The sequence below is a fragment of the Salvia miltiorrhiza genome, chromosome 1 (genome assembly GCF_028751815.1).
Source record: "Salvia miltiorrhiza cultivar Shanhuang (shh) chromosome 1, IMPLAD_Smil_shh, whole genome shotgun sequence".
Taxonomy (NCBI): Eukaryota; Viridiplantae; Streptophyta; class Magnoliopsida; order Lamiales; family Lamiaceae; genus Salvia; species Salvia miltiorrhiza.
The window spans coordinates 30,379,317-30,445,259 of record NC_080387.1 but is presented as its reverse complement, the minus strand read 5'-3'; the positions used below and the strand labels follow the sequence as shown (position 1 = coordinate 30,445,259).

At 37.4% G+C, this 65,943-nt stretch overlaps 7 protein-coding genes and 1 long non-coding RNA gene across 13 annotated transcripts; 2 read left to right on the top strand and 6 right to left on the bottom strand.

The window, feature by feature from the left end:
* Positions 1-22,817: 22,817 nt before the first annotated feature.
* LOC131019543 (uncharacterized) lies at positions 22,818-24,423 on the bottom strand. The gene is made up of 3 exons (XR_009100329.1): positions 24,279-24,423; positions 23,694-23,788; positions 22,818-23,341 (listed from the first exon to the last, which is right to left on the bottom strand). It is a non-coding gene; the product is annotated as an uncharacterized LOC131019543 (long non-coding RNA).
* LOC131019523 (IQ domain-containing protein IQM3-like) lies at positions 22,966-25,242 on the top strand. Of its 2 annotated transcripts, none has more exons than XM_057948072.1 (9): positions 22,966-23,123; positions 23,204-23,318; positions 23,401-23,466; positions 23,537-23,625; positions 23,703-23,790; positions 23,881-24,030; positions 24,113-24,205; positions 24,288-24,389; positions 24,478-25,242. In XM_057948072.1, the coding sequence occupies exons 1-9, from the start codon at positions 22,966-22,968 to the stop codon at positions 24,535-24,537; spliced, it is 921 nt and encodes a 306-aa protein (XP_057804055.1). In that variant the 3' UTR covers positions 24,538-25,242. The 2 variants fall into 2 exon arrangements, with proteins under 2 accessions (XP_057804055.1, XP_057804062.1); XM_057948079.1 differs by having other exon boundaries at positions 24,474-25,242.
* On the bottom strand, positions 24,800-27,884 carry LOC131019533 (copper transport protein ATX1-like). 2 transcript variants are annotated; one of them, XM_057948101.1, is made up of 3 exons: positions 27,755-27,884; positions 25,548-25,623; positions 24,800-25,241 (listed from the first exon to the last, which is right to left on the bottom strand). In XM_057948101.1, the coding sequence occupies exons 2-3, from the start codon at positions 25,600-25,602 to the stop codon at positions 25,009-25,011; spliced, it is 288 nt and encodes a 95-aa protein (XP_057804084.1). In that variant the 5' UTR covers positions 25,603-25,623; positions 27,755-27,884; the 3' UTR covers positions 24,800-25,008. The 2 variants fall into 2 exon arrangements, with proteins under 2 accessions (XP_057804084.1, XP_057804077.1); XM_057948094.1 differs by lacking the exon at positions 27,755-27,884 and adding an exon at positions 26,211-27,366.
* Positions 27,885-32,227: 4,343 nt separating this feature from the next.
* LOC131019510 (GDSL esterase/lipase At5g03610-like) lies at positions 32,228-35,430 on the bottom strand. 2 transcript variants are annotated; one of them, XM_057948060.1, is made up of 5 exons: positions 35,288-35,430; positions 35,040-35,213; positions 32,962-33,230; positions 32,601-32,886; positions 32,228-32,518 (listed from the first exon to the last, which is right to left on the bottom strand). In XM_057948060.1, exons 1-5 carry the CDS (start codon positions 35,343-35,345, stop codon positions 32,334-32,336), a joined length of 972 nt encoding a protein of 323 aa, XP_057804043.1. In that variant the 5' UTR covers positions 35,346-35,430; the 3' UTR covers positions 32,228-32,333. The 2 variants fall into 2 exon arrangements, with proteins under 2 accessions (XP_057804043.1, XP_057804046.1); XM_057948063.1 differs by having other exon boundaries at positions 35,040-35,204; positions 35,288-35,380.
* A 31-nt stretch (positions 35,431-35,461) lies between these two features.
* On the bottom strand, positions 35,462-39,255 carry LOC131019504 (organelle RRM domain-containing protein 1, chloroplastic). Its single transcript, XM_057948055.1, has 9 exons — positions 38,828-39,255; positions 38,353-38,450; positions 37,949-38,189; positions 37,763-37,860; positions 37,614-37,679; positions 36,485-36,565; positions 36,205-36,273; positions 36,009-36,115; positions 35,462-35,939 (listed from the first exon to the last, which is right to left on the bottom strand). The coding sequence occupies exons 1-9, from the start codon at positions 39,196-39,198 to the stop codon at positions 35,847-35,849; spliced, it is 1,224 nt and encodes a 407-aa protein (XP_057804038.1). The 5' UTR covers positions 39,199-39,255; the 3' UTR covers positions 35,462-35,846.
* Positions 39,256-40,469: 1,214 nt separating this feature from the next.
* Positions 40,470-46,773, bottom strand: LOC131019139 (uncharacterized). The gene is made up of 15 exons (XM_057947827.1): positions 46,531-46,773; positions 46,084-46,405; positions 43,909-44,020; positions 43,682-43,794; positions 43,480-43,602; positions 43,223-43,395; positions 42,679-42,754; positions 42,266-42,352; positions 41,849-41,929; positions 41,687-41,719; positions 41,525-41,578; positions 41,347-41,388; positions 41,173-41,251; positions 41,017-41,087; positions 40,470-40,936 (listed from the first exon to the last, which is right to left on the bottom strand). The coding sequence occupies exons 2-15, from the start codon at positions 46,267-46,269 to the stop codon at positions 40,829-40,831; spliced, it is 1,338 nt and encodes a 445-aa protein (XP_057803810.1). The 5' UTR covers positions 46,270-46,405; positions 46,531-46,773; the 3' UTR covers positions 40,470-40,828.
* Positions 46,774-47,739: 966 nt separating this feature from the next.
* LOC131019007 (uncharacterized) lies at positions 47,740-52,270 on the top strand. Of its 3 annotated transcripts, none has more exons than XM_057947696.1 (7): positions 47,740-48,222; positions 49,245-50,065; positions 50,166-50,573; positions 50,659-51,050; positions 51,148-51,244; positions 51,336-51,431; positions 51,520-52,270. In XM_057947696.1, the coding sequence occupies exons 1-7, from the start codon at positions 48,195-48,197 to the stop codon at positions 52,042-52,044; spliced, it is 2,367 nt and encodes a 788-aa protein (XP_057803679.1). In that variant the 5' UTR covers positions 47,740-48,194; the 3' UTR covers positions 52,045-52,270. The 3 variants fall into 3 exon arrangements, with proteins under 3 accessions (XP_057803679.1, XP_057803687.1, XP_057803682.1); XM_057947704.1 differs by having other exon boundaries at positions 51,336-51,399; positions 51,520-51,759; XM_057947699.1 differs by lacking the exon at positions 51,336-51,431.
* Positions 52,271-52,826: 556 nt separating this feature from the next.
* On the bottom strand, positions 52,827-53,768 carry LOC131006106 (B3 domain-containing protein REM9-like). The gene is made up of 3 exons (XM_057933258.1): positions 53,694-53,768; positions 53,219-53,605; positions 52,827-53,129 (listed from the first exon to the last, which is right to left on the bottom strand). Exons 1-3 carry the CDS (start codon positions 53,766-53,768, stop codon positions 52,827-52,829), a joined length of 765 nt encoding a protein of 254 aa, XP_057789241.1.
* Between the last annotated feature and the right edge of the window lie 12,175 nt (positions 53,769-65,943).

The window sequence follows — 65,943 nt, the reverse complement described above, 5'->3', positions numbered from 1 at the left end:
AAACATAGATTGCTATAAGTTGCATGATCACTATTCTAAAAGAACATAGACTGCTGGATTAGTATGATATCTCTACAATCTAGATTCTTAAAGTGATGATGTAGAAGAATGAAAGAGAACTTAGAGCATTTCAGCTCCCACAAGAAAACAATGGTTCTTTTGAACTACAAAGAGGAATGAAAAGACATGTACGCGTTGAAGGAAAAACACGGGATGATGATACAAGACGAATTCAAGGCAAACGCTGCATCAAGGGTTTGAGCATAGTCTCTACGTTCAAATGTTCACACGCGATGGAACACTGAATCGACTTTTAGTACACGATAGATTTTAAGAACAGTATGCTTTGCCTATATATATATGTATATATTTGTGTACATGTTATACGTGGGGGTTTGGGTTCAATAGGACATAGAACTTTAAATTAAGCTTTTGGTTTGCCAGTACGAACTTGAGTTTTATTATTATGAATAGTTGTCCACGGCTTTCTAAGTTCGGGATGATGTCTCCCGTGTGACTGGAAGGTGATGATGTTGGACCTAGCCAGTCCACATGATCCAAATATCAGTAGACGTATTTTGGGTTGAAAACCCATGTGTTTCAACTTTCGGTTGAAAAGCTAGATGAGTTTTTACTCTAGATCATTTTGTTCGACCTAGTAGTTACTCCTTTCTACCATCTGGTTATTCGTTTGAGTTTCTCAACAAATTTTTCTGCACCACTTTGTTTTGATATCGTTCAAGAATTGAGCCTTACAATTGTTGAGTTGTCCTAGTACCCTCTTGTGATCAATAAGGATTTAGATGTTTTGTTATGATGCTTTCATGATTAAATCAAGAGGAATATGTTATGAATTGAGGTAAGGAATATACTGAGGATCTTTTATTTTTGAAGCACAGAATGCCTCCCAGAAGAGCCCCAAGAAACAATGTGGGAACCGCAAACGAACCCCCACGAAGGGTTGAGGAACTTTTTCTTAAACAGAGCCCGCCAACATTCAACGGGACCGGCAACCCGACTGATGCCGAAATCTGGATTAGAGCAATGGAAAGGATTTTCGACTTTCTTTACTATTCTGACCAAGAGAGACTCTCTTGTGTTGCATTCCAACTAACTGGGTCGGCAGATTTTTGGTGGGAAACCAAGAAGAGGGCAATGACCCTCGAACAATTGGAAAACCTGACTTGGGAAGACTTCAAGACGGAGATCTACGATAAATACATTCCCAAGAGCTACAGAAAGAAGAAAGAGACGGAGTTTTTCAATCTGAAACAAAACAAGATATCCGTGACGGAATACGATCGCGCTTTCTGCGACATGTCTCGCTATGCCCCTCATCTGATCGACACTGATGAAAAGATGGCCGAGAAGTTTCGTTCAGGCCTTAGGCATGAGATCAAGATGGCGCTTGCTGGTCATGGTAATCTCACCCACTCTGAGGCACTTAGCAGAGCCCTGGATGTTGAAGCAGCCATGCCTGAAGACCGCCCAACCCAGACTCAAGCTTCGGGAAACAACGATCGTGGGAAGAGAAAATGGGATGGCAACAACAACAATAATAGGGGTTACTACAACAACCAAGATAACAAGAGGCCATGGCAAGGAAACATGATGCCATAAGGGCAATGGCAAGGACGACCAGTCAATCCAGGATCAGCTGGAAACAATCAGGGCCAGCTCAGGGCACCTTTGTGTCCCAAATGCTCCAAGTCACATCACGGCATATGCTTGGCTGGCAGCAATACCTGCTTTAAGTGTGGCCAGAAGGGCCATTTTGCCAGAGACTGCCAAGGAAAACCTCAAGGAGGAATGAGAGGGCCAAATCAGCCGAGCCAAGTACAACCACTCAGGGCTATTCAAGGCCAACAACTACTCTACCCACCACCACAGCAACAACATCGACCTGCGATACGTCCACCGCAAATTCCACAGGCAAGAGCCTATGCATTGCACAAGAATAAGCAAGGAAACAACCAAGGGAATTTGGCAGGTATGGGCACATTACTTGACACACCTGTTATACTTCTGTTCGACACGGGTGCCTCGCATTCTTTTATTGCAAGTGTATGTGTAAAAATTTTAAAGCTCCAACCTGAAAAGACTAATCAGGACTTGAGAATTTCTTCACCAATAGGAGGAATAGCAGTAGTAACACATGCTTGCTCGAACCTAGAACTGACCATAGGATCGTTTAAGGTTATAGCAAACAACTTGCATGTTATATCGATGGAGGACGTTGATATAATCCTGGGAATGGACTGGCTAGCGGAGAACTATGCCACGATATTGTGCCAAGAGCGGAAAATCGGTTTCAACTTTCCAGGAAGGGACGCTTTGAGTTTCCACGGAATATGCAGGAGGAACAGAGTGCCGACTATTTCAGCTTTACAGGCAAGGAAGATGATGAACAAGAAAGACTGCCAAGCCTTCCTCGTATACCTGAACGGGGGAATTGAGACCAAAAAGACAATGGAAGATGTAGAGATCGTGCGGGATTTTCAAGATGTTTTCCCAGAAAATTTGCCAGGATTACCACCTGACAGACAAGTAGAATTCACCATCGATCTAGAGCCAGGAGCGGCGCCGGTATCAAAAGCACCGTACAGAATGGGCCCGAAGGAATTGGAAGAGTTGAAAATCCAGTTACAAGAGTTGCTGGACCTAGGCTTCATCAGGCCTAGTGTGTCCCCATGGGGAGCGCCGGTGCTGTTTGTCAAGAAGAAAGATGGAACCTTGAGATTGTGCATCGATTATCGAGAGCTGAACAAGCTAACGCTTAAGAACAAGTATCCATTGCCCAGAATTGATGATTTATTCGACCAACTCAAGGGCGCGAGTGTTTTCTCCAAAATCGATTTAAAGTCTGGGTATCATCAGTTAAAGGTTAGACATGAAGATATACCCAAAACGGCTTTCCGAACAAGATATGGTCACTACGAGTTCGTAGTTGTACCGTTCGGACTAACAAATGCACCAGCTGTGTTCATGGACCTCATGAACAGAGTATTTCATCCTTATTTAGATAAATTCGTCTTGGTGTTTATTGATGATATCCTCATTTACTCCAAGAATGAAGAAGAACACAGGGAACATCTGAGAACTGTTTTGCAAACTCTTAGGGATGAACGCCTTTATGCCAAATTCAACAAATGTGAGTTTTGGCTCAAAGAAGTTACATTTCTGGGACATATTGTATCTTCAGAAGGTATTAAGGTGGACCTCGCCAAAGTGGAAGCAGTACAAGGATGGAAGTCGCCAACTACCCCAAACGAGATTAGAAGTTTCTTGGGATTGGCTGGCTACTATCGAAGATTCATTGAGGGATTTTCCAAGATAGCAAGGCCGATGACGCAATTGCTCCGAAAGGGAATTAAATACATATGGACTAACGAGTGTGAAGAAAGTTTTCAGCTGCTCAAGGAAAAGCTAACTGCAGCGCCAGTGCTAACAATTTCGGAACCAGACAAGGAGTATGTGGTCTACACGGATGCATCAAAGAACGGACTAGGATGCGTTTTGATGCAGGAAGGCAAAGTGATTGCATATGCATCGCGGCAACTTAGGCCACACGAATTGAATTATCCGACCCATGATCTTGAACTAGCGGCGGTAGTGCACGCACTAAAAATTTGGAGACATCATCTATATGGTGTCAGGTGTGAGATTTACACCGATCACAAAAGTCTGAAGTACTTCTTCGAGCAAAAAGATCTCAACATGAGACAGCGAAGGTGGCTCGAATTAGTAAAAGATTATGACTGTGGTATAAATTATCACCCGGGGAAGGCCAATGTAGTAGCCGACGCATTGAGCCGCAAGGTCCCATTGAAACTGGGATACATCCTTACAAAGGAAGAAGAGCTCATACGAGATTTTGATAGGATGAAATTAGAGGTGATAAACCCACCTGCTACAATAGCGGGGGTGGTCGCGATTATACCGAATTTGAGGAAATTGGTGGTAGAAGCTCAAAGGAAGGATGATAAATTGGAGAAATTACGAGCTAAGATAAGAGAAGGAAATCTTAAGAACTACCACGAAGAAGCCGATAATGCTATTTTCTTTGAGAGGAGAATATGCATCCCTCATGACGAGGAACTCAAGAACAAGATCATGAGCGAAGCCCATGACACTCCTTATGTCGCCCACCCGGGAAGCACTAAGATGTATCAAGATCTAAAAGAGAATTTCTGGTGGGAAGGAATGAAACGAGACGTGGCTTTATTCGTCGAAAAGTGTCTAGTTTGCCAGCAAGTAAAGGCTTTACACCAACGACCTTACGGCGAGCTACAGCCTTTGGAGATTCCAGAATGGAAATGGGACGATATTGCAATGGACTTTGTTACAGGATTGCCAAAAACAAGACGAGGTAACACGGTAATATGGGTCATTGTAGACAGACTCACAAAGAGTGCACACTTTCTGCCTATCCCTATCACGTATAGATCAGATAAGTTAGCCCAACTCTACATCAAGGAGATCGTGCGTTTACGTGGGGTGCCGAAGACAATCACGTCCGACAGAGATTCTAAGTTTACCTCCAGATTCTGGATAAGCTTGCAGAAGGAATTGGGAACAAGGTTGAATTTCAGCACAGCTTTCCACCCGCAGACCGACGGTCAGTCCGAAAGGACAATTAAAACGCTAGAAGATATGTTAAGGACTGTTGTGCTAGATAGAAGAGAAGATTGGGAGCGTGTGTTGCCACTAATCGAATTTGCTTACAACAACAGCTATCAAGCAACTATCGCCATGGCACCTTATGAGGCGTTATACGGGAAGAAATGTAGATCGCCGCTTTACTGGGATGAAGTCGGCGAAAGAAGAATCTTGGGGCCAGATACAGTAGGCGAGATGATTGAGATCGTCCGTCAGATTCGACAGCGTATTAAAGAGGCCCAAGATAGATAGAAGTCTTATACCGACAAATGTCGAACCGACTTGCAGTTTGAGTGTGGGGATAAAGTCTTTTTGAAGATTTCTCCCTCTAAAGGGATTACAAGATTTGGCGTAAAGGGTAAGCTTAAACCCCGTTTTATTGGACCCTATGAGATCCTAGAAAGGGTGGGCCCGGTAGCTTACAGGCTGGCGTTGCCGCCAAGCCTTGGGAATGTGCATAATGTGTTTCATGTGTCGCAGTTGAGAAAATATGTTTATGATCCAAAACACGTGATCCAAAGGGACGACGTTATCCTCAGCCCAGATATGAGCTATGAAGAGAGGCCCGAATCTATTATAGATCGGAAGATTCAAGTACTAAGGAATAAATCGATACCCTTAGTAAAAGTCCTTTGGAAGCACCATGATCAAGAAGAGGCGACATGAGAACTCGAGTCTAGCATGAAGGAGAAATACCCAGAATTATTTCCTGAGGTGCAAATTTCGGGACGAAATTTATTTTAAGGGGGATAGTATGTCATATCCCAGTTTTTAATCACTGATTAAAGACTTAATAATTAGGGTTCGGCATCCATTAATAATAAAACTGATTTGATTTATCTGATGTGATTTAATTGTTATATATGTGTTTTGATGTGCTTAATTCTTATTGTTATTTAAATCCATTTGAGATTTAAAGGATCTTTATAAATATGGTGCACAAGTTTAATTAGTGGTTTGAGCATATTTATATGAGCCACATGGATTTTTTTTTTAGTGGGCATGAAGTCATGAAATTCCCTTTAAATGGAATATTAAGTTTTATAAAGTGTTTTACCTCAATGATTTTAATTGTGATTTTTTTTAAATGAAATCATGAGTTTATTTAAAATTGACTTCATATCTTAACCACTTGTTTTCTTAATTTGTTCATTCCACGTCCACCCACTTGATTCATTTTATTTAATTATTTCCATCATTTCCAAGCTTTACAACCTTTTACTCACAACCAAATCTCATTCATATCTTCCTAATTAGACCAACAACTAGTACAAAGAAAAGAAAATGTGGAACCCTACCACTACACTTCTTTCTTCTGCTCCACCTAACTTTATACCTTTCTGACTAAGCACTGCCCCTACTTTAGTTAATAAATTCCAAAGTATTCTGCCATCCTTTAACTTTATACCTTTCTGACTAAGCACTGCCCCTACTTTAGTTAATAAATTCCAAAGTATTCTGCCATCCTTCATCTTCAAAGTCTTAGCTTTCTCATTAAGCTAATCCATACTTTCTCTCCCTAACATCACTTTCCCTATCCCCATTCACAGTTGTTCCAAAAACAAGGAAAGAGATTCCAAGTCCAGTTCCAAAATTTCAAATCAAGAAGGTAGGTAATTAAATGTCTTACTCTTCATTAATCTTCCAGTTCCAATTCCAAAATTTCATTCTTACTTTTTGATCAACAAATTGCAGAATCGAACTATTGCCAACACCACCCCTCATATCGAGGTTACTCCAATTTCTCCCCACTTCATCTTGTTAATTTCGATTCAAGCATCAAAGAACAGAAGAATACGCACGCACACATGTTAATATATTTTCTAAGCTATTACATTTACAAGGTTTGATTTTTGCTAAGAAAATGATAAATGAATGATGAAAGAACAGATTTCTAAACAAAACCCTAGCTTTGCTATACTTGTGAATCTGGACTGAATTTGGGGGTTCTTGTACTCTGTCTTGTATGTGTGTCCGGGAACGGAGTGATGGGGGGTGAGAGCAGCCGGCGGCTGCTCATGGCCGGCGACGGCTAGGCGGTTGTCCTGCCAAAACGAGAGAGAGGAGGGTAGAGAGAGAGAGATGGTTAGGGCTCTGTGTAAAAAAAAAAAAAAAAAAAAAAAAAGAAGAGAAGGGAGAACAGGGGAGGGGAAAGAGAGATAAAGAAGGGAGGGTGGAGACTTAACTTCCGGCGACGTTGAACGGCGGCGGCGAAACTGCCGATTGTCTCCGATCTGCCAAAAAGGGGAAAGAGAAGAGGGTTTTCAGCTTTTAATTAAAATGAAGAAGGTGGTAGGAGAAAATGGAAAGTAGAGAGGGGGTTAGAGTTTACCTGCTTCACGGCGGCGGCACCACGGTGGTTGCTTCGCCGGAGGTCGAGAGAGGGAGAGGGAGAACAGGGGCAGCGGCGGCGCACCGCGGTGGTTGCGTCTGCCGCCTTGTCTCGGCAGTCTAGAAAGAGGAGAGATACCGAAGAAGGGAGAGCCGCGCCGCTCGCCGGCGGCGACGGCGCAGTTGAACGACAAGCGGCGGCGGACAGACGTGAGAGAGGCGAGAGAGAGAGTGTTGTGTGTGCTGAGTGTGTGTATTTGTGTGATATGTGTGTGTTATGTGATTTACATGTGTAAAATAGGATTAGGGTTAGCCCTTGGGCTAAGCCCATTTGGTTTATTAATTGGGCTCATGTTTTATTTAGTTTGGGCTTCTTATTTAATTTGTTGGGCCGATTTTATTTAAGTTTAATCATGCTGGGCCCAGTTTGTTTTAAAAGCTGATGGGTTTTTGATTTAAATTAATTGGGCCCAATTTTTATTAATTTTGGGCTGTTAATTGATTAATAAATCCTACGAATTTTGGCATTATTTCTTTTAAAAATGTTTGAATTTTCACTAAATTATTTTTGTGAATTTAAATCTCTTGATTTAAATTTTAATATTTAAAGTTGGGATTATTTATTCTAAATGAAGTCCATTCTATTATTTAAATTATTAATGGACTTTAAAGCAAATATTTTGGGATTAAGCCCCATTTATTATATGATAAAATTATTTTCAAAGCTTACGAGTATGGATTTTTTTTTTAAATGGTTAAAATGTTTTATTTCATCTCAATGGATTTTAAAATGTTTTATTATTTATAAATGAATAATGGAATTTCTTATTTATTTACATAAAAAAAAATGAAATGTATAGAATATTATAAATATGGTTTCTTTTAAAAGAAAAAGGATTAAATTATTTTATGAGTAATTCCATTATAATGGAATTAAAATGTCCTATTAGAATGGCTTCATGTTTTAAAAAAATATTGAGACTATTTATGTGGAATTGTGTTATAGAATGATTAAGTATATGATTTACTTTATCAAATGAGCTTGGGATTTAATTGAGATATTAAATTGCTAAGCATATGTTTATAAATGATTTATTTATTTAAGTGATGAAAATGTGCGAAGTATGAGAAAGCATGATTTATAATGATTAAATTTTTAGGGTAATAATATATAGCTTGTTCTTAATTGATGGAGTACTTGACTAAATGACGGGTGTAGAAGGAAGTTATGGATTATGTACATGTTGATGTTCGAACAATTGGGTTCGAACCTATATGATAGTTACATGATAAGTGATTACATTTTATTGATTGAATGAAACGAGATTAATATGGATGCTGCTAGAACCCTAAAACTTTAAAAGATACCCTAGGCACGAAGAATTAGACTTTGTCTTATGACAATTTCTTCACGAACTTATCGACTCTTCATCAATGAAGGTCCGGGCGACAGAAAGTGAAGCAGAAGAAGAAACGACTCCACGCCAGCTTTAAGAACAATTGAGGTGGGCATTATTTTATTATTACGTATATAGAGATCCCCTGCGTGACGTAGGCCTCATATGCGAATATATATGCATGATATGTTTTGACTATTTATTCAGTTCTTATAAAATGCTTATATGTTCAATGCCCTTTATGAAAATGAAAATGTTATGAAAATGAAATGTTTATGAAATGATTGACTGCCAAAATGTTTATGTTTTTATATGTATCCTATCTGTGTTGGTTCGCCAACTTTAAAGGAAATCCAATTGGGATCCTATGCTAGACAAAGGTCGCTAGCTAGGGTTAACGTGTACACTCATGGAGACCGCGAGTCGCTTGCGACCGGTCTTGGCGTCCGTGGTAAGGAGGCCTCCTTCCCGGCGCGTGATAGCAAGGGCAGATATGGATCATATAGACTGAAAATGGGATGCATCCACCTTTATGAAAATGAACGAAATGTTTTAGTAAGCGCAGGTCATTTATGAAAACCCCTGTGTGTTACTGTTATGGCAGTTCAATTTATATATGTATGCATGTTGTATTTTCGGCTTATGTCACTGAGTATTTTTATACTCAGCCCTGCATGTATTTCTAAATGTGCAGGTTGAGCAGGCGATGGAATGGATCGGTGTTGAGCGGATTTCCCTTTTTATGTTTATGTAATGAAACCTTGAGTATGCATCTCCATATGCATAACTCACACGTTTTTCCGCTGCAAACACTCTGAATTTGTTATCGTATTGTGGAACTTATTACTCCTTCATTTTGTTTAACTTTCATTTGGGGTTTAGTCATTATGGCTGGCTCATTTGTTAATTACCCAAGTGGTTATATATATATATATACCACTAGTTTGTTGTTATTAATGTTGGTTATTTAGTAAATCCCTTTTAAATTTCCATTTCTTATTGTTCACCCAAGTCATAACCCCGGTTAACCCGTCATTGGGATAGTGGGCTGTGACAATAATAATTGGATAATTTTAATATATATTTCAAAATTGATGTGCAAAGGCCGCTAAATTTATATACAGTAGTAAACCAAAGAGAAAAAGTAAACGTTTGTTTGTATTAAGGAGATGCGATATTTTCACAAAAGAATTAAAGGTATCTTTATGTTATGCTTAATAAAATAATTCAATATATAAATATAATGTTTCAATGATATTTATTTTTTTTTTTATCAAAAGAGAAGAGAGTAGAAACAAAATTTTGTGGTAGAGAAGGAGAGAGAAAAAAATAAATAATAACGACAACCTTAAAACAACCATATAAATAATAAAAGACAAAAACTATGAAAAATTGATTTAAAAAAAAAAAAGAGAGAAAAAAAATAAACATCTTAAAATTTTAAAGTATAATAATTTATTTATTTTAAATTCATATTTGATAATTTTTATACCAAATTAAAGATCTTGCATTTATCTTTAATTTAAGATATATATATTGAATATTTTTTTAAATAAAATTTTGATTTTTTTAAAAAGAATCACAAAAATATGAAAAAGAGAATATGAGAGAGAGAGAGAGTATGTATGAAAAAGTGAAAGAAACCGTGTGATAAGAGAGGAGAGAGAAAATATATGAGATTTGTTGAATTTTGTAAATACCCTTAACATGATTCTTTAATTACCATTTTGCTACAAACTGTGCTTTCATATAATAAATAGATATATACACCCACTTAAAAACTGCTGAGAACTTAATTATGGAATACAAACCGCCAAATTCATTTGTGTGGTATATTATTTTTATCTTTTGCTTCTTTATTTTTTTAGTTTATAGATAGAATGCATTTTTTTCATTTTCAAGTCATTATGAGTTAAATAAAATATGCAATTTATATCTTCAATGAAAGCTCATCAAATAACCTTTAATTCGATGTATAATATGTAAAAATTAGATTTAGAATAAGAATGTTATGATAATTTAAAGTTATAATACATAATAAAATTTATATTTATAAATAATATATTTTCCTTAAAAATAGAGAAACTTAATGATTAATTATTATGTAATTAGATTCTCTAAATATGTTAAAATCAATTAAATTTAAGTGCAATAAAGAAGATTATGCATAAGTTACAACATAAAGTTTTAAAAATTAAAATTCGAATCAATCTTTATATATATAAAAAGAGAAGTAAATGTAATTTAATTCAATTGCAATGATATAATCGAGATTGGAGTGAAAAAATTATAATCCCCACTAAATCACCTAAAACTGCCGCCAGTCTAATTAACTCCTCAGAATAAAATAAGGTAATTCAATATTCCATAAAACAAATGTAATTCAATATTAGCAATATTAAATTTTTACTTTTTTCAGAAAGATATACTCCTATATATTAAATAGTTGAAAATTTTTATTACGCCCCAATTGTAATCTCTCTATAAATATTGAACTAATTAAATAATCTTTTTATGAATTAATTGAATATTAAATATTTAATTATATATATGAACATGTTATCAAGCATAGTAACGTCATTTACTTACAAAGTTTGAAGTACATCTACTTATTTATCCATAAATTTATAAAATCATTTTTATCCAATAAATAGTACCAAAATAAAAATAAATTATGAATTGTCTTTGATAATGGTTAGCGGCTATATTCTACTATATATAGATATATATATATATATATATAGACATACTAACAAATATTGCCACATAAATATAAAGAGACATAAAATTACATAATATAATTTTATTTTATAAAGGAAATATTAAACTGCCACAATATAAAAGGATGTTTCTTTAACTAATAATAATAATAATAATAATAATAATAATAATAATAATAATAATAATAATAATAATAATAATAATAATAATAATAATTGTTGGGAACTTAATGGAATATCTTAATCCTTGTTTTGATGATACCAAAATCCATAGGCGTTGTTTGTAATAGACTATAAACTGTTCGAACTCAAGTGTTAGAGTTCTTTTCTAGATTAGTTGTTGTTCTGAAGATTGAAGACTGAAAAACGAAGGACTGAAGACTGAAGTTGCCGACTGAAGTATCAGTCGAAGAATCAATCTTGAACTGATTACTTAATGCGTGCCACGTGGAATCAGCAGACTGATACTAAAGTCAAGTATCAGTTAAACATTATTCCTCGGACTGAACCTCCAACGTTCAAAGGAAGGCACGTACTCTAGAAGTACGGCCGCATTAAATGCAGAGATCTCAGAATCGTCCTTTCTCTGCAGAGGTCATTCCTATTTGGTGACTACTTTATCAGAGATGTCGCATTTCCTGCTCTTCAACATAGCCGTTCTCACCAAACAAGGAACCTCGAAGATTGAAGCCTCAGCCCAAGTTCAAAATACTCTATAACGGGAAGACGTTCTCCGCCAACGGATCTATTCAAGACTTCTCCTATAATTAGCGCTCGAGGATCACTTCAATCTTCACCGATTCAACAACATAAGCTGAAGCTCTGCCAAAATTATTTCTCAGCCAAAGCTCAAACTTCCCAAAGCTTGAATCGAAGAAGAGAATCCCAAAGCCAAAAATAAGTCACTGCTGATTACATATATTCTTTTAGACCTTAGGCAAACCTTGATTATCCAAAGCCTAGGTCAAACTAGCTCCAAAGAACTTGTTCTTTGAAGTTTAGTTGACAAGATTTCAAACCTCCATTCAACCGACAGAATCGAGTGTTTGAATTGCAAAGGAGTTCAGGAAGGTACTCTGACTCCGTGAGATCCTAGTGCCAGTTCGTGCTAGGAGTGAGAAATCCAACAAGGTGTGTTGGTACTGAAGATTGGATCTTCAGTTGATTCGGTTGTGTGCACCCGCAAGCACACGGTTCGGTTTGCTGTGCATCCGTAAGCACGAACATCGGTTTGCAGTGCACCCGTAAGCACTTGCAGAGCGAATTTGTTGGTCTGATCAACCGACCGTGGATGTAGGAAGTGTTTTCCGAACCACATAAAAATCTATGTGTTATTTACAGCTTTCAGTTTTACTTTCCTACTTGTGCTCTTACCTTTGATAAACTGAATACTGATTAACTGCAAAGAGAAACTTAAGACTGACAACGTGCTCAACAAAGGCTTTTGTGAAACAAAAGATTTCCGCTGCGTGTGTTATCAGTCTGACTGATCTGTCCTCTGATAGTCAGTAAGACTTATAACATCCCTGTTTATCAAACTCGACTGAAGCCTTACGTTCATCAGTTAAGTTCTCATAACTTAACTGATAACTCCTTACTGAAGAGTCTTTCAGTATCAATCGTCAACCCTGTTTTGGTCAAAACTCTTTTCTGTAAACAGGTGTCTGAGTTTGTGTGTAAAGTTTCGTTTTGATCTCTGTATTGAGATCGTGTTCTTCTTGATTTAAAAATAGCCTATAGGTGTATTCCCCCCCCCATACACCTATTCAAGACCCTCCGGACCTAACAATTGGTATCAGAGCAGGTTGTTCGCAAGAACAATTCTGTTTCTGATTAGGTTCTAATTGAACTAGATCATTTTTCTCAAAGGTCTCGAAAACTTTTCTCTTTCAAAAAGTGCTTGCTATTTGCCCTATATGTTGTTACTTGTTCTCTCTTTTTGATGGAGACTAACCACAGTAGAATATCCTCTATACCTATGTTTAGTATTAAAAAATACGACATATGGAAGTTTCGGCTTGAAAGCTTCCTCACCGCACAGCATTGCCGAATGTGGGAAGTCATCACCAACGGACCAATCATCATCACCGAAATTGTCAAAAGAGTTCCTGTTGATCCTGGATCCTGCACGGGATCCATACGATGAGGTCCAGATCAAGCAGAAGGTAGACTTCACCACAAAAGAAAGGAAGCAAGATGAGCTAGATAACCTCGCCAAAAGCATCATCTCTGGCACAGTTCCAGACAAGCATGTCACCAAGATTATCAAGTGCAAAACTGCAAAGGAGATGTGGGACATTCTTGAAAGAATGTGCATCGGATCCGAGGAAATAAAGGAGAACAAGTTGTTCATAGCTTGTCAGAAATTCGACTCCTTCCTCATGCTCAATAATGAATCTGTCGACGAGATGGAACTCAGATTCAACCAGATCCTAAACGAAGTTCAATCCATCTCGAAGGACAAGTACACTCAACGAGAAATCAACTTGAAGATTCTTCGAGCACTTCCGCGAGGAGATTGGCAGATCTATTCAGTTGCTCATCAGAACAAGCCTGGATTCAGTCAGCTCCCGACAAACAAGCTCTTCTCTGACCTCTTGGAAAATGAGTTCGACATCCAGAGAAATCTTGGAATCAAGAGGACTGGAGGATCAGACGAAGATGGTCCATCTACCTCAAAAGGAGCAGCACTGAAAACATCAGCAAAAGAAAGCAAGAAGCACACAAAGGAACCAGCGGAACTCAAGCCTGAAGATTTCTTCAGTCAATATGCTTTGTTGACTGAAAGATTCAACAAAATGGAGTCCAAATTCCGCAAGTACAGGAGGTTCCACAAGCAGCACTACAAAGGAAAGGAAAGAGAAAGCAAGTCCAGATATTCCACTGATAGAAGCGGAGAAAGAAAATCAACCACTTTCGACTTGAAAGATGTGGAATGCTTTGGATGAAAAAAGAAAGGGCACTTTCGAACTGAATGCTCTGAACTGACGCAGTCTGAGCGCAAGGAGTTGAAAGCCAAGAAAGATCGCAAATATGCGAAGAAGAAAGCGATGGTTGCTGACGATGCAGGATCTTCCGAAGAAACATCAGAATAATCCGACTTCAACTCTACCAGCTCAGATGATGAGAGCCAAGCCCTGATGGCCAACGAAACCGAAAGCGTGGCCGACAACAGCTACGACAACGGAATGAACGGCCCAGAGGTAAACTATCACTCAAAAACTCTTTATAATCATAACTCCCTGGTGTTTTCAGGAGATCATTCAGAATCTGAAGAAATCTCAGCCGATGAAACTGACGAGTTCGATCAGCTCATGACTGATCACTGTCAGTTGAGAAAAATGTTCGAAGATCTCCTCAAGCAGAATCAGTAAATGAAAAAGGAGATCAATGATGAACGAGCCAAGAATCAGACAATCATCTACTTTCTGGATGAAACTTGTCTTGATCAACTGATCATGGAGAACAGTCGACTGGAAGAGAAACTCAGAGTTTCTAATTCAGAGTGTGACATAGCATCTCATGAAATCAAGAGGCTCAATCAAAAATTGGAAGAAACAGTCAAGGACTGCATGATGAAGTCTCCCATGATAACCAACTTTCCTTCAAAAGGCCTCGTTGAAAGCATCGGAGGGAAGGTTGCTCCAACTGATAAAGGAAAGAATATCATGATCGAAGAAGCAGATATCACTTCAGAAGAATCACGAGATCATGATATGGACGAAATTCGGAAACGCAAGCTGATGGCAAGAACGAATGTTCCTCCTCCACAAAGCTACAGACGAGCCAAGGAGGCCCCCAACCAGTTCATCCTACTGAGAAGACTGGAAAGCAGATTTCAGTCAAAGATCGGGCAAGGAACATCAGGACTCAAGAAGAATCTTCCTCACCAGTCCAGGGGGAAGAACAAGAACATCAGTCAGAAACTGAAATCAGTTCAGTTCCGAAAAGAACAACATCTATCGAGATAAAGCCATGATAGGTCCAGATGAGCCAAACGGTAATCACGACGACAAGCAACTGGACATCATATGACTCATGTTCCACAACATCAGTCAAGTCTCCATCAGTCTAGAATGACTCAAGTATCTCAATGGAGATACTCTGTAGAGCAAAGAAGACCTCAACAACTCATCAGACAAAGCTTCTACAAGAGTGAGGTTCTCAAAAGGAAAGCTCAATAGAAGATTGCTCATGTGCCAACTGAAGCACCGACTACTTTAGTTAGACAAACAGCAAAGCGCAAAAGATCAGGACCAAGATCAGTTCTGAAGCAGATATGGGTTTCAAAAGGAACACGAGCTAACAATGAAGGACCCAAACATTAATTGGGTACCTAAATTAACTCTTCCTTGCAGGTCAATAACAGGAAACACAAAAAGAAGGAATAAGTTAAAGCATCAATCAGAACATGGTATCTGGATAGCGGTTGTTCGAAGCACATGACGGGCTACAAAGAATATCTAACTCAAGACGTTGAGAAAGCTGGATCAAAAGTTGCATTCGGAGATAACTCAATTGGAGAAACAAAAGGCTATGGTGTGCTCGACATGGATAACGCCAGTATCAGTAATGTTAGCTATGTTTCTGGACTAAAACATAATTTGTTGTCCGTGAGTCAATTTTGTGACAGCGGTTTCGCAGTGAAGATCAAAAAGGATGAATTTACTGTCAGAAACAGTCAAAGAAAGGTGGTTCTGAGAGGGATCAGACAAGGAAGCCTCTAGTCGTCTCATGGGAAGATAGCCCTCCAAAAACTTGTCTCATCAGCAAAAACAGCTCAGAGCTCAACTGGTTGTGGCACAGGAAACTCAACCACCTCAACTTCAAAACGATCAACAAACTTGCTAAGCATCAACTGGTAGAAGGCTTGCCTTCTATTGTGTTCCAGAATAAGCAAGAATGTGAAGCATGTCAAAGAGGAAAGCAGACAAGGACGTCATTCAAGTCAAAGACAAGACACTCCTCTGAAAGAATTCTTCAACTACTTCACATGGATCTGTTTGGCTCAATCTCTCCCAGAAGTTACAACGGTAGAAAGTATACCTTAGTTGTCGTGGATGATTATTCACGATATACTTTGGTTATCTTTCTATACACCAAGAGAGAGACACTGTGTGAATTGCCAAAGCTGCTGAGAAGACTAAGCGTTGAAAATGAAGTCAACATCATCAGCATCAGATCTGATCGAGGGACAAAATTCCTCAATACTGTCATTCGTGACTATTGTGAGGAACAATGAATCAATCATCAAACTTCTGCGGCAAGGACTCCTCAACAAAACGGAGTAGCAGAAAGAAGAAACAAGTCTTTGAAGGAAGCATCAAGGACGATGCTAGCCGAATCAAAACTCCCTTTGAAGTATTGGGCCGAAGCAGTCAACAACGCATGCTACACGTAAAATCGCTCCTTCCTCACTCAAAGACATGGAAAAACTCCATACGAGCTATGGAAGAACATGAAGCCTTCAATCTCATATTTTCATGCTTTCGGTTCTAGGTGTTTCATCCACAACAATGATAAGAGGAGATTAAACACATTTGATAGCAAGACTGATCCAGGAATCTTTCTTGGATACTCTGGAACTGAACGATCCAGCAAAGCCTGTCGAGTGTTTAATTCTCAAACTCTTTGTGTTGAAGAAACACCACATGTTGTTTTTGATGAGTCTACTGATGATTTCAGGAAACAGGAAACTGAAAGAAGTGTTGAGAACACTGAAGTTTCCAGAACTGAAATAAACAACACTGAACCTTCTACAGTCTTGGTGTGGGGACCAGAAAAAGAAGAAGATTCTGACAAGCTTCAGTATCAGAAGATCAGTAAAAGGTCTGAAGCTCAGACTGGAGCTACAGCAGATGGCATCAGTCAAGGGGGAACTCCAGTAGCCGAAGAACGAGTTGAACATGCCAAAGAAGCTCCAGTTCAACACTCTCCAACATAAGAAAATGCTCAACAATTCAGAACCATTCAGACTGAAGAACCTCCACCATCACCAGAAGAGATCAAGAAGTATCGACGATGGTTTGAACTCCATTCAAATGAGAACATCATTGGAGAACCATCAGACGGTGTAAAGACTCGAAGATCAATGTGCAATCTCGTCTTTGATATCAACCAGAACTGCATCAACGAAGATAAGAACTTCAGCTGTTTCTTATCATCTACAGAGCCCAAGGACGTCGAAGAAGCTCTGAAGTCCACTCAATGGGTCATCGCAATGCAAGAATAACTCAATTAATTCAATCGGAATTCAGTTTGGGAGCTTGTGGATCGACCAGACTATGCAAAGGTGATTGGTTTGAAATGGATTTTCAAAAACAAGAAAGACGAAGAAGGAAATGTTGTGAGAAACAAAACAAGGCTAGTAGCAAAAGGTTACAGTCAAGAAGAAGGAATCGACTACGATGAGACTTTTGCCCCAGTTGCCAGATTTGAAGCAGTCAGACTCTTTCTAGCCTTTGCAGCTCACAAAGGATTCAAGGTACACCAAATGGACATGAAGTGCGCATTTCTCAATGGAGTGCTCACCGATGAAGTCTACGTGATATTATATAATTAGCAACTTATTATATACGTGATATTATATCTATATATAAACAAATGTTATATTTTTGCATAAATTACATTGATTATATTAAAATATTAGATCAGTTTAAAATAATAAATTTGATATTAAATGTTGCTGTTTTTTAGGTTATATTAATAATTACTCCATCCGCCCACAAAAACAGTTTATTTTGCCATTTAAGAACGTCCACAAAAATTAGTCTCATTATTTTTGAAAACTTTACATCACATGATGGATGTTTTTCTTCATTTACAATATAATTAATTATCATTATTTACACTACTTTTTAAATATTATCCTTTCTCTATTCACAATACACTAATCATTTTTATTAAAATCTGTATCGTCTCTTTCTAGGACTATTTTTTATGGACGAAGAAAATATAAAATATATACATAATGTATACGATTCTAAAATCACAATTAGTATTTATTTATTGTCATATAAATTATATATATATATAAAAGAAAATAAATATTAATGAATCATTCGATATTTTCCAAACAGTTTGACCAGTGATCTAATTAAATGTTATTGCCTAATTTTAAAAAAAAAAATCGATTATCTTTGATAGTAACATTATACTCTTAATTGTCAATGTTTAAAAATTATAAAAAATAAATTTGAAATGAATAAGTTATGATCGTTTAAAGTATCAAAACTAATTTTTGTTCGCTCTCATTTATGTCTAATGTTGAACATCATACTCTTTTTTTCATTTTGTTTTCATTTGTTGGTAAAAAAATAAGTAGATGCCATTTTTTCCATTCAAAAGTTTATATGATTGTTTAATTATAATTATTTTTAAATTATACTCCCTCCGTCCATGAAATAACTTTCTAGAAGAGAGTGACACGAGTTTTAAGAAAAAAGTTGTTGAATGTATTGAGAGTGGAGAAAAAGTTGTTGAATGTATTGGAATTGGTGAAAATGTGTTGGTATAATTAATATTGGGAGTTGTGAAAGAGTGAAAAATAATTAATTATAAGTGGTGGGGTATAGTCCAAAAATAGGTATGAAGTTTTTTTGTGAACGTCCCAAAAAGAAAAGATAGGAAGTTTTTTCGTGGACGGAGGGAGTAATAGTTTTTAATGCAATTAGGGAGAAGAAAATTTGTATTAATTTTAATAAGTATATGTAAATAACAAATTAGTTATATATCTTAAAATTAGAAGTTAAAATATTACATAGATTTATTTAAGGTAAATATCTTATCAGTTTTTCTCAGTCAACAGCCATTAGAAGTAGAAGTCAGGAAAGTGAACCGAGGACTCACCCGGTGTGCTGCCCCAGCTAGACGGTCCACCTGAAGCCTCTTCCTCCAATGCCCTCACCTGACCCATCACCAGAGGCCCCCGAATGAGTCTTGACTTGATTTTCAGATTGGCAAAGTGTTCCGTGTGTTTAGCATTTTAATGAATATGTCCCATCGTTCAGATAAGTGCATAGAAGTACCTAACATATTAAAATTTACTTATTTTTGTCTCGAATTTTTTTTTGCCATCGAAGTGATGACATGGATCGACGGAAAGCCAAATAAGCATGTTACGTGGCTTTTTTGGTGGTGGTGATCGTTTGGCAGAGAGATAAGGCAGTGGAGGCATTTTTGTTGTGGCGAAGCGACAACTCTGACGATTAGCTGTGGTCGGAATTGAGATAGAGGAAGGGGGATAAAATTGGGGATCTCTTTGTTAAGGCTCGCTCATTTTATGTAAGAAGAGGACCGATAGGAATAGTGGTGGTGGTGATGGCCAACTACAAAACTCACCGGAGATGGAGAGGAGGCGGCGACAACTCTGACAAGTGGTTGTGGTCGGAATCGAGAAATAGAGAGTAGGAGAAAATTGGGGATCTCTTGGTTAGGGCTCGCCCCATTTCTGGAAGAAAATGACCGATGGGATTAGTGGTGGTGGTGATGGCCGATTGCGGAACTCACCGGAGATGGAGATGGAGATGTACAGGCGGTGGCTGTGAAGAAGAAGAAGAAGAAGAAGGGGGAGAAAAGAGAAAGAAGAAAGTGAGAGAGGAAGAAGAAGCCACGCAAGATTAGATTAGTGTTTTTCTTTTTCTTTTTTTTCGACCCAAAGAAGTCATGTAAGGCGCTTATTAGGAATTCCATCGATCCACGTAACAATTCTGATGGCGAAATATCTTTTGGGACATAAATAAGAAAAAATTGACATGTTGGGTACTTGTATGCACTTATCCGAACGATAGGTCATATTTATTAAAATGTTAATACGTTGGGACATAAAGTGATATCTACTCTTTATTTAATAAATAAATAAATATATTTGGCCCAAACATCGCACATGAGGGCGTACTAATACATTAGGAAAGCAGATAAAGATAAACCAACAAACTTTAATTTTGTACTTATCAACGAGAAATAAATGACAGAAGAAGAGGAGCAAAAAAGAAGAAATGACCAAAAACCTAAATTCCATTCCCAACTATAATTAGGAATTTGAATGTAAAGTCCAAAAGTCACCTTCAAAAAACATCTTCAAATATATTATACGAAAAGATGAAATAGGGCTACACCCGGTGTCAAACCAGAAAAAATACTTAGAGCATCTCTAGTGGGCGGCTTTAGCACCGGTTCCAGCCGGCCCCTTAGAGCCGGACCACCGCAAGGGCATCGGGGCGAATCAAAGCAGGGCTGAGGGAGAAAGCTGGGTGCGAGAGAATAAGTGTAAGGCGCATGCATAAATTCTAAATCTGCCAATGGTCATTTCTAAAAAAAAATTATTTAGCTGCAGTTCAACGGCTTTCTTCCCCATTTATTTATTTATTTTTCTTCTATAAATATCACTTCATTTCTCACATCATTTTTTATTACAATCAAATTTCTTCTCTCTAGCATTCTTCCTACAAAATGTCATCATCTTCACACTCTTCTTCCAACTCAAGCTCTGACGATGTAAGTGTTGTCCAATTCTTCGAACTTGTGTCGAAATTTTTAGAAATTGCAAACATTGTTGGTCCGACGAAAAGCCCTCCTAGATGAAGGTGACAAACAAATAAAACTTGCATTCATCGAGATCGTGAAGTCGGCGCTCCACACTATTACGGCGATTACTTTGCCTCAAATCTTGTCTACCCTGACGATCCTTACTTCCAACAACGTGCAGATGCACTTGACAGACCCGGCTTCTTATCACTGCAAAAATGCACAGTTGCTATTTGTCAACTTGCAAATGGAGGTGCGGCTGTCCAATACGATGAATACTTGCGGATTGCGGAGTCTACATCATTGGAGTGCTTTACCAAATTATGTCGAGTCATCGTCTAACTCTTCGACTTAGATACTTGAGGAGCCCGACATTCGCTGACTGTCAAAGGCTTCTTGCACTGCAGGGCAAAGCACGGGTTCTCCGAGATGCTAGGGATCTTGGATTGCATGCATTGGACGTAGAAGAATTGTCCGGTGGCGGGCAAGGAGCATACACTTGAGGTGATCAGGGCGAACCAACGATCATCCTCAAAGTTGTTATCTGTGGATCTGACACGCATATTTTAGGGTTCATAGCTCGAACAACGACATCAATGTGCTCAATACATCGTCATTGTTTAATGAAGTTCTTGAATGAAGGGTTCTACCGATTAAATTTCAAGTCAACGACTCCTACTACACGATGTGATATTACTTGATCGACGACATCTATCCCGATTGGCCCACTTTGGTGAAGAGTTCTCCCTTTTCATCTGACGAGAAGAGTATGAGATTCAAGTTGATGCAAGAAGCGGCTCGGACGGACATCGAACGAGCTTTCGACGTCCTTCAATCACGTTGGGCAATCGTCAAATGACCATTTTATCTTGGAAGATGGAGCAATTGAACGACATCATGTTTACTTGCATCATTTTGCACAATATGATCATCGAAGATGAAAGCGAGCACGCATCGAAAAGAGAAGAGGAAGACAACGATGAGGCTTCAAGTAGCTCGGTCGCATCTTGTCCTCACATTGGAATTTCGTCAGTATTTGGCTCAACAATCCTCCATTCTCAATCGCGAACTTCACAATCACCTCAACTCAGATTTGAAGGAGCACATTTGAGCTCGTTTTGGTCCGATCGAGCCATAACTAAATTATTGTTATTTAAATTTAATTATTGTAATTTCATATCAGGTAATGTATTTTAATTTAATAAATGTAATGTTGAAATTTAATTTTAATGAAATGTTGGAATTGAAAATTGAAAAGTTAAAATGGAATAAAATGGAAATGGAGAAATTAGAGTTTCTTTTAGAGTCAATGCATTGGAGAGTAGAAGCTCTAAGGTGTGGACCACCTCTTAGAGCCCACATTGGAGATGCTTCAATTAAACAAAATTTAAAAAAATCATAAGTAGATTTTTTTAAAAATAGAAATAATTTTTTTAATACAATTATAATATCGTGTAATTATATTTAAATGTTAAAAAAATTATACTTATACACAATCACTTCATAATATTTTTCTTCTATTTTTCATATTGTTAAAACTCTATACAATAGTTTTATTAGCAAGTATACAAAACTATAAATTTACAATCAAGACATGCTAAAAAATTCATGATAAAAAAAGAAAAATTGTTTATAACTAAATTCATTTCCCTTATATGCCTATATATACATATAATTAATTAAATGTTCTCACAGAATATCAAGGAATTGAACACATATCTTATAAAACTTAATAAATTTAAGTTGATAATGGAATAATCAAAACAAACATTCAATAATAGCCACAAAATGAAAACAATTCAAACTAGTAAATTACAAATTTTAATCTAAACAATAAGAAAAATCGAATCATGATTTTTACATATACCCACTATAAATCCACAATGAACCTCAGATCAAAATTCAACCTTGCAATAAATAAAAAAACTATCAACTAAATCAAAATACCACAATATAATTTTATATTTAAATTGTATTTTGTATTTTATTTTTATTTTTTATGTATAAATTGTGATTTCACCCTCCCAAATTTGTTCCTAAAAATATAATTTCGCCTAAATCCTGGCTCCATCCCTGCAACTGAGGCGACCTAGAGTGGGCACAGTCAGCACTTAATGGCAATAAATGTGTATGCCACAGCATGCAGGTCAAATACAGTTTCAACACACACCACTCATTTGGGCCATTTTGTTTGTTGCTTCTTGACAACTTTGATCTATCTCAACATTTAAATACATTCAAATCTATGAGCTGGTGTAACCCATCAATAAATGATTTCAGTATCTAACTACCTAAGTATTTGACATGATCTTGTTCATAGCTTCTGTTGTAGAATGAATCAACAAATGGATCTCAGCAACCAAACTTCTCCCACATCTCAAGAGATTGATCATGAGTCCACAAAGGCTGCTGTGAAGCTGCAAAAGGTTTACCGGAGTCATCGTACGCGTCGAAGATTAGCAGATTCAGCAGTTGCAGCTGAAGAGCTCTGGTGAAACCTGTCACACAATGGATTTTTTATTATAATCTTTGATAGGGACATGAGTTTCTAACCTGATGATGAAAATGAAGGTGGCAAGCAATTGAATACGCTCGTCTCAACCATAGCACGACAGCTTTCTTCAACTTCATCCAACCCGAAAAACCATCTTCACGGTGGAGCAGGATCAGCTGGAATGCTTCCAAGGCATGAAAGATTGGTGGATCCATCTGAAAACCTCGACTTTTTAACAGCTCGTTGATTCATGAAATTTCATGATATTTTACAGGTTGGGAAGGGGTTAGTCAAGGATGCAAAGGCTCAAAAGTTGGCCTTCCAGCATTGGATTGAAGCTGTAAGATTGTTTTCTAAAAAAACTTTCCTGCAGAAAGAAAGGATTTCTTGTTTGCTGATTTTGTTTTCAGATTGATCCGAGGCATCGGTATGGTCACAATTTGAGCATATATTTTGATGAGTGGTGTAGAAGAGAGACGCAGCAACCATATTTCTACTGGTAAGTCCATAACTGATGCAAACTATTTCAAGATCCTAGGTAATTCAAGTTACTGTCATCAATCATACCTCGTTTAGGTTGGATATCGGAGATGGGAAAACCCTTGATCTTGATGAATGCCCGAGATCAAGACTCCATCAAGAATGCATCAACTATTTAGGACCTGTAAGCATCAACCAAGAATTCACATGAAAATAAATGGTAGCTTATGATATTGGATTTTCTCATCAGTCTTTTGTCTGTTGTTGTAACAAGCAAGAGCGAGAATGCTACGAATACATAATAGTAGAAGGCGAATTCATCCACAAGCAAACTGGAGATGCTCTCGACACAAATGAGCAGATAAATTCAGGCTCTAAATGGATATTTGTGATGAGCGTGTCTAATAAATTGTATGCTGGAGAGGTGTGAGTTCATTGTCAGAAACGAGGAGATGCTCACATCCTCAACATAAATTGATACATGATTCTTGTGATTTTTGGTACAGAAAAAGAAGGGAATGTTTCATCACTCGAGTTTCCTAGCAGGTGGTGCGACTCTAGCAGCTGGAAGACTCGTTGCAGAACGTGGAAAGCTCAAGGTGCGGTTCAACAATATGATATAATGATTAGCTATATATCAGTAATCTTGAAGAGAGTATACTGATGGTGTACCTTTTCCAGTCTGTATCAGCTTATAGTGGACATTACCGGCCAACAGACGAGAGCCTAGGCATCTTCCTCACGTTCCTGCAGAACAGTGGCGTTAAACTCGGGGACGTTAAGGTAAAAAGGTCAACACAACCATCATGAATCTCGAGCTTGCCTTATTAGAATAGCCTCTGATATATCTCAACTCTTCTATTTTAGGCAGGTAACTTTCTCTGCAGAGAATCAACACAGCAACGACGCTGAGAACTCAATCAATGAGTAATTCCAGAAATATTCAGAGACTCATTAAGATGAACTCTTGAACAGATATCCAGAAGCAAGGATGACAGTACCTGAGAGTGAAACACTGCAACTGCCACGATAGGTTGCTTCATGATGTCGTTCAGGGACATGATCGGGCAAGAAAAGCTCAGTCTAGAGAAACAGATATAATAAACATGACTGTTGAGGGGCATATATGTATAGCCCATTTTTTTCTTGAACAATGAAGAGCATAAAATGTTACTAGAGAAACACCACCACCATCATCTGCAATCCACTGTTTCAATTTCTTAAACAAAAGAGAAACGTCGTCTCTCTTGGGATACATGAAGAAAAAGTACATCACATGGTGAAGCAGAACCAGTGTGCAAGAAGTTATTAGGGATTACATATGTCAGACAAGTTTGGCAGATACAACAGACCATATTGCTTCCATATAGTACTTAAAAAATCTAATAGGCAGAGTTACAATTTATGCGGCAGCAACAGTCTCTGAAGGTTTTATTTCTGGCTCGGCTGCTGGTGCCTCTGGAGCTGGCGCCGTGGCTGCTGATGCCTCGGCTGCTGGGGCCGCAGGTGGTGGAGCTTCCCAGAAGGCGGTTGCCTTCCCAGTCTTTGAAACAGTCTGGAGAACTACATCCGGCTGGACATTACCTTTCACGGTCACTTTCTGCTGCTCGAGATCAATGTCGTACGACTCAACGCCTGCAGAGTAAAACCAAACAAATTGAAATTTACAAGGCAAATTCCCCCTTCCCACTCACATAGGGAAAAATAATGATAGTAGTATGGTAGTAAGTATTTCTCAAATAGCATAATTGCATGAGAGCATAAGCTACTAAATGAAACATAATAATATCAATGTACAAAAACATTGTTTTTTTAAACAAGCAACAATATAAGATGTAAATCAAGAACCTTATTATTGGCAAATTTTGAACAATAAAAACATATTCATAAACATGATCTTCGAGTCATTCATGTTATGGATATATAGAGGAGTTGACAAACCATCCAATTTTCCGAGAACCCTCTTAACAGCTCCCACGCAGCCTTGGCATGACATGCCAACCTTCAGCTCAACAGTCTGCAATAGGATCAAAGTAAGATCATTTTGTTTTTGAGGCCATCAAAGTAAGATCATTGAAATAAAGAAATATATTAACTTCAAGAAATTTAAAATTCGATACGTCATGAACTTTTTACTACACCAATCTACCTCATATTTGGTAACATTAAGTTTAGCAAGAATCATCAAAATGATCAGATCAAGATTCAAAAGCAAAAAATTGCAAACTGTTCAATTTGTAGTACTTTTCTGCAGCTTCTACTAGCAAAGTTGACCGAAATTTAATCAAAACAGATATATTATAAATCAAGAAACAACATGATTTCTCCAAAAATAGCAGATTTAATGCATGTTTGACGCCAAATTGATGCACTTATGCATTCATTTAGCTTAAAAAAACAAACCCTACATGCAATAATCTCCCAAAATCAAATCTTTTCATTCTTGTTTGAAGTCAATCCATCAGTAATCACTAATCACCAATCAAGCAAGACAGACGAAATGGGATATCAGAAAATCAAATGAAATGAATTGAACAAACATAGAATACCAAGTTAAGTCAACTAATTCACATGAAAATAAATATGTAGGAAAAAAAATCTCACTTGCGACATGATGATTGAGCTTTTGCAGTTGATCAAAGAAAGGAGATGAATGGCAAGATAGTCAGAGAAGATTATGATAATGGGATGAGACTTTGGCGCTGAGTTGTGGGCGATATTTATAGAGCAGAAATTTATTGAAACAATAAATATATAATTAAAATAATCTGCTTTGTCAGGTGATTTTGATTCTGAATTCGTTTTTTCTCATAATTTAATTTTAAGATCCTTTTTAAAACTTCAATTTTAAGATTTTTTAGATTAATTATTTGAGAACACTTGCTCTCTTACTCTTAAGATTTAATTCACATTTTCGGAATTAGCTAATTCGTTTGCACATAAATAAATTTTATTTCCATTATGCCAAATTTGCCAATGTAAATAAGAGCTGTTTTATTCTCTCTCGAAAATTCTAGAAGCTATTTTTATTGAAAAAGGGTAACTAAATTCTCCCGCTGCCACACACACCAATAAATGAATTCTAAAATTAAATTCAATATTTTATAATTATTTTTACAAAAAAAGCAATATTTTATAATTTATTGAACAAGTGCAAAAGATGTGTAAAATCACATAAAATAACTCAAATTTATTGGGGTCCGGTCAAAACTAAATGCTCGACATTTGAAAAATGTTGCATTTAGCAACAAACTCCCTTTGAAAAACAATATTACTATAAGTTATTGATGCGCCAAATATAGTCAATTTCGAAATCATTTTGACAAACGTCTCCTAAAATGGTCCAACCTCACATTCATTGGCTTTTCTTTTTTCCAAAGGTTTTCAAATACTACATCATTCGACGTCATGGAATGTTATCATAAAGGATCGATGCGTATCAAATACCGCAGGTTTAATTTCCACCATATTATAAAGAATTACTTTAAACACCCAAAAATTATGTTATCATAAAAGATCAATACGTATAATTAAACACTGCATGTTTCCACGATATTCAAAAAAAAAATATTTTAAGTATATATATTTTAAAGCGCCCCAAAATTATGTTATCGTAAAAGATCGATGCGCATCAATCACGGCAAGTTTCCGCGATATTAAAAAAATTATTCATTTTGTAAATATATCTTAAAGCGCCCAAATATTATGTTTAAACACAACACAAGCACTACAATAAGATTGCGTATACAATATGAAGACACAGAACCGATCACCTACCCACCGTGGGCATGCATAACGTGTCCACCATGATGTGGCAATTGTAATTATAGTAAGATAATTTTAATTAGAGTAAGATTTATTAGTTATCTTTCCTAATTAAAATTGCCACATCAATGGTGGGCACGTTATGCTTGCCCACGGTGGGTAGGTGATCGGTTCTGAGACACAGACATTATTAGTCCTTTAATAAATATCCGTATCTCATATATATCAAACAAATCCATTTAAATAGACGTCTATGCAAACAAAATACTTTATAATTGAAAAGAAATTATGTTACATCTCAATCAAGTACTGCACACGGCTACAGCGACCACATCATTACTAATTACTTATAAGAAGCAAAAAAATAAATAAAACTAACTCACCTAAAGTTGTTGAAAATGGAAAATTTGTGAATTGGTGACCAAAAATCTTGGCATATCGTAGAAGGAAGGCATATTTTTCCGATGATAGTGGACCTAATAATACTACATTCTATTCTTTAGGGTTCGTATTATTAGTAGTACCAAAAATACTCTTTATTCTATGGTACTACATTAGCAAAGATGTACTACTTCATATCTCAAGAAGTACAAGCACGTGAAATAAGTGTTCTTTTTTAACTCAAGAATGAAAACATAAAAACCCATGCTTGATTCTCATTGTTATTAAATCACTTTTATGGAATCAATAGTTGAGTTTTTTTAATCATTATAACTTTTATCTATAAAATGTATTGTAGTTATGGAAGTTAGTGTTGAGAGCAATTTTTAATGGCTATCTCGTGAAATGCAAATGGCAAGAATTTAAAACCAAGAATGTATTTACATAAGATTAAATTTTGCTACATCTACGTGAACAACTGATCAAAATTATGTGGAAAGGTCAACATATATAATTAACAAGGTTACGCAAATTTAATTAAGTACATAATTAGAAAATACTATGAAAAGGGAATTATTCTAAAAAAATGAGCTCGATATTGAAGATTTTTTTTCCTCTTCATTTGTTTCATTTTTTATAAAGAGGATCAATAATTAATGGGGCTCCATTTTCCGTGATAATTCGAACTCGAGCAGCACTTGTCGTCTCGATATTAAAGATTCAAATTCTTTATTGGACCACCAAAGTTTTAGTTTATTTTGTTATCTCTATTTTGTTTCTCTAAATTCCTTCGGAAAAACTTGAAGGTTGAGTTCCAAATTTCCAACGAAAGGTCAATATTCTAACTAATTTTACTTTAGGTAATCCATAATTTTCAATATTCGTTTTTTCTTTTATTTTTATCGAGCGGTGAAGGGGGAGGAGGTCAAACTATGCAACGGTTTAATTTTGGTTTTGGTAGTACAAAGTGTAGTTAATTAATAATCAATGAATGAATCTGACATTAAAATAAATATATAAAAGCACGCACTTTTAATAACACAAAGTGACAACTCAGTGAGATATAAAATATTTTCCTAACTTAATGGCCAAAAGTCGCAGTTTGTTTGATTAGTTAGTTGTTTAGTCTTAATTGATGACTTTATCCACAACATTATAACAAAATTAAGGGAAACCTTTTTATATTATGGTATTTTATATATATATATATAAATTACAAGAGGTATATACAATCTGTATATAATTAATTATGCAACCCGCGTGCAAGCAGAACCTCACCACCACCAAGACGGTGGAAAAATATCACTGCACGCAGGTGAGCGTGTGAGACCTCAACACCAAACAACACAACACCGCACACAGGCGAAAATACAACATCATCTAGATTGTACCCAATATCTCTCACAAATAAGAGTTTTTGGGTGTCTCAACTTTGCCACTAGAGCAAGGTCTTATTGGCTATCATGTATACCTTGAAGATGTTTGAATAATTGCATCAATGCTGTCAATTCTTCCAATAAGATCTGCTAACCGCTTTTAATTTGTGGATCAAATACTAATATTTCATTGTAAAAAATTGGGTTATTAGCCCGTAAATACACGAATTTTTTATATTTTCTGAAATTTAACATGACTTTTATTTTTAGCCCACAAATACACGAACTTAGCATTTTTTCTGATTTTTGACATCGACATGAAAAAACTCTATTTATTGTTGAGGTGGAAGCCGGAATACATGACGTGGACTACGAAATATGCACTTAAATGGAGTAATTTGATTCATTATTTTGATTAGAGAGTGAATGACATGGTATACCGGCCTTCACGTTAATAGTAAATTAGAATTTTTTCTTGTCGATGTCAAAAATCAGAAAAAATGCTAAGTTCGTGTATTTGTGGGCTAAAAATAAAAGTCATATTAAATTTCAGAAAATATAAAAAGTTCGTGTATTTACAGGCTAATAACCCAAAAAAATTATGAGTTTGAATGCAACCTATACTAGTCAGGTGAAAATCGCGTTACAAGACTTGTTAAAAAGCACATGGAGTAATATATATTGACATTTTAAGCAAACTTTTTTATGCAGATTTATCAGTATAATTCTCGATATCGATGGCAAACTTTAAAAGAAAATTTGAAGCACATATCCAACTTAAGGTCTTAATTAATTATATATATATATATACACATGAAATTCATGTAGTATATATTAATATATATACATTTCGGGCCGGCTTAGCAGCCTAGCCTAGTGTTGGGCCAGTCCAGACTCCCAATCCATGGCAAGCTCTAATGTCTTGATGGTAAATGTGATTACAATTTCTCTTTTTGGTAAATTGTGAACCCACACAAATATTTTTCGTTTTTGTAATATGTTATTTTACAATGAATTATTTACCTCAAAATTAATTTGTAAGTTTTTTTTTAATATAGTACTTAAAATACACATCGATGATATCATCATGGTTGACATTTTGTTATAGTAAACTCATGATATGAAAAGAATTGCCAAATTCAATAACTTGAATCTAGTTAAGGATGCAAGCGAATGAGCGATAGTGAAATCTATCATTTATAAACAGATCATAAGAGATGGTTGACATCTACACAATAGGAAAAAAAAAAAAAAAAAAACGGATTTAGTGCCACATCTCAACATGAATATGTATAAATAAATAATTTGTTTCCTTGATGAATCAAGAAAAATCAATAATGAAAGTTGATACATAAGTAATATTCCATACATAATACATATATTTAGAAGCGTTCATAAATCACACATAATATTTTGATATAGCAACCTTCCAAACATGAAGGTGTCCACCAATTACGCAACCAATAAAAAATAATATAGCTGAAAAAAAATTATAAATTTCACGGACACAAACATTTGAAAATGATGCAAACAATATTTATTTTTTTGCATGCCCCACACAAGATATGATCTGAATTTTCTCGTGATGTTCCGATCCAATTCACACTATAATTAGTACTTTCACCGTTAATGAAATATCTTTATAAGAGGAGTGAACATGAGTTTTTTTTATAAAAATAAATTAGAGTAAAATTTTGGAATAGCCAAAATGGATCATAAAACACAAATTATGGTCACTCATTGAAAAAACATAAATTTTGGTCATTTTTATAGCTTTGGGACGTTTTTGCCCTTAATTGGGCGGACTGGGTAGGGTCAGAAGCGCGGGTCGCGTGCCGGGTAGGATCAGGCACGCGGGTCGGGTTAGGCACTTATGGCACTATTAGTGCCATAAGTGCCAACGAAAATTTTTTTTTACTCCCCCTGCCCTGTCTACCCCCCAGACCCCCGACCCCACCCACCCTCAAGCCAAAAACAAATTTTTTTTTACTCCCCCTAGATAAAAATAAATCAAATTTTACTTTTGTTATTTTATTTTATGCCACTAATAGTGCCATAAGTGCCAACGAAAATCCAAAATAAAATAAAGTAAAGTGGTCTTTTTAGCACTTATGGCACTATTAGTGCCATAAGTGCCAAACATGCAGAACAAATATAGAAACAACAACATCATCTAAACCCTAAATGAATAATCTAACCCTAAATGGAATATCTAAACCCTAGGGGAAGTGTTTAAAAAGTTTCTTTTGGCTTGGGGGTGGGTGGGGTCGGGGGTCTGGGGGGGTAGACAGGGCAGGGGGGGTAAAAAAAAATTCGTTGGCACTTATGGCACTAATAGTGCCATAAGTGCCTAAGCCGACCCGCGTGCCTGATCCTACCCGGCACGCGACCCACGCTCCTGACCCTACCCAGTCCGCCCAATTAGGGGTATATTAGGCATATTGCCTAATTAATGGCCATAATTTGTGTTTTTTCAATTAGTGGCCAAATATTGTGTTTACATGTTCAATGTGGCCATTTGACACCATTATTTCAATAAATTATGTATTTAATTAGCGAGTGGAGAAATGACAATACAAACTAAAAATAGTGGTCATAATTTTGTTTTGAAACGAAAAAAAGTGGTCATAGTTTTTTTTTTTTTTGACCAAAAAAAGTGGTCATAGTTAATGGAGTTATTTTGAAAAAAGATGGATCCATTAGTGATAATGTTTGTAAATACTAAATACGTGTTAACCGTCACCAAAAAAAAAGTTGTTTCCATTTATTTCTTTTGTTACATTTTTTAGGTGAAAAACTTTTCATTAAAATATTATTTGTATCTAAACTTGAATATTCGAGATCAATTTTGCACCTTTGAATGTTGGTATCAACTTCACAACCTTTTTCTTTAAAAGAAAATATAAATGCCATAATCCTTTGGGTGGCCTTGTTCAGTTGCTTTGAGGGATTGCTCTCCTACTCGAATATCACGAAATCAATTCCCTACTATATTCAGATCCAACTCGACGTACAGAATTTTAATTATACCAAAAGTGGTAACAACTTTGTATTTTTTTTTAAAAAAAAACATTAATTTATAATTATGATGCCAATAAAGATAAAAACAGGATAAGAAGCACGATATTATAGAATCGACATATATAGCTTGTCTTAGCACAATTTAGAAGTAACATAATGAAAATCAAGTAGAAAGTAACAAGACTCATATGAGGAAAGATTTGTCAAGAGCCGAAAAAACAGCATTCCAACCGAAATTGGAGGGATGGATGGAATCCCAGAAAATGGAACGGCTACGATTCTCGCACACTACATACTTGTTCTTCCCATTCTTGTCAACTGCTCCACATTCACCAGCGCAGCACGGCTTCAATCTATTCGGCACGCCTCCTAAAACAAAACAAAAACGTAAACGTTAGGTGGAATTCAAACTCGTGATCTTTAATTAACGGGGCGGGGATTTCATACGCACCCAAGGCAGACATGAGGCCAGTGTAGAGGTCCAAATACGTGAAGACGGGAGCAGCAGCTTCCAAGTTCAATTGGAATATGTTTTGCTCCACCAATTGGTTGTGTGAGATTGAGAAATTATTGAGTGCTGCATTGCAATTTTGGTACGAGTTTGAGGCTGTGCTTTGCGGCAAGCAGCCTAGGGGTCCAATCCCACTCACAAATATCTTCTTCATTCCAAACCTATTTAGCCTTCTCACATTCAACATCAGCTGATTGATCACTGATCTTGAGAAGCCTTCTAATCCCTGATTCAAACAAATATATATTTATATGATTGGCCATGAAAAAGTTGAACGTAATTAGTTGAACAACTTTGATACCTGGAAGGTGCCGTTTCTGGCAAGGTAAGCGGCATAGTCGTTGCCGGCAAGGGAGACGAGGGCGATGGAGGAGCTCAAGTCGTCACTGCCAAACACGTTTTTCTCTATAAGTTGTTGGAAGAAATCAATCTGTGTAGTCATGTTTGGGAGATCAAACAATGTTTGGAACACCCCAGTCCCTCCATGAGCAAAATTTATCCCGTTTTCTACCGCCGACAAATTCTGGATCCGCCGGTACGCCAAAGGCGGCCTTACGCCGAAAAATGAGGCTGCACAACAAGGCGTGAATCGAGTCAAGTCGAGTCGAATATGTATTTATTAAACTTGTATTTCTCACCTAAGTTGGAATTTCTTAATTGACGTTAGTTTTAAAAGGATTTTTTGGGTCTAATGAAAACCAAATTTATACCGATAACTATGAACAACGTGTTGTTGTATATATAGGAAAATATTATCATTTTTTTATCTCCTTTTTTTTTGATAAATTTACAATATTAAATAAAAAAATTAAAAGGTTGCTTCACAGGGGACTTGAAAACCACTTACCACTTGGCCAATACTCACACACAAACGAAACCCAACTAAAGTTTGACAAATATAGGAAAATATTATCATAAAAAAAATATTTTTTAATGCATGAAGAAGAATTATCGTAGTGAAAACATAATTGTATGCATAAAAAAGATATATATTCGTTTGAAATAAACCCTGAATTCATTCATTTATAAGATCTATGGACTAGATTTATTTATAGTTAATAGAATAATTTGATGATTTTTATTGGATCATCCTCTATATATATAAATCCATTATAAATAATTTCAATACAATTATTAGACCAACATATGAAAATATAGGTGGCTTGTAAGAGTAGGTGAGAAAATACTGACAGTACATATAGGAATTTCAATTATTGTTGAAATCATTAAGAAAGCAAATTATTTGGAAGAGTAATTATGGAAAGAGTAAATACCTATTTATTTTGAAGGGGAAAAAAAGAGAGTAAATACCCTTTCTCTAAGTTCCAACCATACAAACCCAAGCCTAAAACTGAAAAGCTAGGTAGAGTCATTTTTGTTCTCACACACACTAAAAGTAGCCTCTTTTTTCTATTATAAAATCAAAATCATATTTAGTTCAACCCATTTTCACTCAAAATACTTACTTTGCACTAGGTAGGCCCTGTTCTTTCAACTCATATACTCTCTCCGTCCACAAAAAATAATTCTAATAAGAGACGGCACAAATTTTAATAAAAATAGTTATTGTATTGTAAGTAAAGAAAAAATTCCACTTAAATGATAATTAATTGTATTGTGAGTGAAAAATACGGTGCACCATGTGATTAATAATTCCAAAAAAGAAAAGGGATTAATTTTTGTGGACATCCCAAAATGACTAAAATTACTATTTTTTGTTGACGGATGGAGTATATCAATACCATCATTTATAATAGACCCACTAATATATTGTTCTTTTTAGAAATTAAAGATAACAGATGTGTTCCTTTTAGTTGATAAATTTATCATAAAAAAATGATACTCCCTCCGTCCACGAAATGAGTACCCATTTGTGGACGGCACGGGTTTTAAGAAATGTATGGAGTGTAGTGTGAATAGTTTAAGGGTCCCACTTTTTGAGTGTATTAATTAAAGAGATGTGTGGGGTACACTTGCCAAAAAGGAAAATGGGTACTCATTTCGTGGACGGACGAAAAAGGAAATATGGATACTCATTTCGTGGACGGAGGGAGTAATAAACTTTTCTCCCATTAAATGCCATCTTTTTTTCTTTTTATTTTCTGAAAAAAAATTATTTTACCCTTTTAATTTCCAACCCTCATTTTCACTTCAAAGAAGCAAAGCAAATAGAACACACCCTACTAGTACTATTTAATATACGAAGTATTTAACCTTTTCACAATCACATAAATATCTTGCCATTCGATTCATCAAAAAATACGAAAAAAGCTTGCAGTTGCAGATAGAAGAATAAAACATTACTCCACAGATGATCATGTTTGGCTTTTTTACTTATTTATTTATGTATTTTTTACAGTAAGCAGTAAGTTTACGTACCAACGTAATCCGTAAGAACACGACCATCGGAGAATCTTCCAGAAGGTTTTCCGGGGAAAGTGGTGCCGTACGGCGGCCTCCATGATACTGAAATTGAAGGCAGGTTCCCCGTGTCTGCATACGAATCTCCAAACGCGAACAGCAGCTTCTTCACATCTTCGTTTCCTGCTCCAACTAATCTTACCAATGTCAGAGATGAAGATGATCAAACTGTGTGTCTACTAAAAGTGTTGCTCTTGTTCAACTACCTGTGGATGTGGAGACAATACCACAACAGAGGAAGCAGATCAATAGTTTCAACAACATTTTTGAGACATAGGAGATTTAATTCAAGGAACTACAGATTTATAGATATAAATTGATTAGTTGTGGCAGGTGAGAAATTTTAAATTTAACACCGAATGCAATAAATGTTGGTATAATTTTACAGACAATAATTTCTCAATTTATTACTTACAGTTAATAGATAGATCACCACTTAAGTAAATTATGATTCCATTTTACATGAACACAACTTGCAGAAATAAACCAACATCAACTTCAAAAAATCACGAGTCCAAACACAGTGATTTACAACCTCGTACATTTCATGTAAACGGTAACTTCTCGAGATGGATTGGCAATGCATCATCACCCCATAAATTTTGCATTCTCACGCTCTCTAAAGACCGTCTCTAACCTCAGTATCATGCTGCCCGTCGTCTCCTCTTGAGTTCTTGATGGGATGAGCAAATGACGACGGCTGATACAATCAGCTCCGGCTTCACTGCAGCGATACCTTCTGTCGGTCTGCGGACATGCAGAAGATCAAGATGCAGCAGTAGCTCCTGTCCGGCCCCTGCTGTACTTTGGTGGGTTCGTCTTGGCAACATCGACTGTTATCATCCAGCCGTTGATGATCTGAGACGCGCAAGACATCAGACAATCTTGTTTGAGAATGATGCTTCAAGAAATAACAAATGTAAATACCTTCCCATTCATTTCTCTGAGAGCACTGCTTGCAGCCTCTTCAGTAGTGTATTCCACAAAAGCATAGCCTTTCGACCTCTTGGAAATCTTGTCCATTATGATTCTAACTGTTGGAGGTGAAAAAAGAAGTTTAGAAATAAAGGTAAATCATTATATAAATCGCGCTCTAAATATTTGATCAGTGGTTGGTTTGTACCTTGAATAAGTTCGCCAAAACCCTCGAACGCTGCACGTAAAGTTTTCTCAGACGTGTAGAAGGATAGACCTACAGACAGACCACAATTCGAGTATCTTCAGCTGAGATCACTCCTAATATGGATTTTCCAAGGGCCTCAATCATAGTCATCAAAGCTATAAATACAGGGCAAAACTAAGTGCTGACTCCTAAAATGGAAGAATACGGTAACACCTACTGAGCAGAACATGGAAGGCCATTAATAAACAGATATTTCACAGGTGTATGAGTTGAACTATACCGGTGACAAAGAGCTTCTTTGTTCTAATATTGGTAGCCGGAGTTGAAGCTGAAGAATCCTCAGAGGCTCCGGGATTCTCACCTGTAAAAGCACACAGTTATTTCCTTCACCTAGAAATTACTGCACTGGTTTAACAGTAGATGCTCGATATCAAGAACTATGCTCCACAATAAATAAATAGCCAAGGTGTTCAAATTATCAGGTCCTTAAACACTACCCAGTTAACATTAAGCATAACAATTCATAAAGAGTTTTTTTAGGATATAAACGTCTTTAACTAGTTGTGCATGAACATGTCAAAGTAAAGCAACTATTCTGCAAACTATAGATATATCTCTCCTTATATACATTCCAATAAAATCGTATCAGCAGCAATGGACAAAAATATAGCAACAAGTAGCTTAATTCTAAATTTACATCTACTTCATATATTCCTTTATAGGGATGAGCTTAATCTCAGCCGCAACAAGAAGTCCTAGTGTACCCTGAGACCATGGGATAGCATAGAAAAGGTCAGAGTATTAATTGTCTTTCATTGCTCTGACCAACCGACCATCTGCCAAAACAATTTCATAAGCCACAACAGTATCCGAGAACAGGCCATAAATATGGGAGCTTCCTTCGATACCGTAGCCATTGATCAGACCTCCAACAGTAAGATCATCGAGCTCTGCAACAACTGCAAGAGACAGATTCATCGGGACAGTGACCCTGGAAATCTGGCCCATATTGACCATTCAACTCTGGCTACCATTCTCTCCTGGTCAATCTCCAGAACATTTCTGAAGGCAGAAAGGTCAACCTCAAAATGGCGAGCACACTTATAGTCAGCATTGTGCATTCGTTATAGTTGACATTGCGCATTCCAACAACAATCCATGGCTTACGGGCTGTGCAGACCAAACCATCCTTCTTTGGGTTCCTCTCCTTGAGTCGCTTCGCAACTTTTTCGACATTTTCGTCATGTTCCTTTTGACACTTCTTGAATGATTTGAACTCAGACCACACATCCCCGAGAGATGTGAGGAAGTATAGCGTGAATGAAATTGGAAGGACAAAGAACCACACAAGAAAGAAAAGAGAAAAAGAGATTTCACAAAATGGTAAGGGGTTTTAATGATGAAAAAACCTGCATAATCTTTATTGTCTGAACCGAAGTTTGCATCTGGCCGGACTGATAGAACACCAGGCACAGCTGCACCAATGATTACATCCAGCATTAGTTATCATTGTAATAAACGTGGATTATATCGATTAAGATGCAAATAGAATACAGACCAGCCAACTCTCGAGCGCACTCATCATCTAGTTCACAGCAGAAACCATAGTTGGATTGCCAGGAAATGTCGTACATACACATCTGAGCATCATTCTCACTGAAAAACACAAAATCACATAATGAAACGTCTCAAAAGGAGAAACAGCCAGAGTCATAAAGCATCACAATCAAAAAGTAAGACTCACTTCCTTAAAACTCTCACCAAGACTTGAACGTAATAATCAACCACTTGTGCCTTTCTGATGGCTCCAATTGCTGGTCTCTCCATGCGAACGAGCCACTGTTTGGTAGTCCCAGCAGGAAACAGTAGCGTGCTTCCACACAAAGGCCTCGAACCAGTATGCAATTCAACACTCGAAGAGCTGTAGTCTTTGTGCGTGGAATCAACATCAGGGTCTGGCTTAACAGATAATACTCCAGGCACACCTGTGATTCTCTGGTGTCAAAATTTATCACTTAAAATCACAATTCCTAAAACAAGTTCATAACTGCCTATCAAGAGAAACTTGTGTCTTTCTCATTAATTAGCTATATATACAGTTCGATAACGCATCAACAACACGATGAACAAGGCCGATGTTAGACGTACTTGCTAGTTCATTAGCTCTTTCTTCATCAATGTCACAGCAAAAACCAAAATGGGTATCACAGGAAGCATCATATATACACCTCTGAGCATCCTTCTCACTGAGAAAACCAACACCACCAAGATTAAACCGAATTCTACCACACACACACACACACGTATATAAAGGAAAATTCCCACATAAACGAGCCAGCAGAAATGGGGAAAAGCCGAAAAGGACATGATGTTTAGACATCGAGCACAATAGAGCCACAAGGCAAAGCTACACATTCTTAGCAAGATAGCGATTGGGGAAAATACGAAATGGAGCACTTTAAAGCATCTAAAAAAACGAAATTAAAATTCGAAACAGGTGTTTCAACTTCCAAAAAAAGTTTCAAACTTGCAATCGTCAAAAGAGCTACAAACACAAAATCAAAAACATTATTCAAGAAAACTGAAAAAGGTCAAATCTTGCAAAAAGATAAGAAAAACCCACCTGTCCAAAACGCTTTTAACTTTGCTTACATAGTAATCAATAATTCGAGACCTAGCAGTCAGCTCCCGCGGCGGGGCTTCCACCACCACCATCCAATGCCGATTATGACTGCCAGAACTGAATTTTCCAGACTGGGCCGTCGAAGAAGTGGTAGCTGAAGCAATTTGTGCTCTGACAGTTGTCGAAATAGAAGATGAAAGAGTAGAACTGGGAGAGCTGAGGTCTCGGGCGGGGAAGGAGAGGGAGAGAAAGGGAACTTTGCAATGTGAGCTTGTGAGAGGTTTGGCTAAGATTGGTGGAAACGCCGCTACGGCGGCGGCTGTCGAAGAAGAGAGAAGCGCTTCCATGTTTACGTGCAGGTGCAGCACCATGAAAGTTTATGGATAGACTGCCAAAATAAATTTGGGAAAATTATACGTAATTTAATTGTTTGCGATTGAGTTTTTTATTTATATATAAATTTATTATATTAAATAAAGAAATTAAAAGGCTCCGTTACAGGCTATGATGCACGGATTCTTCAAAATTAGTATGTACGGCGAATCAGATTCTTTTAGGGTGCGATTCTCTCTGATTCTCGTCGGATTCGCACCCAATTCGTCACGTGGCGTATCTTTTAAAACAATTTATAAAAATAAACCGGATTCGCAAATTCCATAGGCGAAATTCACGTATCTCGTGCACGAAAGGTCTACACAAGGTTATTTTGATAATTTTATTTTCAGTTATGACTTATATATTAGACTAATAATATTTGAATCGTTATATTGTTGCTCAAATAACTTATATAATTGAAAATTCTTAACTTTGTGGTAAAATAAAATGTAAATTACATATAATTAATTTAAGAAAATTTAAATTGTATATATTTTATAAGCATTATATATCATAAAATTTTAATAATTAGATGTATCCTTACCGAATCTCACCCTATAATTTTTAAAAATCCGTATCCCCGTACTCGTATCGTATCGCCCCCGCATCCGTACCCCTGTACCTATGCAACATAGGTTACAGGAGACTCGAACCCAACCTCTTACGGTTTGGCCAACACGCACACAATATAATATCAAATTAAAATAAAACAAAAAAGCATGTCTTTTTTAACTCTGTGTATATAAATTTGAAAATAGTACTATATTTTTACCATCAATTATTTTTAAACGATAGTAAAGTTTACATATTAACTTATAATTACTGATAGCCTATGATATATTTATTACTAAAAAAATCTATACATGTGTAAAATAACTACTCCCTCCAACTCACAAAACATAAACAATTTACTAGTATTTTGGAACATCTCACATAAATATGAATATTTTTATTTTTGTAAGCTGTCCTCTTATTTTTTATCCATTATTTTCATACTTATTCACAAAAAATTTATCTTGATCTACCGTTTTCTCAATTAAGTCATTATTCTTGTAAGGGCATCCACAATCACTATTTTTTAATTTTTAATTTTTCATTTTTACCGTTGACAGAGGCTAAGATATGATTTCAACAATTATATTATAGGAGCAATATAGTCTAACTTAATAATTTATCCACTCATTTCCAACAAAGTAAACATGTATACAAGATAAATATAAATGATAAGTTTTTTTTTCATCTATAGCTATGACAAAAACAGAGAGAATTTTTGTTTTTTTTTTTTCATATTTTCTTATACATCATTTTTCAATGAAAATTTTACAACTAAAATAACCGCATTCTAAAATTAAACCAACCCAAATAAAAGAAAATCAACGGTAGCTAATTAAAAAAAAAAACTAAATCGAAATTCATAAGATATGATGCAGCTTATTTAAGTGGAACTACTTGATATACAAACTACTCTCTATCCTTCATTATCAACCTCATCAGATGACTATTATATCATCGTCGCCCTCATTATTCTTCACTTGCATACCATCATTTTCATTTAGAGAGAGATAGCCATAGATGGTTTTAAACCAAAGAAAGAATAGCTCCTTCCCAAGGACCACTTGTATGAGCTTATGACAGAAGTGGTGTTTCGACATCTTCAGCTTGCTCCTCCGCCTCTGCATTCTTCTTCGGCGGAGCGTCTAGGTTTAGCGTCCAAGCAAAGCACAACGCGACCACCTGAGCAAGCACGATAAGGCAAACGTGTTACGGCTCGCCCCAAAACGCATGCAGGGCATACATGAATCGGACTAGCTTACCGTGCTCAGAGTGGCGATTATAATGCTGAAACCTTTACAGTTGAATGGCGCATCGCTTGACAGAAACCACGCTGGAAAAAAGAGAGAGAAACACATGAATTCCGCGGCTCTGCTTTTTCAGACAAGATAGATACAAATAGAGCACAGCAGACTCACTGGTTAGAGGACTCATCGCAAGTGGCGAGAGAAAGCTTGCAATGGACTGAACGCCAGCCACGAAACCTTGTGCTTTCCCCTGATTCAAGAAATGAGATTTGCAACGTGAGCAAGCGCATTGAACACGACTCGAGCTACAAAAGCCCTGACATTAGTATTCAGAAGTAAACTCACCTGATCTGCTGAAGTTGATCCCTTAGATATCACTGCATAGGTCTGCCATTTGCAGAAACAAGTCAAAGCCAGATGAGATTGTGAGGGAGAGAAAACGAATATATTGATTCCATTGGCATAGCTATAGCTATAGCAGCCGGGGAAAGGGAAGCAGAGACGAGGGGGAATAAGTACTTACAGCGGGTTTGACAAGGACGTAGATGATTCCAAAAGAAGTACTCACATAAGGCACCTGTGTTGGCATAGTTAGCAGTCAAGAACTACACGATAAAGTTGAAACTCGACGATGCAGTTTCTAAGAAATAGTAAATCAATCTCCAATTTCAACGAGTTAACATACCCATGGTGCCCAGGCCAAGCCATAAAGCAATCCCTGCATAATAAAATTCTTGTGAGACCGTTTCTTTTCAGAGAAATAATGTTTTCAAAAAAAAATCAACATTATATATATATATATATATATATATATATATATATATATATACGTATTATAGTAACTCACATATCCAGTATATGCGAGCAAGGCTACACAAAGAATCACTCTCTCGCCAACCAAGGGATTAAGTAGAGGCAGCACCAATATCTTCAAACATGCGATTGAAAGAGCAAGAGTTAGGATGACAAACTAGATACAAGAATTCAAAGCAACATGATGTGCTCAATGCACAAACGAGAAGACATTTATCAAAACTAAAACTTAAATAGGCAGAGGTCCACGACAGTGGTAAAATAGGAAAAGAATGGAAGGCGTAAAACTAAGTACACATACAACTAGTGAAGTTCATATGTGCTGCAGTCATACAATTAGGATGGAAACAACGATACAAATTATTAAGCTGCTGGCATCCAGTCGAGTAAAATTTTCAAGAGCATTAGATATCAGTACAAGTTCCGAGAGCATAAAAACAAAATCAAGTACCTGGGAAAAAATTGATCCTATTTCCACAATCATTGAAACTTCTGATAATTGATTTTTGTCAAAACCAAAAACTGCCTTCATATAGTACTGCAGGAAGATGAAGAATAGTTAAAAGAGGCATCTAAATATGCTAACATGCTTATTGTATGTTAATGTTTGCATGCAATGATTAAACATCATTTTGCTACAAAACTAAAAATTGTGTACTAATAATTTCAGTGCTTTATAGGGGCCGTACAGAGAAATTGTAACTTGCAACTCAGCTCTATAATTATATATCTAACTGACTTATATTAGACAAAATGGTTGCAAATCATTTTTCAATTTTTTGACAGATGCCACAGAAAAAAGAGAAAATTGAAAATAAGAAGTGTACATAAAGTTCTCATTAACAATCTCATATAGAGACGTACCATTATGACACTGCTGATACCAGATGATCCCAGCTCGTAGAAGAAGGATACAAAAGAAATGCGCTTAAGTGTTGAGCTGAGGCAAATTAACAGGAAGTATAAGAGTATTGCTTTTTATGCTTGCATAGAGTTAGATCCTATTTCACTTATTAGGGTGCGTTCTCTTTGGTTGTAAAATTATCACGGGAAAATGAGGGATAACCAAAATTTCACTCTTTAAATCCTTCATTTCTTTTCACTCATTTCCTACTTGATCATTACTTATTCCTCATTTTCACTACAAAGGAGGGATAATATTATCACACCATTTTTGGAGGGATATTATTATCCCTCCTCCTTTGTAGTGAAAATGAGGAATGAGTAAGGGTCAAGTAGGAAATGAGGGAAAAGATTGAAAGGGTGAAATTTTGTTTATCCCTCATTTTCCCATGATAATTTTACAACCAAAGAGAACGCACCCTTAAGAGAAAAGCAGAAAATATTTGTGTCTATAAACAAAATGAACGGAATACTCACTGGAGCACGTGAAACATCAAATATTTACCTGCTAGTGACAACATAAGCAGCATTCTTCATCGAGTAATATCGATTTGTAACGATCTTAACTGCCTTGTTTAAGCAAGAATTGTCATCGTCAGGTTTTCGAGTTGATCTTATTGTTTCTTTCAGAAACAGGGACATGTAAACTGGGACGAAGATCAACAGAACTATTGACACCTAAAAATCGAAAGTAATGTCACATAAATATGTAGGTAAAAGACCGATAAATAAAATGGAGAAAATGTCACATCTTAAGTGTACCTGGAAAATATATTCTTCAGGAAGAAAACGCGCTAGCAAGTTTCCTACGACAAGTGATATAGAGAAAAGGCCCGTCATCCAACTGAAGACAGCAGCCCTCTTGCCCACATCGACTATATCTGCCTGAAAGATTGTTAAAGAGTGAGTAAATCTAGTTCTTGTATTGCCAGATTGTATCGAATGGTATCAGCAATGAACTTACAGCATATGCGACTGCAATGCAGAAAATGGTCCCCTTGCTTATTATCATAGCAATAGTGCGAAGAGCATAATAAGCATAGACTGTTCCTCTAGATTGATTGATGGCAAGTAAACCTGAAAACGATGATATACGAGGTTAAAAAATGCATTAAAGCAATAAATAATAGTCAAACGCAAATATGCTACCTTAGCTGTTTCTACATATAATAAGGTGTCGAGGAAACATACTGAAAGGAACAATATTCGTCGATACTGTGAGAAGCAGGAAAGGTTTACGTCCATACTCATCAGACAGCTGACCCATGAGTGGTATAACTATCATCTTGAATATTCCAACAATCTACAAGCACAAAACACAGGCTGAATTTGGAAAAGAAAAAAATCGATGCAGCGAACAGAGGTGCAAGTATTAATGTATTATAGATATGTTAAGCAGTGTTATTGATTGCATTGGTAATACTCCTTTAGTCTTGCAACAATAAGCTTCTTTGATTTATGAACTACCTAAAAATTTTAGTTGGTTGATTCCATTATACATATTATCAGATTATACATGAGGGACTGGTTTGGTACGGGTGATTAGGGTGTATAATATACCTATGACACCCTAATATCTTGTTATGGTAAGAAGTAATACGAAACACATGGCCCTTTATAAATTAAGAGCCCGAAAATATTATACTGATTTGAGGGATTCTATAGGTAGTATACGTAATACAAATCTTAATTATAACTATTATTAACTTTATATAATCTTAATACATCATACCAAACAACATATTATATTTCACAGATATATTAATGCATTCTACCAAACATGATATTAATATGACATATAGTAAAAGACATCCCAATCAAACATATCACACCTTATCCCATACTGTGTACCAAACGAGCCCAAGAGATATTCCTTCTCCTTCACTTTTTTCAACTTTTCCCTTTTCGGTTCATGGATATCTAATCGGTTATTCAAATTTTTTTCAGGCTTGCTTCACTAGGTGAAGATATGTATTAATTACTTCAATAAAGAGAAAGTGAACTTTATTGCCTTAACCACACTACTCCTTCAGTCTTGGTCCCCATTGGTAGCCAGCAATAAAAATCTCCGAATGCAGCATGCCTTTTCAATCATTTTTCTTGGCCTTCTAATTTCTATCCAATATTTCTGCACCAGGATAATATCTGTATAGAGACTGCAGATCTAATAAATGAAAGGCTAATTTCTCAAATGAAAGTCAAATGAGAAATCCAATCAGAAAACAACAAGCATGCATAGAAGACCACAGAACCTAGAATAAATTGTCATAACTGTGACAAGATAGCCGGGCCATATCACTAGTGCAAGTTGTGCTTTCAAGGTGACCTGATTAATAGCATCTTCATCTGATCTGGCTTATACACAACGAAATGATATTTCCCTCGTAACATTTATCATTTTCATTATAAGAGTATATTCTGGCACCGGACAGTTGAAGCCCGTATTTTAAAAATCTTTTGGACAATGGTGTATTTAGATTAAAAAGACTTTAGGAGAAATGTTGTAAGGAAGTATTTAGTGATGCTAAGGCAAAGTGCATACAGAGATTGATTTTAATATGGATTCTGTAGTAAACTCAACAAGAAACTGTCATGTATGCCATTGATGCATAGCTTTACAAAAGAACCGACAGAATTCGCTTTCATTGATTATAGCCATATTCTCTTCACTGAACTAAACTGATGCCCACTGGAGCACCTTCAGTGGTCCACACCCACCATAAAAATAAGCTTTTCCAAAACAATCACAATGGGTTATAATGGTATACGTTGCTCTGACGTATGTTTATCAGTCTGAGTAGCGAATGAAAGAATCTAAACCACAAGAGATGCCTATCGTGGTCGCTAAAACCAACAGTATAGTTGAACTAAAAAATAAATAAATAAGGTTTTCCAGTAATTATACGAGGTAAAGAGAAGAAAACCAACTAAATGTCACTTTCTTTAGTTTTCTCTCTGCATAAAATTCAAAGCAATGGATAAGCTTATTAAAAATAATACATCAACATCAGGCCAGGAAAGTGGCCTAATTTTGTAAGTTAGTGTGGACCTATTCTTAACAAAAGCAACCCGAAGATATTTCAGACTTGCACTCTTACTCTTTATACATGAACTCATTACATTACATTAAATTACAGATGGACCCAATTCAGTTATCTAAGAACTCCATAGAAATTTACCTAAATACCAAGAATCCAAGATCAAACACTTAAGAAATAAAATTTACAAGTGTCAAATGGAGAGCAGAACCATAGACTTCTTCCAACATGTCAGTTCAATTATGAAATCCCATTATCAAGAAATCTAAAATTTGAATCAAACGAATGTTGTGTGTGTATGTGTGTGTGTTGAGGAAGAAAGACTGACAGTTTGCTGGATGCCATTGATATAGATGGCTTCAGGGCAATTGGTGTCGCCTGGACAAAGAGCGTTGGTAGTGAGGTCAACCAGCACAGAAACAGTCATCTCATCAGCAATCCAATGCACCATCAGTGGCAACAGCAGGTGCACCAGTGGCCTCAGCTGCTTTAGCCCCTCCAACCATGCCGCCATCTTCACCAAGATCCCAACTTTGCCTCCTCTCTCTCTCTCTATATGTATATAGAGCTTCTTTATGATGAATATCACTCCCCCTTTCTCTCTCTCTCCCTCTCTAAACTCGGCACGCTATATATCCAGCGCTATATAACTATTCAAGGATAGAAAAACACGAGGGTAGTTGGGAGTACGCCGATGGGGACCGTGAACAGAAGGGAATTTTATTTCAACACTTTGGATTAAAGAAATGCGCAGGGGTTGATCGTGGAGGTGTACATCGTGCTGATTGGGTAGTACGATGTTGGCTGCGTTGGGATGGGGTGGGGCACGGTGAATTCGCGTGGCGCCATTGATGGGCGTGTGGTCTGCGAATGGATAGCACGAGCCGTTCCCGTTGCTTTCAGCAATTCATCAAGATTTGAGTTTTTTAGGATCACGACAAAACTTTCTACTTAACAGTCAATCCTCCACTCCACGGTCGCATGTTGCTACATTAATTCTTGCCATAATTTGCATCAACTTTCAAGAAATTAAAAGGGTTAATAGTGTTTTATGTCCCGAACTTTCAAGGTTTTCCACAAAATGTCCCGAACTTTAACTTTCTCCTAAAAAATCCTGAACTTTCAACATTTTCCACAAAATGTCCCGCTATCCAAAATCCGGTGACGGAAAGATGACTCATCTTATCGGAGTCTGAGGTGGACATCTTTTTGTATAAATAATTAATTAAATAAATAAAACTATTCCACTTCATTAATACACCAATTCCACCTCATTAACACAAAAAATTAAAAAATCAAACTTAATAAACACAATCCCATCCTTATTCTTACGCAAAGTTTAATAAGACATCAAATTTCTTCCCCAAAATTTTCTTCTTCCCCAATTTTTTTTTCTCTGAACGTGCCAATACTCTCTTACATATGGATCATTAATACATCATCTGGATCAGACTCTTCAATCAAATAAAAGTCTTCATCCTCATCACTACTATTCTCAGTCAAAGCTTCAAAATACAAGTCTACTGTTTTTTTCACTTTATCAATAGAGAACATATGTAAGAGAGTATTGGCACGTTCAGAGAAAAAAAAATTGGGGAAGAAGAAAATTTTGGGGAAGAAATTTGATGTCTTATTTAAACTTTGCGTAAGAATAAGGATGGGATTGTGTTTATTAAGTTTGATTTTTTAATTTTTTGTGTTAATGAGGTGGAATTGGTGTATTAATGAAGTGGAATAGTTTTATTTATTTAATTAATTATTTATACAAAAAGATGTCCACCTCAGACTCCGATAAGATGAGTCATCTTTCCGTCACCGGATTTTGGATAGTGGGACATTTTGTGGAAAATGTTGAAAGTTCAGGGTTTTTTAGGAGAAAGTTAAAGTTCGGGACATTTTGTGGAAAACCTTGAAAGTTCGGGACATAAAACACTATTAACCCAAATTAAAATCAAGGCACAATTGGGGTTTCGTCTATCCTGAACGCTGTTCATTGAACGCTGCCGCTACGATTGCGACACGTCGCATCGATTAAAAACCCACCCAGCTCAGTTTTTGTGCAGCCCAGCCCGGTTTTCCTTGGACCGATTAATGCCGATTCAATTGAAACCCAATTGCCGGTTTTTCAAGTCTGAATTTTTGTTTTACTTTTGAAATATTTTGATATCTGTGCATGCAACAGAATTGTGACACGTCAACCTAGGAGTTTTAGAGTTGCTGTCGGAATCAAGCTTGTACACGTTTCGAGTATTTGACGGTCCGATTTTGGGAGAATTATGCTGAACCGTTGGATCTGCAAGATTTCATGGATTTGCAAGATTCCTTTGCAACTAGGGTTTTATGTGCAAGGATAGACGAAACCTTCTGGGGAGACTTTAAATTGAAATGAAGTTAAAGCTTTGAATATCCAAATTCCATTGTCAACGTTACTTTGATACGATGGAATTTTCAAGATGCAGACCCAATGGTAATGTAAACATGAGCATCAATTTTTCTATTAACTGTGATCATGATATTGTGTGAATTTTTTTCATCTGTTTTTTCGTTACTTTTAATACTAGTAGCTGTGACGATGAAGCGCAGTCTGTTGGTAAGACGCTTCCCCTCCAACCAATAGGTCGGGGGTTCGAGTCACCCTAGGAGCTAGAGTGTGAGTGGGTTTTTTCCTTTCTTTGGTTGTAACAAATTTAAAAAAAAAAAAAATACTAGTAGATGTGGTTTTTTTTCTTCAAGTGAAAGATTTGTGATGTATAGTAGCTGCGGTTTTTTTCTTCACACATACGTTTTGTAAGATTTATGATGTATAGTATCTGCTGTTTTTTTTATTTTTTTTTTTGCTTCGGTTTGCCTTGAATGCGAGAAAATTTATTAAGGGGTTGGATATTTTCTTTCTTTATCGGAGATTTGGGAAGCGAGTCATAACTTATTATGCAGTTGGTAAGTGTTTGCCGGTGTAGCTGGTGTAGGCCATTTAGAGAGTGAGAGAGATTTGATAATGGTGGTGGTTGGCTTGACCAAAAAAATTGAGATATTGATAGACGTCACTTTTAAGCGAGACCCATATGTGGCGAGAAGTGTTTTTTATTTTTTTGTTAGTTTTTATTAAAGTGATAGAACTCATTTGCTGAATTGCAATTTTTTAATGCTATATAGCATATGTAATAATTATATTATTTGCTAATTTGCATATTCAACATTAAGTTAGTAAATTGAATGCGAGAAAATATATTTTTTCTGTTTGTTATGGCTGTAAATCTCATGTATACCTAATATTCCTTTAAGAATAGTGAATTGTATGGGGTATGGAGCATGAATCTAGAATGCATGGAACTTGCATACTTTTTTGTTTGTGCGGACAGTTGAGAACATGTATTTAATTTTTTCCAAACTTCAAGTGAGTAATGGTGTTGCAGGTTACAGTTATTTATCATGTTTGTGTGATAAACGTGATTTGTTACCTGATTCATGGTTGATGTTTGTATGTGACAGTTGATTTGTTCACAATAGCTCGATTGTGGTATCTGGACGATATTAGAGAGCTATTATCAGTTGCAAACATGTCTCTTATGAGGAACTCTTGTTTTGGCCATTTATTCGACATAGGTCCTCTAAATTTTCAGGGAGAATTGTTAATGTTGTTGTGCAAGAGGCTACATTCTAATAGCTTAGATCTTAATACACTATTGTTTAAGTTTGGTGATCGCACTGTCGAATTTGGACGTTCAGAATTTTGTTTATTGACAGGACTGAAATTTAGTGGTAGTTTTATACTCCCTAATGAATCGGAATTCCATTCTACCGCATTTGCGAGTCGTTCCACAGTGTTTTTTGGTGAAATTGAAACTGAATTTCGGAATGAATGCGCTATAAGTGGAGGTAATTCAGCAAGGAGTCTGAAGTTAGCATACGCATTCATTATTTACGGTTTATTTCTGATGAATAACCCTCACAATGGAAGAGTAGAATTGGGTTACATGCATATATTGGATGATCTGGATAAGTTTAATGATTTTCCGTGGGGTCATGTCGCGTACGAGTATCTTGTGAAATCTACACATATGTTGAAGAGACAGTTGTCTACATTAGCACATGAAAGTGGGAACGTGACATTCGAAGCGTATGGATTTGTCTTTGCCTTAAAATGTTGGGCTTACGAAGTAATTCCGCCGCTAGCTACAGTTTGTGCAGAGTTGAATATAGAGCACTTAGCATCATTTCCTAGAATGCGCAGATGGTCGGCTACTTCAGATTTGAAGTCCATTGGCGAGGGTTTGACAAAGTTCTTCCTGCCAGATCAGGGTTGTGACCCCGTAAGATATATTGCAGTACTCGATGTTAACATTTAGAGGCTTATATTTAAAACATGCATTTTTATGTTTTACTAAGGTACGTTCTAAATTGTCCATGTAGGTTCCCATGTCATTGTCTTCAACGGAAATTATAAGATTGACAGAACTTGGCATCTCTTCGCCTTTGGTTGCATCGCCTCCTTCATTTAATCTATCAAGGAGCGTAGGGCGGAAGCTTGAGTTCAGTAGTGTCGAGCGTTGTGAACCAAGCTCTAAGAATCAACCACGCAAGAGGAAGAGTTCAGGTCTTGGCAGCTCACCATTGAGCAATCCGTCTACGAAGTCAAAGGCTGGTGTTTCTTCTTCGATGAAAAAAGCAAAGGCCCCGAAGAAATATATGCCGCAAAATAAATTGAAGGGGAAATTGGGATGCTATCCTAACAATGGAACACCGCCTAGTGAAGGCAATTCGAATGCAAATGTTTTGACACCTGATAATGATACCATCAGTCGCAATGGTGAAAACAACGTGAGCAATTCTTATATATTAATGTCTACATTGTTTGTTATAATCTTATAACATATTCTAATTAATTTCTAAACAATGCATGTAGGAGTTAAGATTCTTGATCCTAAGCTTGAAAGGTCAAATGAAATGCCTAGAAGAATTCATGGACTTGAAATTCAAAATGATAGAAGGTTCAATTGATAAGCTGTCATTTAAGGCCGCATGTTCGGGTTCGGCGAAAGTTGGTTTTGTGAATGGCGAAGTGGCTAACGGTGGTGCTGTGGTGGACGAGTATGTTGATGTTGATGCATCTCCACAAATTCATAATCCCTTTGCTGTTAAATGCGAAGATGTTGGTGCATCTTCGAGTAGAGCCGAGGTCAACAATGAGGATCTGAAGGGTGGGCAGGTTGCACATGATCCCAATGACCTCGACTTGTCGTATACCGAATTGAAGCCTTATCTTGCGTGGACAAACAAAACAGATAATTGTAGCAGGTATCCTACATTTTCCAACAACAATGCAAGATTAATATGTTATATAATTTGTTACTGTACCTGCGATCTGTAAAATTGGGTTTTGGGAATTTTGTAGAGATAATCATGTACTTCTCCCAACGAACATCTTGCGGTATGCGGATTTGAGTTGGTTCAATACCTTGTGGAGGCATGATGGTTGGCTGGAAAACACGGTTCGTTAATCATCGGTTGCTATATATTTTTGACGTAGTTGCTTTGATTGATATGCTAATGCCTTTTCTTATGTATATTTAATTATCTCAGCACATAGATGCTCTTATAAACTTACTTATCATCCGTTTCGATAAGGGTTCTACGACACCCCGACGTAGGTGGACATGCATGGAAGTTTCTTGTTGGGTAAAGGATTAATAAACACCAAATCTTAATGATTAATAATACTTGAAGCTCGGTTGTTTTATAATGTGGGGTTCTTTGTTTAATGCAGCAAGCTCTCACCAAAAGCAAGATAGAAGATATTGTTCCTGTTGTTATGCCTTACGTACGTGGGAGTCGGCCGATAAGTGGCGGATTACAATGGATAAACGCTAGCCATGTATTCGGAATTGCGAACATCAACAACTGCCATTGGGTGTTCTTTGACATCTCTCTAGAACAGCAAGTCATCACCGTTTATAATTCGGTGGCCCAAGATTGGGACTTCGTCTTGGCACATTTTGAAAATGTCCGTAAGAACTTACCCATTATCTGCGGTATGGGTGGTATGTGGGAGCATTCGAAACTGCCGAGGAAACCCTTGAATTATGTGTGGGACGTCGTTGAATACCCCAACCCGCCACGGCAGCTTAATGAACACGATTGCGGTGTAATGGCTTTGAAATACATGGAGTGCACTGCATTTGGCGTTCCCGTTACAAAGCTGATGGCAAAGCGTTGTGACAAATTTCGCCGGAGATATTGCGCGAAGCTCTTTGAGCTATCGGAAGAGCAAAAGCGAAATAGCAGCGAATAATGGGGGTGTGACAAGCTTTTGATTATTTGACCGTGACTTTGAAGTGTCTAACATGAATCCATTTTGTTGGCTGAATGTGTTTCTATTTATTGACCTAAGCATATAATTGCAGACCTGATATGCTTGACTAACGTGTATGTTATTGCAAACCTATTAGGCTTGAGTTTAAGGATGTTTGTTGTTACTGTTTCATCTGGTCCTTTTCTTCTGCTAATTTATGTAATCATTGGAGTGTTTCTTACATCAACTTTTCATTATGTTGTTCAATATTGATGCTCCCCCGATGATGAACTCTGAGGATTAGAGGACTTTTTTATAATAATACTAATAATAATAATAATAATAATAATAATAATAATAATAATAATAATAATAATAATAATCTCAACCTCTTAATAAAAAAACTAAAAAAAACTAACTTGTAAGATTAAAATTTGAGTATTTTATAATATATAATAACAGAATCCATCACAATTTCACTATTTTATAATAACATAAGCCATTACAATCATAATTCACAATTCCAATCCTATCCTAAAATTTGACTATTTTATAAAAAAATAATCCATTACAATCCTAATTCAATATTCCCAACCTAATCCTAATGTGACATATATTTAGTATTTATATACTAAATTGGTTGAGTAATTTGATTGAATAGGTTGTGGGTGTGAATGAGATTTACTTTTGAAAATGGCAATGTAGAAGTAGTTGTTCCATATTAACCAGCAACATAAATATATTAAAATTGCAATCCCATTACATTAAAGAGAATTCTTATGCTAGGAATCGACAACAACACGTTTACCGTCTTGCCACAGGAAACGGCGAATTTTGACTCGAATTGTCGACGTATCATCTCTGCTACAATGTCCTTGGATGTAGAAGGAAACAATATCTCCAACTCCAAGTCTATGTCCATCATAGAATTGATGCCACCCTTCGCTAAGATAAACATTCACCTTATTGTCCGATTGAATTTCACGTGTAATTGAGACGGGCCAGCTCATCCCCTCTCCATCTACGAGACTCAAGCATTGTCTTTCGCCAAATCGTGGTAGATCCGCCACCCAGTCTGGTAAGGCCTGCACGAGTTTATTTATCGCAGTGCTGTAAATTAATACCTTTCGTAAGTAGAAGATTTCAGAAAATAGACAACACATTAAGATATTACCACTCGACTTAAAGGGGTATTGGGGTAGCGAAACATGGTCCCCCACCCTTTTATATCAGTCGTAGCATACAATCGATGTTGGTGTGGTATTTCTGAGGGTTGTATGTGAAGGGCACATGTACAATAAGGTGGTTGGTGAAATTCAGTGCCATCCCTTCCGAATATTTGAACATGGAAGTCAAGATTCTGTGAATGGTTGAAGGTGAGAAGAACACCATCACGCACATCATTACGCTGCACAAACTGCCGCCAACCGTTGGCGAATCGCATAGGCCGGCCTTGACCCGCCTTTGTTATCCAAACCTTCCAAGCTCCTCCACGAGTTCGAAAGGTTGCGATTCTTGCATACGCGCCATCAATTGCACGGGAGACATTGTTCGGCAAGCGCTATAAAGGAATACACGAAGTAATCAATAAACAATAAAGAGAGAATCCATAAACCAAAAATGAATGAAATTTTTGAAATATTTGTTACAATGAAATCGTTTGGCTCCGTGTGCTTAACCCTTATGTAGAAGTTCGGAACAATGGCTTCTACATGTTCCGCCATCGATGGTGAAGAGGAGTACCTTGGCTGCTATTTGTTTAGGATCTTATGAAATTGAAATGTGTTGACGCAATCTTAGGGTTTCCGAGAAAGTTTCTTGTTAATATTTAGAGCGATTATGAGGAAGATTCCAAATCTAAAAAATTTAAGCATTTCAGATGAGGCGGGATTTTTTAAAATTTGGTAAAATTTCATTCCCTATGAATTTCATGTTTTCGCCGCCAACTGTTTGCTAGAAGGCGGGTGAAATTTTTTGAGGGGAAAATTGCATTTGTGTATGTGTGCGCCAAAGTTAACCCCAAATTGTGAGAACTTTTATAATTTCTAAATCATAAAAAATAAATTTAAAATAAAGCAGATATGGTATTTTAACATTTTTAGGATTTGGATTATTGGAATCTAGACATTCTACTATAAAGTCAAACCAAACAAATGTTATGTGTTTTTAATTAGCTATGATATACATATTTGGGTCTCTTTTATATCGTGTGAATCATACTCAGGTTTTAGTTTTGCTAACGAGAATTTGGAATTTTCTTGAGTTTGTTACATCTGGACGTTCTTTCAACTCAAATAATGAAGACTAACATTTATGTTAATGATGTTAAAATAATGTCACGACCGGACTTAATTAAGGATAATTATACCGGGAAACCATGACTAAGGGAGGGAGATAAGAAGCGGGAGTAGAAAAGGGAAATAAATAAATAGAGAAGGATCGTACTTTTCATTAATAATGAAGGAAACATCTAATATATATAACGAAGGTTTAGTTGTAATGATTCGATTGAACTAGTAAGTTCGAATATTTCCGACTTAGCCAAAATAACATAAGACTTCTTTGAGTACACAGCGGAAGTAATAAGGTTTCTGATTACATGTATGAAGACATGTACCCAAGAGTTTTTCAAAATATATATATACTGTCGAGACAAAAGAAGTTCCTGCTCGTCACTTCATCACCATCGGCTACTGCTCAACCTGCACATTTAGAAATACATGCAGGGCTGAGTACAAAGGTACTCAGTGGGCACATATGCCTACTATGAAATATAACATACTTCGTAAAGTTGTAAATTGTCATGCCATCATAAACAGTACAGCAAGGGAGTTTTTCGCTAAAGGCCCAAGCTTACTAAATTCATTTGTGATTCTTAAAGTTCGTCTGCAGACTAAGTTCTCTTGTAATCTATCATATCTGAAACTTTGTGCCGGAGAGGTGGCCACCTCTCACGAACACTTGACCGGCCAACCCGCTAGATGACTCACGGTCACTGGTGTACACTAGCCCTGGCAGGATAGCTATCAACTGCTCAGGACCCGAATTCGATTTCATAATAACTGGCAAAGCCACATCAGATAGATATCATACCAAACATTGAAACATTTATGGCAAGACAACAGTTGAAATAATTTTCAGTTCAAAGATTTTGCAATGAAATAACTGTTCAACATAACATTAAACTCATTTGATATATATGAAAGTAACCCACCTGTTAGAAACTTTCTGTGGTACAGTAGCTCCTTGACTGATTATAAATCTCGTGCTTGACCTTTATTACGAGAATATAAATAAGATACCGCTCGAGCAAAATCCTCAAATAATGAGAATACGGAATTAACTATGCATGATCCTTATGCATGAATTATTATTCTGAAATAATAATCAGGGAATTTCTATTGTTAATCCAGGTTATCGGATTTAAACAAAAGCTAAGTCTCGTCTCATGAAGCCGGATAATTAACTAAAATTAATCTACTCTCTTCAGGATGTTCTAATCCACTGATTAAATAAATCTCACTCGAGGTAATCGATAGAAAAGAAATAAATAAATACTTCGACTTACTCGTTTTATAACCTCCTAAAACTCAATCGGCTTAATAAAAGGAAGAAAGTACTGTTGTAAGTTTAAATAGTTAAATAGGCTCGACATAAGGCCGCTAAATAAATAATTAAGCAGAAGTGGGCTTGAAATAATTAATATAAAAGGCCCAATTGAAATAATTCATTGGCTTAAGTAATTAAATAAATCTTGGTTCAATAAATAAATAATTTGATTAGCTGGGCTCAATTAAATAAATCAAACGAGACCCAACGAAGATAATATAACAAAAAGGCCCAAAGAAAACAAATAGGAGGCCCAATCGAAATAAAATAACAAAGGCCCAATTACAATTAAAATTGGCCCAATTGAGATTATTGGACTCAAATAATTAAATGAATCAGGGCCCAAATAAAATATTAGCAGCCCAACTGAAATAATTAACTCTGGGCCCAAGTTAGATGATTAAACTTAGTCCAATTGTAAAGAAGTAAAATAAAAATAATACAAAGGCCCAACTTTCAGCCCAAAAGAAGAAAAATAATTGAATTTTGTCCAAAATCAAATAAAATGGTGAGGCCCAAGGAAATGGCCCAACCCTCTTATTCACCCAACTCGTCTCTCTCTTTCTCTCAATCCGTCGACCCCCTCCCTCTCTTCTCTCTCTCGTTCTCAGCCCACCAAATCCGGCCAGCACGACGTCACCACCTCCATCGTTCCCTCCGGCGGTGACACGACCGCTAGCTGCTTCTCCATCTCCCTCTGCTGGCAACGGCGAGGCGCCGCTGCCGCCCCCTTGTTCTCCTGTTCTCTCCCTCTCTTTCGGCCCTCTGGCTCAACTCCGGCAAAGCAAACTCGCCGCCGCCGCGGCATTTCTGGAGATCCGCGAGCGCCCGCCGCTGTCACTGAGCAACCGGCGAATGGTTGGCAGCGTCGTCTCGCTCTCTCCTCCGCCAGAGCCCAAAATCGTGCCCTAGACTTCTGGAAATCGTCGCCGCGTTCTGGTCTCGGCCGCCTCCTCCGAGTCATTCCGGTCCCGATTCAGTCGTCCTTTCATCTCTAGCAAAGCAAAGGCCTGCTCACGGTTGCCTATTGCTGCGTCGTCGGCTGCCTTCGAGATTTCCGCCGCCTCCGTCGATTCCCCGAGCCCCAACGCCGCTGCTGCTACTGGAATCTTCGGCTTCGCCGTGCCGCTGCACTCCAGAATCGGCGAGATTTGCCGCTGCTGCGCACGAGTCCGGCGATCTCCGCCTCTTCTTCCTTGGGGTTGAACCCGGGGTTCACCTCGGCTCCGGAAGAAGTCGTGGGCACTGTACGGCTCCGGTGAGGGGTACTCTCCCATCTCTCCGAGCCTTCGACAAGCGGTAGAACAGCGCCCTCTTCCTGAAGTCCCGCGGAGCAGGGCAGTCAGCCCCCTCCTTTTTCCTCGCGGTTAGCGTCGACATCAACCGGCATCCGTCCCCGTTCAATGAAAATCAGGTACAGCAAAATACCTTGAGTAAGCCTCTCTCTTCCCTCCTAAATGCTAAGTCCAGTAATACTCTGCTGTGAAGAAGAACTTCTAGTTTTTGGCAATTCATAGCTCAACTCTCTTGGCTCCTATATTACTAAATGCGAGAGATCAATACTAGTCATGTGATTGCATCTGTTTGATAAGAGTTCTTAATGCATTTGCCTCATGAAGAACATGTATATAAACTAACTTCCTGTGATTGCTAAGTCCCTTTATGTATACACTCATCTGTATACTCTGTATCTTATTCAAACATGTGATTGATGGTATGATGCATGCACTGGATTTGAAAAAAAAACTGAGCTTAGTATTTACCTGCAAATATTTGGTGTTGGCTATTGTGGTTGAGCTAGTGAATCAACGTGCCAAAGCTCTTGGAACTTTCGGCAGAGAGTGAATGACCTGGGAACTTTGGCAGAAACAGGCAGGGGCTGCTCTTCGATAATTGCAGGATGGTGGAGATGATGATTAATAGAGGATTGGCAAAGTATAGTGGTGGGCAAAATATAGTGGTAGGCAAAGTAGTGGGGAGCAAAGTAGTGGAAGATAAAAATAATAATAATAATGTAGTGTAGGATTAATGATGTATTTTCTATGTCTCGGTGATTCTGTAACTGTAAAATGGATCGCGTGCTCGTATCTGCTTGGTACTGTTTATTTAAATAAATCTTGTATTTCGACATGTGATTTTTCGCTAACATCGATAAGTTATAAAATGAATCTAAATTAAATCTGTAGATTTAATTCGTTCGTTGTTCTGATATCTAAATTAAATCCGCAGATTTAATTAACTTCTTGAGTCGGAAATAATTCACAATCTGAGTAAAAATAAAATCTAATTCCATCTCGCTTAAATACATAACGTGACTTTGCTAAGTCAGTTGAAATTCTGAAATAATATCATTGACTGCTTTAACAATATAAATTCAGGATCATAAGCTGAATTCATATCAGGATAAAAACCGTTTTCATTCACTGATGAACAAAAATAAACACTCATTACTGGATTTAAAATATATAAAAGAGCGGGTCACTACATACTACCCCTCTTAACAAAAATTTCGTCCCGAAATTTGCATATTTCTTCTAAAATAGTTCGGGGTATTTCTCCTTCATTTTGTCTTCAAGCTCCCACGTGGCTTCCTCTTGTCCGTGGTGTCTCCATAAGACTTTCACTGATGTGATTGCCTTATTCCTGAGTTGTTGTACTTTTCGATCTAGAATGGCCTCTGGTCTCTCTTCATAGCTCAAGTCTGGGCAAAGGATCATCTCTTCTTGGTGGATTATGTGCTTTGGATCGAAAACGTATTTTCTGAGTTGTGATACGTGGAAAACATTGTAAACGTTTCCAAAGCTTGGCGGTAACGCCAACCTATAGGCTACTGGGCCTATTCCCTCCAAAATCTCATAAGGTCCTACGAATCGGGGCCTAAGTTTTCCCTTGACACCAAGCTTAGTTATCCCCTTGGTAGGAGGTACTTTCAGGAAGACCTTGTCTCCTAATTCAAACTGTAATTCGGTTCGGCGTGCATCAGCGTAGGATTTCTGTCTATCCTGAGCCTCCTTTATTCGCCCTCTGATCTGGCGGACTATCTCAACCATCTCATTGACCATGTCTGGTCCTAAAACTTTTCTCTCACCCACTTCATCCCAGTAAAGCGGTGATCTACATTTTCTTCCATATAATGCCTCATATGGTGCCATATCGATAGTCGCTTGGTAACTGTTATTATAGGCAAATTCAATCAACGGCAGCACTGCTTCCCAACTTTCACCCATGTCTAACACCACTGTTCTTAACATGTCTTCGAGGGTCTGAATTGTCCTTTCAGATTGCCCATCTGTCTGTGGATGGAAGGCGGTGCTGAAATTTAGCCTCGTGCCTAACTCCTTCTGTAAGCTCATCCAAAATCTAGAAGTAAATTTTGAGTCTCGGTCTGAAGTGATTGACACGGGTACACCGTGTAAGCATACAATCTCTCGAACATATAACTGAGCTAGCTTATCTGACTCGTGTGTGATCGGTATTGGTATAAAATGAGCACATTTTGTGAGTCGATCCACTATTACCCAAATGGCAGTGTTTCCTCTCTTTGTTTTGGGCAAACTGGTCACAAAATCCATTGCGATGTGCTCCCACTTCCATTCTGGGATTTCCAATGGTTGTAACTTTCCATATGGCCTTTGGTGTAGGGCCTTCACTTGTTGGCAAGCTAGGCATCTCTCTACAAAGGATGCTATGTCTCTTTTCATGCCTTCAAATGCTTCTTTAGATCTTGATACATCTTAGTACTGCCTGGGTGGGCAGTATAAGGGGTATCGTGAGCTTCACTCATGATTTTATCCTTAAGCTCCTCGTTGAGGGGAATACATATTCTTTCCTCAAAGAAGATAGCATTATCCGATGCTTCTTGATAATTCTTGAGGTCTCCTTTTCTTATTGCTTCTCGAAGCTTTTCCATTTTCTCATCCTTTCTTTGTGCTTCTATTATCTTTTTCCTCAAGTCGGGTATTGTTGCAACAACGCTTGCTATCGTTCCCGGTGGTTTAACCACATCTATGCTCATTTTTCCAAACTCTTTGATGAGCTCATTCTTTTGGGTGACGAGACATCCCAACCTAGATTGAGTCTTACGGCTCAATGCATCAGCTACTACATTGGCCTTACCCGGGTGGTAGTTAATACCGCAGTCATTATCCTTCACTAGTTCGAGTCACCTTCTTTGTCTCATGTTAAGGTCCTTTTGCTCGAAAAAGTACTTCAGGCTTTTGTGGTCTGTGAATATTTCACACCTAACTCCATATAGGTGGTGTCTCCAAATCTTCAGTGCGTGCACCACCGCAGCTAGCTCCAGATCATGAGTCGGGTAATTCAGTTCATGTGGCATAAGCTGTCGTGACGCGTATGCTATCACTTTTCCTTCTTGCATCAGTACACAACCGAGTCCGTTCTTGGACGCGTCCGTGTAGATCACGTATTCCTTATCGGCTGTTGGGAGTGCTAACACTGGTGCCGTAGTCAACTTTTCCTTGAGTTCTTGGAAGCTCTTCTCGCACTCCTCTGTCCAAGAAAATTTTATTCCCTTCCTGAGTAGTTGCATCATTGGCCTTGCAATTTTGGAAAATCCTTCCATAAACCTCCGGTAGTAACCTGCCAATCCTAAGAAACTTCTTTTCTCATTAGGGTTAGTAGTTGATCTCCATTCGCGCACCGCTTGCACTTTTTCAGGGTCCACTTTAATCCCTTCTGATGATACAATATGTCCTAAAAACGTGACTTCGCTGAGCCAAAACTCGCACTTGTTGAATTTGGCATAAAGGCGCTCCGTCCTCAGCGTTTCTAGGACAATTCTCAGATGTTCCTCATGGTCTTTCTCGTTCTTCGAGTAGATCAGGATGTCATCTATGAATACCAAGACAAATTTGTCTAAGTACGGATGGAACACTCGATTCATGAGGTCCATGAACACGGCTAGCGCATTAGTTAGCCCGAATGGCACAACTACAAATTCGTAGTGGCCATATCTAGTTCGAAATGCCGTCTTAGGTACGTCTTCTGGTCGAATCTTCAGCTGGTGATAACCAGACCGCAAATCAATCTTCGAGAACACGCTTGCTCCCTTGAGCTGGTCGAAGAGGTCATCTATCCTTGGTAAAGGATATTTGTTCCTGAGTGTCACTTTGTTCAGTTCTCTATAGTCTATGCACATTCGCAATGTGCCATCCTTTTTCTTCACGAAAAGTACGGGTGCACCCCAAGGTGATACACTTGGCCTAATGAATCCAAGTTCCAAAAGTTCTTGCAGTTGTATCTTGAGTTCTTCCAACTCTTTAGGAGCCATTCGGTATGGTGCCTTCGAAATGGGAGTTGCCCCGGGCTCCATATCAATGGTAAACTCAATTGGTTTGTCCGGTGGTGGCCCTGGCAGAATCTCTGGAAATACATTTGAAAAGTCTCGTACAATTGCTACATCTTCTATGCTCCTTTCAGTTCCCAGTTCTCCGTGCAAGTATACGAGGTAAGCTGGGTATCCATTCTTCATCATTTTCGTTGCTTGTAGGGCGGAGATGATCATCTTTCTTCTCCCCATGCTAATTCCGTGGAAATGTGACGGCTCCCTTCCTGGGGATCGAAACGATATCCGTCTTTCGTTACAAAGGATGGTGGCATAGTTCTCAGCTAACCAGTCCATTCCTAGGATTATGTCCACATCTCCCATCGGAATAACATACGAGTTGTTCACTACAATCTTGTGTGACCCTATGTTCAGTTCTAGGTTCAAGCACACATGATCTACTGTTGTCATCCCTCCTATAGGTGATGATATACTCAACTCCTGATCAGCTCTTCCATTTTAAGTTTTAAGGTGCCGACACATGTACTTGAAATGAAAGTATGTGATGCGCCCGTATCAAATAGAAGTACAACAGGAGTATTGAGTAACATGCCCATACCTGCCAGGTTTCCCTGGTTGTTCTCGGGCTGCTTCTGCCTCATAGCATAGGTTCTAGCATGACGAGGCTTTTCATGTTGTTTCTGTTGTCGCTGCTGTTGTTGGCGGGCCTGTTGCTGATACGGTTGTTGAGGTTGTGGTTGGTACTGTAGTTGTTGGTGCTGCTGTGGCTGCTGATACTGTGGTTGCTGCCTTGGGTATGGTTGGGGCAAAGCTTGGATTGCTCGCAGATGTGGAGCCTGGATAGGTGGGTTTGGTCTTGAACCCGTTCCATGTTGCTTATTCGGGCACCGGTTTGCATAGTGCCCCTTCTGGTTACAGATATAGCAACTATCACTGCCGGTCTTACAGATTCCCACATGATTTTTGTTACATTTGGGGCAATGTGGGGCTCTCTGTTGGTTATTTCCCATCTGTTTCGGTGCACTCTGGCCTCTATAGCCCTGTGACTAGAAGACCCGTCCCTGCCATGGCCTCTTCTCGCCTTGGTTCGGGTTACTGTTGTCCCATCTCCTCTTTCCTCTAAAATTCTGATTATGATTTTGATCATGTGAAGGTGCTGGCGTAGGTACAGTTGCTGGTCTCTCTCCCAGTATTGTTGCCTCAATGCCTAACGCTTTGCTAAGCGACTCTACGTAAGACGATTCACCATGGCTTGCCAAAGCCATTCTAATCTCGTGCCTCAGTCCGACACAGAATTCTTTTAACCATCTTTTCATATGTGTCTACTTGCTCTAGCGCATATCTTGACGTATCGCAGAACATCATGTCGTATGGAGTAATTTTTGTTCTTCCCTGCTTCGGATTGTAAAATTCCATTTCTTTTCTTTTTGCAATAGCTTTTGAGTGTATACTTGTCATATATTCCAGTCTTAAACTATTCCCACGTTAAATTCCCTAACTGCTCAGGTGTCATTGTCTTCCTCCTTGCTTCCCACCATAAGTCAGTTGAAAGGATACGCGAGACGTTCCTGCGTAAGAAATTGAAGATGCGCTCACTAGCTTCTCAGCCTTCGTAGGATCTCCTATCTTATCGAAGACAAGTGGATTTTCTCGTGGAAATAGTTATTCTATTATACATTTTTGTTGTATGGTTAGTGGGGCTTGTTCTGGCTCCGGTACTGGGCCTTTTCCATTATCTCGGGAATTTTTTTTTTTCTCCTTTCGGAAACCCTCATTTGGTGGCATACTGATGAGTTGACATATAGTCATTAACGCATTATAAAACATACAGATGCATATCATCACTTCTGTAAATTGTTTCTTGATTTTCAAATCTTGTTCGGACTCTTTCTCATGCAAGTATATAAGTAACACGTGGCAGAAGTGACTTGCCGCAAAAGACCAAATAGGTTGCTGAATAGACATAGGAAATTTACATCAATAAAGACTATTTCATTAACATTTGGATATAGATCTACTCATCTATCCAAGTACTACACATGGTGGACTGGTTGTCTAGCAGTTATCACAAAAGAACTTAGTCACATTACGCCATGTGAACCAGCGTTTCAGTACTAGTACTAGTCAAACAACTAAGCCATCATAAGGGCATAAAAAGCATCAGAACAATCAACGTTTCTGAAAAACACAAATAACGTTCTACTAAATCCATAAGAGATGGTCTAGTTGGATCACGTGCTTGACCCTTCGGTCGAGGCATACGTGCTAGATGGATTTAATCTGGTGAATACTTGTTTGTCTTTAGGTCACCGGAAATCTACTAACAACTAATAAACCACAATGATTTAAATCACAAAAGACAATTTGGCAAAGTGTTTCAACAATTTTGTCAAACAATTGAAAAGGAATGACCTTAGGGTAGAAATGAATTGACTAAAAGGTCGAAACGAAATGACCTAATAATTTGAACCCGCTTGGCTTTTCAGATGAAAGTTTAAATATATAGGTTTAGAGACCCATATATGACGACTACTGAGATTTTGGTCATGTGGACTGGCCAGGTCCAACATAATTATTTCTCAGTCACACGGAATTACTTTTCCGAACTTGGTAACTCTTTGTTTATTGGCTGCAAAAGGTATATTTGTTCTAAAATCACCACTTTCTTCTTAATATCTTGAACATGTCCTTGAGAATATTCTAGAGCTTCTTCAAACTTGGAGTCTGCCTCCTAGTTTAATGCAATCATTAAACATCTTCTATAGGCGAAATAAGGTAGGCTCGACCTTACTCAACAATGTTCCTCTATATGATCTTAATGTAGTACTTCTAGTACTTAGTGTTCCTTCACATAGCGCTTGAAATGCAACCATATAATTTGAAGCACTCTTCCGTGTTATTGTAAAAGACCTTCTGAATCATCACGCATTCAATAAGGCAATAGCTTTTGCTCATCTGAGCACCTTTATAGGGTATGTGTCACCATGTGTAATGCTAAGTCATGGAATGACCTTAGTCAATGCTCGCATTCTGGCTACTAAACTGAATGTATAATCCAAGACGTTCTAACTGAGGCGATGTCCTCGATAGGTTAAGGTATATATACTTATCTTGAGTATATCCTTAGGGTCTCATTAGAATCTTAATTCATTTGTTTCAGCATTGATCCACTGTCGGCGCTTCTAGCTATTATTAAACTCTGAACCATCTTCGAGAACTTCTCTCGTCTTACACACTTGCATAGATTTTTCTAGTCAATCATAATGGTTGGTAACTTCTAGTTACCCATGGCACCTATCCTCCTTTCGATTTGTAGCAGGTGATCGTAATCAATAGGGATTCTAAATCATGCTCACGTGTAATATAATAGGTAATTGTAATAATAAAGGTTCTGAATATCTGAAACTATAAGCTGGCAGTTCTAATCGCGATGCTATAACATCATACACAAAGTGTTATAACTGCATGTGAGTCTGACTCTGAAGTTCGAACATAAATCATGAAGGTTCTCTTCATGTCATAACTGATGATAATCGAGAGTTAGTAATGAGTCTTAGCTCATTATGCGATAGCTAACTGATTACATAAGTCACACTCGTCGCTACGAGCAATGATTCACGTGATCTATCATCAAATAAGGCAATAGTCGATTCGGTGTTCTGTCACGCGTGAACAACCTGAATGAAGAACTATGCCTGCTTCAGTGATTCGTGCGTGGCACTCCGCTTGCACTGCTTTTATTGGATTCTCTTTTTTTTTTTAGCTCTTCACCATGGCTATAGTGAAATATAACTGAGTTTCTAGCTTCTATTGTTCTTCTCGTAACAGTGATCATGCATTCTTAACGCATCTAAGTTCATTGAGATATCTAATCAATCAATAAAGCATAAAACTTGAATGTAAGCATCAGTACATTCATATAGAACGTGAACTTCTCAATGTTTTAAGATCATTACCACCTTCTTTCTTGCTGAGCATGACGATGTGATGAAGTGCTGAGCTTTTGCCGACTGACTCTTTCATACTAGTGATCATACTAGAAAAATGGCTAACTCTAGGGTTCAGAGCAAATGAACTGCTCTGATACCACTCTGTCACGACCGGACTTAATTAAGGATAATTATACCGGGAAACCATGACTAAGGGAGGGAGATAAGAAGCGGGAGTAGAAAAGGGAAATAAATAAATAGAGAAGGATCGTACTTTTCATTAATAACGAAGGAAACATCTAATATATATAACGAAGGTTTAGTTGTAATGATTCGATTGAACTAGTAAGTTCGAATATTTCCGACTTAGCCAAAATAACATAAGACTTCTTTGAGTACACAGCGGAAGTAATAAGGTTTCTGATTACATGTATGAAGACATGTACCCAAGAGTTTTTCAAAATATATATATACTGTCGAGACAAAAGAAGTTCCTGCTCGTCACTTCATCACCATCGGCTACTGCTCAACCTGCACATTTAGAAATACATGCAGGGCTGAGTACAAAGGTACTCAGTGGGCACATATGCCTACTATGAAATATAACATACTTCGTAAAGTTGTAAATTGTCATGCCATCATAAACAGTACAGCAAGGGAGTTTTTCGCTAAAGGCCCAAGCTTACTAAATTCATTTGTGATTCTTAAAGTTCGTCTGCAGACTAAGTTCTCTTGTAATCTATCATATCTGAAACTTTGTGCCGGAGAGGTGGCCACCTCTCACGAACACTTGACCGGCCAACCCGCTAGATGACTCACGGTCACTGGTGTACACTAGCCCTGGCAGGATAGCTATCAACTGCTCAGGACCCGAATTCGATTTCATAATAACTGGCAAAGCCACATCAGATAGATATCATACCAAACATTGAAACATTTATGGCAAGACAACAGTTGAAATAATTTTCAGTTCAAAGATTTTGCAATGAAATAACTGTTCAACATAACATTAAACTCATTTGATATATATGAAAGTAACCCACCTGTTAGAAACTT

Excerpts from the sequence above, each read along its gene's own strand:
- LOC131019523 (XM_057948072.1), top strand. The coding sequence starts at position 22,966 with ATGAATCAACAAATGGATCTCAGCAACCAAACTTCTCCCACATCTCAA. Across the intron at positions 23,124-23,203 it reads GTTGCAGCTGAAGAGCTCTG|GTGGCAAGCAATTGAATACG; the intron begins GTGAAACCTGTC and ends ATGAAAATGAAG. Across the intron at positions 23,626-23,702 it reads CAGCAACCATATTTCTACTG|GTTGGATATCGGAGATGGGA; the intron begins GTAAGTCCATAA and ends TACCTCGTTTAG.
- LOC131019533 (XM_057948094.1), bottom strand. Across the intron at positions 25,242-25,547 it reads GGTTCTCGGAAAATTGGATG|GCGTTGAGTCGTACGACATT; the intron begins GTTTGTCAACTC and ends TTTACTCTGCAG.
- LOC131019510 (XM_057948060.1), bottom strand. The coding sequence starts at position 35,345 with ATGTTGTTGAAACTATTGATCTGCTTCCTCTGTTGTGGTATTGTCTCC. Across the intron at positions 33,231-35,039 it reads TGTTCTTACGGATTACGTTG|CCTCATTTTTCGGCGTAAGG; the intron begins GTACGTAAACTT and ends CTTGTTGTGCAG. Across the intron at positions 32,887-32,961 it reads CCAGAAACGGCACCTTCCAG|GGATTAGAAGGCTTCTCAAG; the intron begins GTATCAAAGTTG and ends TGTTTGAATCAG.
- LOC131019504 (XM_057948055.1), bottom strand. The coding sequence starts at position 39,198 with ATGGTGCTGCACCTGCACGTAAACATGGAAGCGCTTCTCTCTTCTTCG. Across the intron at positions 36,566-37,613 it reads AGACAATAAAGATTATGCAG|GTGAGAATCCCGGAGCCTCT; the intron begins GTTTTTTCATCA and ends GTGCTTTTACAG. Across the intron at positions 36,274-36,484 it reads AAAGAAGCTCTTTGTCACCG|GTCTATCCTTCTACACGTCT; the intron begins GTATAGTTCAAC and ends GTCTGTCTGTAG.
- LOC131019139 (XM_057947827.1), bottom strand. The coding sequence starts at position 46,269 with ATGGCGGCATGGTTGGAGGGGCTAAAGCAGCTGAGGCCACTGGTGCAC. Across the intron at positions 43,795-43,908 it reads GACGAATATTGTTCCTTTCA|GTTTACTTGCCATCAATCAA; the intron begins GTATGTTTCCTC and ends CATCGTTTTCAG. Across the intron at positions 41,720-41,848 it reads TGCTCGCATATACTGGATAT|GGATTGCTTTATGGCTTGGC; the intron begins GTGAGTTACTAT and ends TTTATTATGCAG.
- LOC131019007 (XM_057947696.1), top strand. The coding sequence starts at position 48,195 with ATGGAATTTTCAAGATGCAGACCCAATG. Across the intron at positions 50,574-50,658 it reads GTCGCAATGGTGAAAACAAC|GAGTTAAGATTCTTGATCCT; the intron begins GTGAGCAATTCT and ends CAATGCATGTAG. Across the intron at positions 51,051-51,147 it reads AAAACAGATAATTGTAGCAG|AGATAATCATGTACTTCTCC; the intron begins GTATCCTACATT and ends GGAATTTTGTAG.
- LOC131006106 (XM_057933258.1), bottom strand. The coding sequence starts at position 53,768 with ATGGCGGAACATGTAGAAGCCATTGTTCCGAACTTCTACATAAGGGTT. Across the intron at positions 53,606-53,693 it reads CGGAGCCAAACGATTTCATT|CGCTTGCCGAACAATGTCTC; the intron begins GTAACAAATATT and ends ATTCCTTTATAG. Across the intron at positions 53,130-53,218 it reads ATACCCCTTTAAGTCGAGTG|GCCTTACCAGACTGGGTGGC; the intron begins GTAATATCTTAA and ends AAACTCGTGCAG.